Genomic DNA, 72,089 nt, shown 5'->3' with positions numbered 1-72,089 from the left:
ATCACTGTATCAGGGAGAAAAACAAGAATCAGTTTTTATTGAATAGAAAAGCATTAAAAAGTAATATTTCCTCTCTTTACACAAATCATAGATTTGTGTAATAAATTGAAACTTTTGTTCAATAAGAACAAAACAATGGTTACCAGAAGAGGAAAAAGGGGTGGGTAAATTGAGCAAAAGGGATCACCTGTATGGTGATTGATGGAAACTAAGATGCTAATTGTGGTTACAATGTAGTATTTAAAGATGTTGATTTAAAAGGCTGAACACCTGAAATCTATTTAATGTTATAAATCAGTATTACACCAGTAAAGTGTTTTTTAAAAATGCATTTAATGATATGGCTGTAATTGCAATTCTCTGACTACTAATAAGATTTAATAATAAACACCTTGTATATATTTGAGTTCTTTTATAAAGTACCCATTCAGATCTTCTGGCCACCATTTTACTTATTGATTTATCTATCCTAGCATTTAATATTCTGGATACCAGTTTTTTCTGTCTTTTTTTAATTATTGTATTCTTAACATTTTCTCCACTATGCTTCTTTTCCATTTTTTAAAGAAATAGACATTTTAAAATTAATGTTTGAAAATATTTTTATTTAGTATTGCATTTTCTTTGCCATGAGGCTAGTACTTAAACTTTAAAAATTGTATTATTTTCACCATGCATATAGGCCAGTATCACATACTTTGTAGGTAACTCAATAGATACTGATTGAATTAATGTTTAATAAAGGAAAGCATCAACTATGCTATTATTATCATCCTTCTTTCAATTCACTGACTTTTACACAGGTCAAATACATTATCATCTTTACACTATGTCATCTACATAAAGTTGGCAAAAACTAAAATCTTGCAGTTAACAAGATTTAGTAATAGTCTCTACATGAAGTTTATGTTTCCAACTCTAGATCTCAAAGCATTTAATAAAGAAATACTTTGCATTTATTTTTTTTTAGTGGGGGAAAAAAGTTATGCAAAATAAGTATAATCTAAAAAACGATCAATAAGAATATAGTAAAAAAAATACAATTGATAAAATTTTTTGCAACAAATGTTTTGCAACAAAGTACTACAACCGTAGTTCCCTACAACATTATTATTATAACCATGAGCCTGTTGGACACCTGACTACCTTATTTAGATCATGTTTGGCTGATTTCTGAGTTGGGCTCAATTGTATCTATTGGCCAGAGCAATTTACAAGGAAACCCAAAACAGACAATGAAGGCAATGTGAACAATCCCTGCTTTGGGAGAGCACTGTGAAGTGGCATGACAGAATATGGACATGGAGGAGGGAAAGTGAGGAGGGCCTCACTGGAGCCAATGATATCTATTAGGATATCTTAGCTGTTTACACAGATAATTATATTGAAGCAATCTTAGACCACATACTATTCTATATAGTTCTAATTTTACTCAACATTTTATCTTGTTCCACATTTTTAATAGGATTGACATAACACGCCATACAGTAAACCCACACTTTTTACTCATTAGAACTACAGAGGGACAGTCAATTGCACAGTAAGGTAATGAAGAATTAGAATTAAAAAAAAATCAAATTAAAAATTTGCTTCTAAAAATTGTTCAATAAAATTAGCACATAAATGAACCAATATAAAAGTTTAATTCAAACAGGAAGTCCATAACAGCACAGAATAATGTTTTGTACAAAGCAAATACTTGGTATATGTTTGTTGAATAGATCTTATGTCAATTTAATTTGAATGTGAGAATTGTTAAAATAGCGCATTCAAAATATAAGAAGGGCCTCCCTGGTGGCACAAGGGGTTAAGACACAACCCATGAGGCTATCAGCAGCTACTGGAGCACGATTCCCATCCCCAGCCAGGGAGATACCCACATGGTGCAGCAGACATCTCTTGTCTCGCCTGCTACTCCCCTCAGCAGTGTATTTCAGTCAATCTGCCTGGTCTGTTCCCCACTCTGTCTCTGGTGAATCCTCTTACCCCCCACACCTCTGGCCTGTACCCCAGTTCTTGTATGCATAAATAAATAAATCTTTTCAAAAAACCAAAACAAAATATAAGAAAGCTCATTTGTTTGAAAAAAGAAAAAGAACAAAGATACATACAAAAAATACTGAGGGCAATATTAACTATAAAATGTCACAATTTGATATCCACCACTATCTTCCTAGTTAGAAACATGTAGAAGCACTTTATCAACCAGCTAAAACTTTTGGTCCACTTGGATGGAAGATGGGTTAAAATTTTGCCACCCTTCCAGCAATTTCTTTAAAACCACTATCCTAGTTTTGTATTCCCAAACCATCCTTACACTTATACAAAAGAAAATGAAAGAAATTATCAAAGAATTTTGTTTTCTGAAAAGTGATAAGCCTCATTTTTCTAGGCGGATCAAAGGAAGAGAAAACTCTACTGATGTTTCCTTTCTACGAGAAAGTAATTCTTGGCTGAGTTCATTTTCCATATCAGGAAGCAAATTTTTTTCAGAAACGCATTGAATTTTAGAAGTAGAAAAAAAAATTTTCCACTAGTTAATTACGTTTATATTTTGATTCTAAAAGCATTACCACTATATATATTTCTAAAAAAGATTTTAGTGTCTTATGTAATCAGTAATGCAGTCATTTAAAAAGCATGTGGAAATTGTAGAGCTAAATAGCAGACATATATTTATTATATTTGGTACATGCCCATACTCTAGGGATAGCTAAATGTGTGTATAGTACTCCTTTGTCTCCTCTTAGAAATCCCTCTAGAGCTCTGTTATGAATTATATTGTTTAAACATGTCCACACTCAGTTTCAGGAGAATTATTCCCAACTCAGTTTCAAACTGAACAAATGTTGCATCTGTTTTCTGTTTGTGAATACTGAGTGCTTGGCTCTTTAATTGGAATATTTTTCTTTGGAATGAAATAATTTCAAATATTCACTTAATCATAACATTAGTTTCCTTTTCTAGTTTCCATTGTGGGTTGTTGGTAGGTTTCCCAGACCTGGTCTCTTTGTAGCAGAGAAGACCCATCCCCCCTTGGTGTGTAGAGGGAACAGCAGGAAAAGCAGCAGTATCTACATCAGTGACTCTTCGCTCCTCCAAACCTCTCCCCTCTATCTTGAGGGTTTATATTCAAGTACTCCTGTAGGTTTTAACTGTCTCGCCGTCTGATAATTTATCATCTTCTTTTTCTTTGAAAATTTTAATGGATTGAAACAATTTTTTCCCAAGTAAAGTTTGCGGAGCCACCCCTCTTCATACCTCTCCCCCACAGATTTAATGGAAGATTTTTGGGAGTCCTGTACTTTGAGATAGATGTGAGTGAAGAAAATTAACTGAGCAGAGTGGACCAGGGTGAACTGAAGAAGAATGGCTCATTGCAATAGAATTAAAAGAAGACAGCAGATGCTACTGGAAAAATCATGGACTTCAGAGTCAGAAAGCGCTGGGTTCAAATCAAAGCTCAGTCACTGACAAGCTCACCAATATCAAGCAAGGTGCCCAGTCTCTCTAACCGCAACTTCTTTACTTAGAAAACAGATGTGATATTAGCATAAGTGATTCCTATAAAGACTAAACTACAAAGTTATTAAAATACTTAATGTCTATCTCAGTATTAACATATTATTTTAAATAGACACATTTCGATGGATCAAAAACAGAAAACGATGAAGAATTTCAAAGATTAAAAAGGTATCTTGGGCCTCCCCGGTGGCGCAGCGGTTGAGCGCTGGGTTGCGAAGCTCCCTGCAGCCTCTGTGGCGCCGGTTCCATCCCCGGCTGCTCCCCGGTCACCGGAGGAGGGTCCCACATGGCGTGCAGACCTCTCCTGCCACCCGCTGCTCCCCTCAGCAGTGCACTTCGGTCCTTCTGACTGCTCTGCTCCCCGCTCTGGCTCTGGTGAATTCTCTTGCCCTCCCGCGCTTCTGACTGTACCCAGTGCATGTATAAACAAACAAACAAACAAATAAAAAAATAAATAAAATACGTGCCTCTAAAAAAAGGTGTAATTTATAGTTGTGCCAACTTCATATTCTGACTATATTCAATTGATTAGGAATCACCCATGCCTGATCCTAAGAAAGTCATCTGTTCTTCCTTAAGATTAATATCCTTATTTAAAAAAAAAAAAAGGTATCTAACTCAGTGATACATATTTCTCTAATTTATTAACCAAAGGACACATCTCAGGAGACTCCAGTTAGAAAAATGTGAATATGATTTCTGTCTTTGGAGGATCACCAACCACACCTGTCCATTTGAGAATTTATGAAGATACTTCAGAAATATTTCAATACCTAATCTAGTAGGTAGGGAACATGGTAACTTTTTCTTGTTTTATGAATTATGACTATACCAAGGAATTAGTGTGGGCAGAGCAGACCATGGAAGCGATGTTTTTCAGGTTGATCCAGTGCTTTTTGTGGATTTTCAACTTTTCCTATCTGAAATTCAGATCAATTAATGGGCAGTGTGATCCCTGAGAACTCTGCTGGAGTCTCTCCAAGGAGCAAGTCAGCAACCCACGTTTACCATTGTTCCAGGGATAGGCCTCCATCAGGCCTGTTCTGTTTTTTTAAAAGATTTATTTATTTATGCATACAAGAACTGTGGTACAAGCCAGAGGTGTGGGGAGTGAGAGGATTCACCAGAGACAGAGTGGGGAGCAGAACAGTCAGATCTACTGAAATACACTGCTGAGGGGAGCAGCAGGCAAAACAGGAGAGGTCTGCTGCCCCATGTGGGTATCTCGCTGGCTGGGGATCAAACTTGTACTGCAGTGGCTGTGGATAGCTTCATAGGTTGCGTCTTAACCTATTGCGCCACCAGGGGGGCCCGCATCAGGCCTGTTTAGCAGAGGTTTGGGTAATCAGGAACTGATAGGGGGTGCTGAGGACATCAGTATTCATTCCCGTGCTGTTCCTATCAACAGAACATCATTCTAAGCATGAGGAAATATCAGGCAGGCTCAAATTAAGAGACAGCCTACAAAACAAGTGGCCTGTACTCTTCCAAAGTGTCAAAGTTATGAAAGTTAAAAAAAAAAAAAAGGCTAAAGAAATTTTCCAGACTAAATGGGACTCCAGACACAAGGCAACTGAAGGCCACACATAATTCTGAAATGGATTCTTTGTAAATTATTGCACCAATATACAGATTCAATGCAATCCCCATAAAAATATCAATGGCATTCTTCAAAGAACTGGAACAAATACTACTGAAATTCATATGGAATCCCAAAATATCCCTAGTGGCCAAAGCAATCTGGACACAAAAGAGGAAGAATGGCAATATAATACTTCCAGACTTCAAGCTACATTATAAAGCTATAACAATAATTAAAACAGTCTGCTACTGGAGCAAAAATAGATACACAGGCCAATAGAATAGAACTGAAAGCCTATAAATTAACCCACACCTAAGTGGGCAGTTGCCCTATGACAAAGGGGGCAAGAACATATACTGGAACAAGGAAAGCCTCTTCAATACATGGTGCTGGAAAAACCACTGCATGCAAAAGAGTGAAACTAGACAACTATTACTCACCATCCACAAAAATCCATTCGAAATGGATAAAAGACTAAAATGTAAGAAATGGAATCATAAAATACATAGTAGAAAACTTAGGGCCTCCCCAGTGGCGCAGCAGTTGAGTGCTGGGTTGCGAAGCTGCCCAAGGCCTCTGCAGCACCGGTTCGATCCCCGGCTGCTTCCCGGCCACCGGAGGAGGGTCAGACATGGCGCGCAGACCTCTCCTGCCGCCCGCTGCTCCCCTCAGCAGTGTGCTTCGGTCCTTCTGCCTGCTCTGCTCCCCGCTCTGGCTCTGGTGAATTCTCTCACCCTCCTGCACTTCTGACTGTACCCAGTGCATGTATAAACAAAAACAAAACAAACAAATAAATAAATAAATAAAACATGCCTCTATTAAAAAAAAAAAAAAGACTATCCCACTGATGATGCTCGTAAGGACACCCTTGTCATTTAAAAAAAGAAAGAAAGAAAGAAAACTTAGGCAAAACAATTCATGACATAAGCTTCAGTGTTGTCTCTGGGATTGGTCCCCAACAGCAAGGAAAATGAGAACACAAATAAATGGACTACATCTAACTAAAAACCTTCTGCACAGTGAAAGGAACCATAATGAAAATGAAAACACCCTACATAATGGAGAAAATATCTACACACCATGTATCTGACTAGGGACTTACATTGAAAATCTACAAAGAACTCTTACAACTCAATGAAAAGAAAACAACTAATTCAATCAAAAATGGGCAGAAGACATACAGATGGCCAGCGGGTGCATGAAAAAATCTTCATTATCACTTATTATCAGGGAAAGGCATATCGAAACTACAATGAGACAGCATCTCATACCAGTGAGAATGACCCACATGAAAAGACCAGAAACAAGAAGTGCTGGGATATGGAGAAAAAGGAATTCTACATTGCTGGTGGGAATGGAGACTGATCCAGCCTTTATGGAGGTCTCACAAATGATTAAAAATGATCTGCTATATGACCCAATAATTCCACTCCTAGACATCTACCTGGAAAATTCAAAAATACTAATTTAGAAGATTTAAACTCCCATGTTTATTGCAGTGCTGTTTACAATAGCCAAATGATGGAAACAACCTGACTACTCAAAAACAGACTAGTGGATCAAGAAGTGTGGTGTATAAACACAACGGAATATTACTCAGCAATCAGAAAAGATAAACTCATGCCATTTGCAGCAACGTGGATGGAGCTGGAAGGAATAATGCTAAGTGCAATAAGTCAGAAGGAGAAAGAGAAATACCGATGGTATCACTAATATGTAGAATACAGAGAAACCAAAACTAAAGGTCACATAAAAACAAGCTTAAAAACTAACTCTTGAAAGTTTACTATAGAACTGAATTGTCCAGAGAGAGAAGGATGGAGGCGGAGGGTCAGAACAAAGAGGGAAAGAAGTACAATGGACTATAGAAGTGTTCTCTGGAGAATAGCTGATTGGGGGAGGAGGGATCCTTTTTTGGTAATTGTTAAACAGAAGCATTTTTAATGCTTTATTTTTCAACTCTCTACACTTTTTTTTTTAAACATTTATTTATTTATTTATACAAGAACTGGGGAACAGGCCAGATGTGTGGGAGGGTGAGAGGATTCACCAGAGACAGAGCGGGGAACAAAACAGGCAGACTGACGAAATACACTGCTGAGAGGAGCAGCAGGCGAGACAGGAGAGGTCTGCCACGCCATGTGGGACCCTCGCAGGTTGACCGGGATCGAACTGGCCCTGCAGAGGCTGCGGACAGCTTCACAGTGCGGCCTGTACCACTAGGGGAGGCCCAATTCTCTATACTTATTGATAAGTTTTACCTGCACATCAGTCTGTTAAGTATATGCCATGTGACAGGAGGGCACCCTTGAAATGTTGATTTCTGAAGAAACAAAAAAAGAAATAATTAGGTGATACATTTAGAGGAGCTGGAAGCTTCTGGTTTATCAATAGGAACAACAAAAAATTCATGTCCCAAAATAGATTAGTCTTAGAATTTAATCATAACTTTGTTCAACTCACTTCTAAACACATACCACAGTCACAAGGTAGGTTTAGCAAAAAAAATTCCTATTCAGAATTCTATTAATTTTAATTTAGAAAAATTAATTTGTACATATTTCTTCAACTTTAGGAGCAAACCTTAAATTGTGAAATGAAAAGCAAATAACAGAATTTAATCAAGGAATGTGTTCTTCCTTATAATTTATTTATACCAACAGAAAGTAATTTATTACTAATCCTAATCACAATTCTGTAAAGCATCATGCTTTCAAAGATCAAATAGTTTACGTACTGATACACTAGCCAAATTGTGAAACAAGCAGCAGCTCTTCTTCCTGCCTGTTACTATGCAGGTGTTTCTCTTCACCAACCTCCTTGCTTTCCAAAGCAGCAGAGGCAGCTCTGCTCCCAAGGCTGCTCGCCTGTGACTGCAGGAGTCTCTTTTAACAAACCTGTTCCTTTCAGGGGCAGCTCTTTCTGCCCACTTGTGTCTGAGCACACGCATCCTTTACTTCCTTCCCTTTTTATAATAAACCTACCCTATTGAATATAAAAAAAAGTGAAACAAGAGTCCAATGACTCTGTTTAGTAACTTCACTAAACTACATTTCATAGAAATAAATTTCAACTCCTTCTTTACTATTGTGTATATTAAATGATTCCAACCCCAACCAAGATAGAGTATTATTCTGGATCTAATATTTATTTCCTTCTAATTTTGACTAGAAAAGTCACAAGTAATTTACTACTAGATACACTCTACTGTTTTATTGCTGTAAAGATCAGGAATTGGTATTAGAATTATTCTACTTAAAGAAAAATTCAAATTAGTATACCACATTTTAGTTTAATTCAAATTATATTGAATCCAATATTGCATTCAAAAGTATCTGCTAATTTATGTCACTCTGCTTTTTAAATGGACAGCTGTAGTAAACTACCAGAAAAAAAAAATTTTAACTATGGAGCATTCGCCATCTTGTGGTGAAGCGGGGAAATGCAACAATTGTTGAGTAGCTTCGAAATGTTATAATCCTCCTGAGCATTAAAATAATTGTTTAATAGATCTTTTTAAGAAATTTTGAGGTAATGTAGGTTTACATCGTTGTTTATTTTGAAGGTATAGGATTCTCCTCCTGTGCATTTCATATTAACATTGCTTTTCATGTGAAGAGCCAGTTAGCAATATTATTGTATTTTTCCATAATCCATTCACAACCATTTTAATTGACATATTATACTGAAGGAAATTATAGGGACATTAAGATTTTCCTAAGTTTGCCAAATATTGCTAGTTTTCTTGCTAAGATCAGCAAAGGATTGATTCAATATGATCTTGCAGTTTGAGATTATTAGGCATCCATTGCAACAAAACTCAAATGCAACCCATTTGATGTTGAAGAACACTTGAAACTTAAGACTTTGTCCTTGCACCATTTTGGTCCCATCTACCTCCCTTTTTAATAAAACAGTAATAGCTAGGGCTTCCCATGGTGGTGCATTGGTTGAGCACTGGGCTGCAAAGCTGCCCCCAGCCTCTGCAGCGCCGGTTCGATCCCCGGCCGCCAGCAAGGGTCCCACATGGTGCGCAGACCTCTCCTGTCTGGCCAGCCGCTCCCCTCAGCAGTGTATTTCTTCAGTCTGCCTGTTCTGTTCCCCACTCTGTCCTGCTGAATCCTCTCACCCTCCCGCGCTTCTGACTGTACCCAGTGCTTGTATAAATAAATAAATCAATCTTTAAAAAACAAACAATAATAGCTAAGTTACTAAATATTAAGTATGCATCAACTCAATCCTCACAACCCTATGAAGAACAATCTTTCTCATTTTAAGTTAAAAAAGCAACCAAGACACTGAGAGATAAGTAACTTGCAGATTATGTCAGGAAAAGGGCTCTAAAATACTGAAACTTGTTTGTGAGAGCATATAAATCAAAGCTTTTAAAACCTTGAAACCCATGTTGCCTATATCACAATATGTCATCAATCCTAGGTATCAGAGAAATTTGCAGTATTCCTGACACCGTGGAAACCAGAAAATGCATGTAAATTATACTTCAATCTAAGAACTCAAATCTAGACAAAATGTCAGCAGCTTGGGTAAAAGGGCAAAGATCAGTTACTACTTTAATAGTAGACAATTAGAATAAGTAGGCTGGTTAGAATAAGCCATTCAGCAAATGAAAAACTTAAGGATGACACAGCAATGTCTTCAGCAAATTAAAGGGCCTTTTTAATCCTTCTGAAGTCTTCATTATAAAGTGTTATTTTAAAAAATGATGGCTACTTTACACGATTCTTCCAGAAGACTTATTTTGGCATTGGGGCTTTTAGACACAAGGAATTCTTCCTTCTCCTAGGAAGAAATAAAAACTTCTTCTAACACACTGGAATGCATGAATCTGTAAGTCATCTCAAGAGGCAATTTGAGACCAGGAAAAGGATGTTCTATGTAAATTCCTATTACTTTAACCAAAATTATCACCTTGTATTTAAAATCTTTGTGTACTTATAGTCTAATAGATTTCCCATGAAAACAGCCAATGTTCCATTTCTGCTAGTTATCTTTTAACACAAAGGTAAAATGCATACCCATCTTGTTTTCATTTGATGCTCTTCTCTGCAGATATTTACATACATGGCAATTTCCGTATTTGTTACGGCAGTGTATAGCATTCTCTGCCCTCTTTTTTGAACACTTAGATCACTTTAAGGTTTTATTTTAAACAGTTGCATCAGTTTTTTGGAAGTCAGTTCCCACATGTATGTTAAATATTTCAACATGGAATTTTGAATCCCATTACTTGCATCTGTAATTCTGATATGGATTTTAAATTAAGCTCAAGGTTATATTTACATGCCCTACATCATTTTCTCAAGCTCTTGCTAACATTGTTAAAATATTTAACATTGCTGGTTTAAAAAACAAGGTTTTTAAAATGTATCATAGCCTGTAATTTGCATTTAAGATCTTAAAATTTGTCTTTCCCAGTTGTCATGCTTTTCAAAACAGCCTAACTTACAGCTTTTCAAATCGACGTATCACAATTCTGTACTTGCCTCCACCCTGTCATTTTCCTCAACTTACAAATTGTTAGCCTATAAACTTCTATTAATTTCTTTTTTAGTTGGTGTAGAACTTAGCAGCCTTCTTCAAATTACTTTCTAAAAAGCTCATTTCATTTTCCCTCAGATTTAAATTCTAGTGGAAGACAATTTCTTTTCCCCATTTGACTACCCATTAACCCAATACCACTTCAACTTTTTATCCATTATTTTCCAACTGTATTTGACAGTTACATTGATCTTTGTTATTACACACTAGTCATAGCTTTTATTTGTAGAAAATTTTGTTACTGCTATTGTACTGGGGTCCTCATTCTTCCAACAGATCAGTTTGGCTGTTACTGGTTTCTATGAATGTACCCAAGTCACCTGAACTTGCTTGTCACATGTAAATATGTCTTTAATTTTACACAAAGGCTTCTATTTGTAAATAACAAAACTTAAGATGGCTCACTACAGTACTGAAATGGATTTCTACTACATCCTTACAATGGAACATCACACACAGTAAACTACTCCAAAAGAGTAAATCACAGGGCCTCCCTGGTAGCGCAAGACATTAAGCACAGCACTGTGAAGCTATCCACAGCCTCTGCAGCCGGGAGTTCGATCCCTGGCCAGGGAGGTGACCCACATGGTGCAGAAGACCTCTCCTGTCTCGGCCGCTGCTCTACTCAGCAGTGTATTTCAGTCAAATCTTGTCCCGACCCGCGGGGTTCAGAGGCACGGGAAGAGAAGGGCTGAGGATTGAAATGAGGGGCTTGACGACTTGACGCTAGCGTTTGCTTCTTTATTTTTCCTTTATCCTTTTACTATATTTACGTCTTTCCTTTATCCTGACTTTCTTACTTCCCTGGCCTTCTCTCTGCTCCTCTCGCAGTAACCCTTGCCGTATCTCCTTACAGTTTCCTCGCAGTCCCTCCTCTCTCTCTTGCGGTTCCTTTCTTATACCCTCGTAGCTCCTCCCCCTGTACCTCCCAGTCTCATGTGCTTTAACAGGAAAAACCTGTGGTTCTCCAATAGGCGAAACGGTAAAGCGAACTCATGGCAAGCGAACTCATGGCAAGCATATGCAACATGGCACATATTCCGGACGGCTCCGGACAAAATCTGCCTGTTGTTTCTGTCTCTGGTGAATCCTCTCACACCCCATACCTCTGGTCTGTACCCTAGCTCTTGTGTACATAAATATTTTTTAAAAAAGTAAATCAGTGTAAAAATTACAGTATACATGTTCTGTCATTTGTTTCACCAACGCTAAAAGCATTTTGCTGTACCTGTAATGAAGGACTGGGGTCCTTCAATCCTTATGACAAAGATTTATATGCTGATAAGCTATGTAGCGAAAGTAAAAACACAGATATCCACAAACTTCAGAATAGTGGTTACTTCTAAAGGGAGGGAGTTTAAGTGGCATAGTGCATAACAGCTTCAATCTTCTAGCATTCTATCATTTTTCCCTCCCTCAAAAGAACTAGGGCCTGGAAAAAATGATCTGACTTGGGCAATTTCCTGGAGTCTTTGTTCTTTACACCTTAACAGAAATTACCCCATTTGCTTTCTACCACTAGAATATATGCTCTGGAAGCAAAGATAATTGTCAACTGCATACCCAGTAGTTCCTTGGTTTGGAAACCTGGGTGTAATAATGGAAACCTAGATGCCATTGTATATGCAGTTAAAAGGTTTTGTCTAAATAAGTTTTATTTTAGATGGGTTTAATATAAATATGGGATAGTTCTGGCCAAAACCACCATACAATTCCTTGTCTACTTCAATTTTGGGGTTGGCAAAAAAGTCACATATGAATTTGTATGGAAGTTAGTTTCCTTATCTTAATTTTAGTTTTCTTTTTCAATTTGGAATTTCCAAGTTTTGGGAATCTGGTTTAGTTCAATTGATAAGCCCTCTATCTCAATAGCATAGCACCCATTACTAATTTTAGAGATTAATTACTGAAAGGAGATGTCAACCTTCACTGATATTGACTGGTAAAACTGAATAGGAAAAGATGGTAGAATTCCTACCACAATAATAATTATTAAAATTACTAATTCTTGAAGAAACAATAAATGGACATCTTTAAAGTTGTAACCAGTGTAACCAGTTGTAACCAGTGACTACTAGTGTATTTTAATTCTACAGAAACTGTCCTATCATTAGCCCCCAAAAATAATTTCATTTGGGAATAAACAGACAAAAGACAAGCCAAGTACAATTTTTTAATAAAGATAATTACAAAAGATGGAAAAATCAGCTCAGAAAGGCCAATTACTTCTTTAATAGATCAGTTTTTTTGACATAATAACTCACATCAGTTTTAAATACTATCACATAAAGCATGGTGGAGAAAGAAAATTTGCTTCATAATTAGAAAACTCACAATAAAACTTGCCAAGTAAACAAAAACAAAAAGAGCCATTTTGAAAATAAATACAGTCCATGCCATAGTATAAAATGAAGCCAGAAGTCTTCAAAAAAGAAAACATTTTTCTTCCCAATTTTTCTCACTTTTAAATGGTTTCTGAAATTGGTGAGACTCTCAAATTCAAGGGTTGCTGAGCTGTTCTGATTTGGCTCTGTTAAAAGAAACAACATGAATTATTAAGAATGGTTCAATTTCAGTTTAAAGGCAGACCTATCAATCAGGTCCCATAGGTTCACGCCAAAAAACACTAAGTTTATAATGCCCTAAGTAAGTTTTTTGAGTACTGACTACTTATCTTTCAAGTGACTTTAGAATCTACTCCAAATTATCCTACAAAGGCTAGCACAAAAATATGTATAGCTAAACACCAACAAGTTTTCTGTTAATGACATCTCAATTTTGCCTTTACTTTAAAATTGTGGTAGTGGTCATTAAGTGTCCACATATAAAAAAGGTAATAGCAAAAAAGGTCTCAAATTATGCAGAAAGCAAAATGATTTATATTCAATTACAACACTGATTACTGGTCTGCAATTTTTTTAAGTCAAGCTAATGATTAGGAATGACACATTGTCATATATACTCATCAAGATTAAAATTAAGAGATCTCATAAATTTACTGATGCTCTTAAGAGTCAGTCTAGTACTTCCCAACACACCCCCCAAGTAAATGTGTTTTTATTTTTACACTATATAAAAATTTCTAGATAATGAATATGATTTACCCTTTGGTATCTGTTTTTTCACCACTATTGTCCTTGGATTTATCTTCTTCCTTAACATCTAAAAACAAAAATTGAGAAGTTACTTAAAACCTAACTTGAGATATAAAATATATATTGAATTATATATCATTTCAAAATATACTGTGCTTATTCAAAGATCTTATATATGATCTATTCATGAATTTAAGAGCTAAATTGAGTTTTGTGTTACGTGTTCAATGACAAGAAGTTCAAGGTATCACTGAGTTGGCAACAACTTCCTTTTGGAAGTTTTGCTTCCTCTTGGACCAGAATTGCACTGGGATAAGCATGGTGAAGAATATGGATGTAAGTAAAGCAGTGTGGGAAGCTCCAAAAAGACTACCACAAGAAGTAACATTTGAGAAACATTCTGATGAGTGAATAGCTTTCGGGTGGAAAGGCAAGATGCCGTTATCTTTAACAAGGGAAAATTTAAAAGGACTTTGAAGCTACAAGGAACAAGCAGTTTGAAAGGAAGAAATGAAAGACTACAGTGGCTGGAGAATACAGTGAAGCAAAGGAGTCCAAAGACACAGCGGAGGCTAAACCCTATTGCTTATGTATCATTAAGTTTTGTCCTGCATTTTATAAGTACTAAAAGTACTTAAAAGTACTGTAAGTACTTTACATCTTAATACAAACTAACAGAACAGTATCAATACTATAAACTCTAAATTGCTATAAAAAACTGGCCTACATGTGCTGAAATTTTTGTTTAAATAAGCAAATTAACCAAAGCCGAGAGGCAAGATACAATGAATTATATTGTTGCTGAGCATTCTACATACACTATAGGGGACTGACCTGACCTCTAAAACATATAAATGTTGACAATATGGACACATAGGACATTTGTTTGAACTTCTGGCTTAATTTTGGATATGTATACCTAGTAACTCAAAGTGCCAAAACATGGTCAATAAGGAAGAAAGAAAATGAATGGCCCAGGGCCTCCCTGGTGGCGCAAGGGGTTAAGCACCGCACTATGAAGCAATCCACGGCCTCTGCAGCACAAGCTCGATCCCCAGCCACCAGGGAGAAACCCACATGGCACAGCAGACCTCTCCTGACTTGCCCGCTGCTCCCCTCAGCAATGTAATTCAGTCAGTCTGCCTATTCTGTTCCCCACTCTGTCTCTGGTGAATCCTCTCACACCCCACACCTCTCGCCTGTACTCCAGCTCTTGTGTGCATAAATAAATCTTAAAACAAAAAACAAACAAAAAACAAACAGGTGAGCCTCCCCTGGTGGCGCAGCGGTTGAGCGCTGGGCTTCGAATCTGCCCACAGCCTCTGCAGCGCCGGTTCGGTCACCGGCTGCTGGGTGAGGTTCCCACATGGTGCAACACAGCCTCTCCTGCCATGCCCGCTGCTCCCCTCAGCAATGTATTTCTTCATCATTCTGCCTGTTCTGTTCCCCGCTCTGGCTCTGGTGAATTCTCTCACCCTCCCGCGCTTCTGACTGTACCCAGTGCTTGTATAAATAAATAAGTCTTTAAAAAAAAAAAAGCATCACCAAAAAAGGACAGACGAGAATAACAACAGTGAAAGAACACAAAAATAGAAAAATCCTATAGTAATAGCTGAAGTCTTTTTAACCTGCATCATAACTGGAATTTCTGAATGTCAATCAGTATACAAGGGCAAATGGGAGTTATCATTGTAATACACTGGAAGTTAAGAATTATAAAATGGTATCTACAAATGGTAACCTACAGAGTGAATACATGAGTAAAAGAACAGAACATGAGGGCCTCCCCGGTGGCGCAGCGGTTGAACGCTGGGTTGCGAAGCTGCCCACGGCCTCTGCGGCGCCGGTTCGATCCCCGGCTACTCCCCGGCCACCGGAGGAGGGTCCCACATGGTGCGCGGACCTCTCCTGCCACCCGCTGCTCCCCTCAGCAGTGTACTTCGGTCCTTCTGCCTGCTCTGCTCCCTGCTCTGGCTCTGGTGAATTCTCTCACCCTCCCGCGCTTCTGACTGTACCCAGTGCATGTATAAACAAACAAAACAAATAAATAAATAAAACATGCCTCTATTAAAAAAAAAAAAAAGAAAACAAAAGAACAGAACATGAGTAAAAGAACAGAACTTGATGTTTCAGACATGCTGCCGATTCTTAATTTTCTCAAAAAGAACACAGGATAACCAACTCTCATAACTTTAAAGTATAGAGGAAAAGGATGCTGGACCATTATCTTTCTATCAGTTTTCTATATGCTACAGGGTCGAAATTAACAGATCAACCAAAATTTGTGCTCATCACTATTACTTGCATGCTTATATCAAGTATCCATAAGAGGATGCACCAAGTGCTGAGAATATAGGTATTTAATACACTGTGTTCTCTAGCTGCGAGCAGCTAGCTCAGTCTAGCAGACAGTTACATAAAATGCCATAATGTGGTGGTACAATACGATGTGTTAAGCAAAATGATCAAGGCATGGGTAAATGCTCTGGGGAACTCAACAGTAAGATTTTGGTGGTAAATGCAATAGCCTAAAAGCATCTACTTTCTCAATAGAGGCTGACATAGCACTTTAAGATATCTTAAGTATTATCTCTTCCCTAAATCCCTTTCCATCTTTTATCAGATTTGACCAAATAATTTTTAAACAAAATCTATTTTCTAAGCTTTTTCAAAATGGTGGAAATGTCTAAAGATAATTTATTCTCATCAGATAAACCTTAAGTAGCTAAAAATTTCTTAAACTTTTAGCACTGATTACAAACCACATATGGATTTATAACCATTTTCCTCCCATTATACAATTTATACCACAGTGCAAAGGTCACTACGCTAAATCTATGTCACAAAGACAAGGCAGTAAGATCGCCTACGTTATAAAAGCAAATGTTACTAGCATCTAGCAATGGAAATAAAAAAAAAATTAGGAGCAAAGCACCACATACATGGTGGGGGGGAGGTCATTTACCTAGCACACCCATCTCTCCAATATTTGATTTCAAGATCAAGATAATTCCAACACTGCTCATTTTTCAAACTTATAATTAAAACAAATTTACCAAAAGATAAATCTGACCTGCTTTTTTGTCCTCTGTTTCCTTCTTGTCCTCTTCAATTCTAGCTTTCTTCGCTCCTTTCTTATGATCAGCCACATTTCTACGCCCTCCTTCTCCTTCATCCTCAGAATCTGAGAATTCTTCATCACAAGCTATCCGTTTGTCTGATGCTCGAACTGATTGATATAAAGATGTTAATGAAGGTCTGACAAAAATAGTCACAAGTCTTACAACCGTTAGTGCATTCACGCACAAATGAATTAACTGGCTACATGATGTAGACAATAACAGATGCTTAATGATTTTAAGGTTAGAAATGAATGCATGCTTTACTAAATATTTAAGATTTAGCTTTAATTTAGGCAGAAATAATACAAAGAAACATGGGAAACATTTGGGGATCTCCTTGGAAAAATAAACCTGGTAAGAAATTGTGTTTTTCTAATAGGAGTTGGGATAATGTCTTTATCTTAAAATAACTTTGTATTTTAGAGATGAGAGTAGGAATAGGGCCTCCCTGGTGGCGCAGTGGTTGAGCGCTGGGTTGCCAAGCTGCCCGCAGCCTCTGCAGCACTGGTTCGATTCCCGGCTGCTCCCTGGCCACCAGAGGAGGGTCCCACATGGCGCGCAGACCTCTCCTGCCGCCCGCTGCTCCCCTCAGCAGTGTACTTCAGTCCTTCTGCCTGCTCTGCTCCCTGCTCTGGCTCTGGTGAATTCTCCCACCCTCCCGCGCTTCTGACTGTACCCAGTGCTTGTATAAATAAATAAAAATAAATCTTAAAAAAAAAAAAAAGAGTGGGAATAGACAAATTAAATATTGATAATACTAAATATGTTAGTCTGAAAGTCTACAGAATAGCAGCATGCCACTATGGTAAAGATCTAGCAATCATATTAAGTGGGATCATAGGCTATAAAATCACAACATGTTTAATGTTACTCATTCACTATACTTTGGATAAATGGGATTATTTCCCCAATTTATTCTTAAATATACTTAAATTAAGTATGGAAATCTGATGATACAGGGAGTCATGTAAATTGAAATGATCCAGTGCTGTTCTTGGTTCACTAAAACCTTCACATTTGTAGTGTTCTTTTAACAAGCCAGAAAAATATAACAGTATATGCATCAAGGCATTATCTTACTAGAAATTCTCTTGTCTGGATCTTCTCCATCTTCATCTCCACTGTCTTCATGAACAGCATCTTCTGGAATAGCTTGCATTTGGACCCCAGGTGCATGAGGTAACATGCGTAAGTTTTCAAACAGACGCTGTCTAAATTACATAGCAAAGTTGTCAGACAAAATTAATTTTCTTTCATGTTTTTCTTAAATGTAATAACAAACAAGGAAAATGTTTCATCTCTTCTAGCTTAACCTATGAATTAAAATAACATTTGTTGAACATTGATACTATATAGGTTATTAACCCATTTAATCTTCAAAATTTACAAGGTGGGTACTTTTTCATCCTCCATTTCAATGACGAGGAACTATACACAAAGGCAAAATAACCTGTCAGATGTCACAGAACTAGGGTATGGGAAAAGAGGGGACACAAACCCAGACCTTTGCACAACAATGTCTATCTTAAATGCTCCCTGGAGATAATGTTTCCTACTTTCATGTAAAGAAACAAAGTACAAAATTTATAGTGCCCCTTTGCAATTTAAAAATCCACTTTAAGCAACAGAAAAAGGGAATATTCATGAATACATGAAACTCATATATTACCATTATCTTAAAAAAAATTAAGGAAATCAATCTAAAGGTTTGAAATGTTTGAAAAACACAAAATATCTGATGTATAAAGTGAAAAATGACCTCCAAAGGCTCCTAAATTTCATAGGTATGAAATGTTTATCAAATCAATTCAATGATGTCTTACTTTATCTTTTCCATATATTCTGGAGTGTTCTGGTTTGTCATATTTGAAGGACTAATGTGCAGTTTGAAGTCCGGTCCAAAATACTCAAAGTAATCATTATATGGCAATTCTATTAAAAATAATGAAATGAAATTGTATATTAAAAGTTCATTCACACAAATTCATGCACAAAATCCAGATTTAAGACAAGAAATATATTCCTAAAGAAAATGTTTAAAAGTAAACACAAATGAATTCATCAACTGACCACTCTATTTATAAGGTTCTGGAATCTAATCATTCAGCCATCATTTATTTCCATATACTGACAGTTCATCCAATAAAGAGATCATAAGAACACCTACCATTCGGGATCTCACAATCAAGGGCAACTGCAGTCTCATACGTCCAACATCGAGCAACATTGCGGATTGTGTATCCACCTCCCCCAAGCATCAGCAAAGGTAAATTGAAAGTCTTCACAACTTCTACACACTTAGCATGACCTAAGACAAAGAAGTGTTAGGAACAACTAAATTTACAGGCATGTTATAGCAGTTTGCAAATCTCCTTAAAAATACAATTACCCAACTTTTCTTAATATTTAAAAAATGTCATGACTTCCTAGTCAGTCTAAATTTTTTGTCAAACACCTTTCAAAAACATGAGACATAACTGGCCATTTCAGTAAGTGTCTCTGATAGAAAAGTCAATTATACAACTATATTAAAGATGAAAATATTAATATACCATTTTTATTAACATGAAGATGTTATGTAATAAAGATGGTATGCTCATGTGAGGTTACACAGAGGGGGAAATCAGGCACAATCCAAATTATTTTTTTGTTATGACTTTTCCCTACAAATGGAGAAAATTATGGATGACTGTATAATCACATAAATTGACCCTCAATTATAAAAAATCCATACCTGGAGATTATTTGGAAAAAATTAAGAGCACAAAGAAAGAACAACCTAAAACTCCATCATTCAAAGATACTTCTTCAGTATTCCCTTCTAATTCATTCTGAGTGAATTTTGCAAAGTTTAATAATTGGGGGATTTTCCCCAAGTAATTGTATATTGTGAGCATTCTCATTTAGTGTTCTTCAAGAGTCCTATGATTTACAGCCCCATTGGTCTTACTTCTGTAACAAAAACATGGGCTTCTTATAATAGATGAAATACGTCTGATCATTTTCAAAAATGAAATAAACAAAATGTTAACTTAGAGACTTCCAAGTAAAAATAACTGGCTAAAAAAAGATGTTACTTTTCCTTCATCAAAAACCTGGTAAAAATGTCTATTAAAGAAGTTTTTAAAAGATTCAGAACATGAGAAAACTCAACATTTTAACTGAAAGAGCAACTAACATTTGCACACCTGGGAAATCCAGGACAAAGTCTAGAGTCGTTTAATATTTGGAATTATAAATATTCTTCAGGGGCCTCCCTGGTGGCACAAGGGGTTAAGACACAACCTATGAATAGCTGCTGCAGCCTCTGCAGCACGAGTTCATTCAGAGTTCGATCCCTGGCAAGCCAGGGAGCAACCCACATGGTGCAGGAGACCTCTCCTGACTCACCCACTACTCCTCTCAGCAGTGTATTTCAGTCAGTCTGCCTGTTCTATTCCGCACTCTGTCAATGGTGAATCCTCTCACCCCCCTGCACCTCTAGCCTATACCCCCGTTCTTGTATGCATAAATAAATAAACCTTTAAGAAATATATATATATATTCTTCATGCTTTATAAAACTGAAAGTCTACTATGCAGCTGAAATACAATGCACATTTCTTAAGAGCAAAAAATTCTGCAGTTTATGATTATGAAAGCTATTGCTTTTAAGTACAAAAGCATTAAAAACTTTGTAGGTTAAGACAGAAAAAGTGACATATATATTTTAAGAGTACATTAAATAGGACCATGTTTGGAAGATCATATCCATTTTGAGATAACAGATTGTTATCAACATAATAAGATCAATAATATGAAGCTACTGCTTTTTGGGCAATTATTGACCTATTAAGACAGGGAGCAATTAATTCTATATGGTTCAATCTAATAAAGCAATTACTCAATTTTGCCATAATTCTGAAGTTGGCTGGTACATTAGCAATAACACTACAATAGCTCTTAATATTTCATATTTAATTACCTAATTCTATTTAGGCCAACAGATGTTCTGAAAAAAGTTCTGTTTCAGAATTCTTCTCATCTTAAGAGAATTCAAAGTAGAACACCAACCTATTTCTTTAAGTTCAGAAAAAAATCATGTATAATATCCAAAATATTCATTACTGGTCCACATATTAACAAATTCTAAGAACTTAACAACGAGATATTAAATTTATTCTTAAAGCCACAATGGTGATATTTTACTTTAGTCTGGACTTCCATCATATGGTGATTTCACAATACATCACATTTATTTTGTAAGCATTCCTTTTCTCAGAAATTCCCTTGACAATGTACACCACACCAAAATGAGACACAAAATTAAAAAGACAATAGAGGCAAAAACAACCAGAGGGGAGTCAATACAACAGAGAAACAGCTTTATTACCTCCTGATACTTCTAAACAGTAACAGGAGAGAAGGTTGTTTGTCAAGGTTAAACAGACAGAAAACTCGATGCACCTGAATAGACAAAGCTACATACACTGACAATGAGTCAAGAAAAAAACAAGAAAAATTAGCAAAATTAAGTTACGTTAATAAAAAAAATCAGGTAAGCGAAAAATGTGCTTTAATGTTGTGGGATAACCTGTACACCATGAATACCACAACAAAAATTCTGGTATAAACAACAAATTCAAGTAGGAGCAAATGGGGAGCTATTGGAAGGGTGTGCCTATATTGGGGGCAAAGTGGTCAAAGAAAGCTAAATCCAAAAAAAAAAAAAAAAAAAAAAGGTTAAATCCCTCTTCTTCCATAGCGGGGAAATTAATATGCAAGGCTAAAGTAAAATTAAAATAAACATAGTCTGCATGTCATTTGGATATAGAATAAACACTAAAAGAATTACAAAAAACACTGACAACATCTTGTTTGGGATTACAATAAGTTATATAAAACTATTCGTACAAATATTTGCCAAAAAAAAAACCCTAATTTAATGTAACAAGATTAACTGCACTTGTAAAATACAAAACACATGGTTCTGTTTTTTTGCCTGCGTTAAAATAGCAGGCAAAAAAAATTACAATGAAAATGTTTATGCTAAGTTCATAGGGTCATTTTATGGGAAAGGTCAACATTTACATTGCTTACCTTTAACTGTCAGATTGAAGCAACCAAGTCTATCACCAGATAGCGAGTCTGCACCACACTGTAACACCACAGCACTAGGTTGATACATCTCCATCACCTTTGAGATGATCTATGTTGAAGACAGCAAATGTTAATGTCTCTAAAAAAAATTTTTTTAATTCAATTTTGATTTTGTAAATAATACTTACAGGCTTAAATATCTGCCCATATGATTCATCGTCTATACCATCTCTCATTGGAAAATTGACAGCATAGTATTTGCCTTTTCCTGCACCAATATCCTAAAATAGTTAAGAAGATCTTAGCGAGTATTTCATAATAATGTTTGACATATTTAAAAATATTTTTTAAAGTTAAAAGAGGGACTCCCTGGTGGTGCAAGGGCTTAAGTCTCAGCACTATGAGGCTAGCATCAGCCACTGCAGCATGAGTTTGATCCCTGGCCAGGGAGCTAACCCATGTGGTGCAGCAGATCTCTCCTCTCACCCCACTGCTACCCTCAGCAGTATTATTTCAGTAGATATGCCTGTTCTGCTCCCCACTCTTTCTCTGGTGAATCCTCTCACCACCACTCCATACCTCTGGCCTATACCCCAGCTCTTGTATACATAAATACATAAATCTTTTAAAAAAAAAAAAAAAAGAAAGTTGAAAGACTTGTAACAATCCAGTTCTGAGTTTATCTTGCAGGCTGAGAAAGAATACAGAATAAGTGCATATAATAATATTTATGGGTTGCTTATAAAACTGCAAAGAATTAATTCCACTTATTCTGTAATAATTATTTTGGGGAGGAAAAAAATTTAACAAAGGCAGTATGAAGTTACATATATTAACACAAGAAATGAAGACTAGAATATATAAAAATCTTTATAAGAAAAACTACAGAAAATACATACTCTGAGACAAAGAATCCTGCAGAACAATTAACTTTATAAAGTAGAATTTATCTTGTAGTTCATAACTCGTTAGTTTACTTGTGATAAAATATTCAGAGTTCCCTAAATTTTTAACAGTAACAGACCAAAGCACTACAATCTGTTCTTTAGTTGGGTTTGAAACAAATTTGGTTTCTACTTATTGTAATTGTATGTAATTGCTGTTTGTTGTGTTGTTCCACACAAAGAGAAAGTGAAACCTGGATTCCAGCTACATACACAGACCTTAAATACATATATATGCACACACACGTATATCTATATTATGTATGTATGTATGCATATCCCCAGTAGAGAATACAGTAGAGACAATTCTATAAAACAGTGCTTTAACACTGAAGAATTGGGGGCTGGGGGCTGATTCTTATATATTTCAAATCATAATGTATCACTATAAATAAATCTTTAGGATTATTAACCCTTGCAGTAGTTCTTCCTTTATCTCTTGAGTGATCTTTGCTTAAATCCATCTTCAGTTTACTCTCTGATAGTTACTATGATCCAAGTTACAATAAAGAAAGAAAAAAGTCAAATTAGGGGCCTCCCCGGTGGCGCAGCAGGTTGAGCGCCGCGCTGTAAAGTAGCCCGCAGCCTCTGCAGCACAAGTACAATTCCCGGCTGGCCAGTAGTACCAATCCCACTATTTTAAGGATCATACTTTGAAAACCACTTAACTAAAAGAAAAATCAACCAAGTGGGGAAAGGTACTGAGGGAATTAACTGGTAAAGAAATAAAAACGTGGGCTTCCCCTGCCGCAGCAGTTGAGCACTGAGCTGCGAGGTTGCCCACAGCCTCTGCAGCACTGGTTTGTTCCCCGGCCGCGGGCGAGGGTCCCACAAAAAAAAAAATAAATAAATAAAAATAAAATGAAAATGTAATTTTGCCACTTCAAAGGTAACTCATTTACATGGAAATAAATCAAGCAACTTAGCACATGGAACAGCAAACCTCTCCTGCCTCACCTGCTGCTCCCCTCAGCAGTATCTTCAGTTTGCCTGTTCTGCTCCCAACTCTGTCTCTGGTGAATTCTCTCACCCTCCCACACCTCTGACCGTACCCCAGTTCTTGTATAAATAAATAAATAAATAAATCTTAAAAAAAAAAAATTCTACTCCCAACACAATTTTTCTTAAAGAAATCTAAATTTTTATATGACCAAATACAAACTAAATGTGGATAAACTAAAGTACTGTGAATCCCTAGAGTCCTGCACTAAAGGCATAACTGGAATACACTCTGATATGAAGATTTCAGAAAACTGCATGAAGATTTCAGAAAACTGCAAGTAGAACAGCACATCTCATTCTAGGCAACTTAAGGCTTCTGCCCTTGTTAGACTAAGCTTTATCCCTTCCATTTCTTGTTCCACAACTGCTACTTTATCACACCTTTTGCTTTTTTCCTTTTTCCACCTAGAATACTGATCTAATAAATGCCAAGAGTTTCAGCAATGAGCTAATAAGCTCCAAGCAGCCTTCCTTTCTGATTTATAATAAGCTATCAGGTAAAAAAGGGAATGTTTAATTAAATTAACATCCCAAGATACACGTGCTTCAACAAAGCCAAATAAAATTACATATATAATGACTGACTTTAGTCTCCTCACAAAATTTTGGGGACACCTTTATAAATTTTTCAAAGAGGAAAAATTATAACATTATATAGGATTGATTGATTGATTTTTATGCAAGAGCTGGGGTATAGGCCAGAGGCACAGGAGGGTGAGAGGATCTACCAGAGACAGAGTGGGGAACAGAACAGGCAGACTGACAAAATACACTGTTGAGGGGAGCAGCAGGAGAAACAGGAGAGGTCCACGGCGCCATGTGGGACCCTCGCCGGCAGGCTGGGGTTAAACTAGCACTACAGAGGCTGTGGACAGCCTCAGGGCATGGCACTAAACCACCTGCGCCACTAGGGGAGGTCCATAATATTATACAGAGTGTAAAATCTTAAAAGTTAGGAAGAGATGCTGAAGGTAATTCTGAGTCTTTTAAAACGTATTTGCCAATACTTTTTAACTTCACATAATTATAAAACCCCATCAGAAATAAAAGGACTCCATTTCTGAGATTAATCCAATTTGACTGTAAAGAGATTATCTTTCTTTAAAGTTGGCAAGGTTTTTGCTTAATTTCCACCAGGATATAATGGTTATAGGCAAATAAATTCTATTTGTTTAAAGCTACAGTTCTCAGACTTCAGTGTGTAGAATCACACAAGTTTTAGGACCAAGTATATGTACTTTCTAACAAGTTTCCAGGTAGTACCAATCCTACTATTTTAAGGATTGTTATAGGACAGGGAGAGGGGCAGCCCAAAGGAAGCAGGATGGAACCAGGAGACCTGGAGGAGGCGCATGGAGCCTAGAGACACGTGAAGAAACTGCGCTTGTCTTGTGGTTGTGGACTGGGTGACACAGATGTGGGTGAGACCCATGGGGAGGTGACAATGGCAGCTTTTATCTTGATGTTGATTTTGCTCTTTTCCTTCCGGGCTTGTCTGGATGTTTCTGACCCTTTGCTATGGGTCCCCACTGGAAGATGCTTTAGACTTGTGGCAGGCTTTGGGGCCTTGCTCTGGGCCGATCCCATATGGATGGACTTTTACCCACAAGGGGATGGGTAACTTTGGGTGCTTCATTTAGAAACTAGACTCTTTGCCTTACCTGTATTGTTTCCTAGTTTTATTAAAGTTCCTTCCCCTTAAAGTCTCCTATGTTTTTTGTTGATGCGGCGGATGGCAGAACCCATTTAGAATAGGCAGGTTTGCGGGGTTTGGGCTGCCCCTCTCCCTGTCCTATAACAGATTCATACTTTGAAAACCACTTAACTAGAAGAAAAATCAACCAAGTGGGGAAAGGTACTGAAGGAATTAACTGGTAAAGAAATGAAAACATGGGCCGCCCCTGCCGCAGCAGTTGAGCACTGGGCTGCGAGGCTGCCCACAGCCTCTGTAGCGCCGGTTCGTTCCCCAGCCGCGGGCGAGGGTCCCACAAAAAAAAAAAAAAAACAAAAAAAAACATAATTTTGCCACTTCAAAGGTAACATAATTTACATGGAAATAAATCAAGCAACTTACTCCCTACCTACTTACAATTCTTACTAAAAGGGTACCACCTAGTGGTTAAATAAAGTCATTTATTTAAAGAATTTAAAGAATATGGCCATTCTGAACTTTTGGTTGCTAAATTATGCCACAGACTTGAAAAATAACTTTAGTAAAATAGATTAATCTTGAAAGAGAAACATTCCACATAATCCAGGCTGAATTAAAAATGGCTATTTAAATAATCTGAATAAACTTCAATATGCATGTCGTTTGGTTCAAAAAAGTCCAATGAAGCAAAACAAACAAAAAACCCCTTTCATGAAGTCTGTACAGTAAGGATTTGACCAGTGTTTTAAAGTCCATAAACTACAAGAGCAACAAGCAAAAGGTAACAAATAAAATGCAAATAAATGCACTTTTCCCTCCTGGGTAAAATAAGCAGGCAGGCTTAAGCTATGGTATTTTCTCTCTACCTCCCAAAGGCATAGACAAATTTCAAAAGTCTAAGAAAAAGAGATTAAAATTACACCTATCAAATAAGATCAAACATAAAAGATAGGTAATACAGGAATGCTAAAAAATACCTTTAGTCAATTATTTTATTCCACCAATATTCTTAATTTAACAGCAGTGTAGGTTATCATTAAGTGGATTTGAAAATTCAAACGGAACATCAAGAAAACTGTTTCACTGTCTCATGGATGTTCAAAATTATTTGTTCATGCAAATATAGTATTTAGCTGAGCAAAAGAATGCCCTTCAAGGTCTCATTAAATTTTATATTACAGTCAGCAAAAAAATGAATTATAACAGATGTTATGGCATATAAAATGACTCAATTCTGCATAAAAGTTTCAAATAAATGATTCAGGAAAATTATTAGTTCAGGTACAAGATTACTAGCATCCTGGGTAAATCTCATAATATTTATTCACTTACCCTCAAGTCTCCCGTACCAGGAAAGTATTCTCCATATTTATGGAATGATACAGTCATTACACGATCTGTTGTATAAAAAGCTTCCTCAACACCATCACCATGATGGATATCAATATCAATATATAAGACTCTCTGATGATACCTGAAAATGAAGCCATAATTTTCTGGTAAAGGTTTTAAGACGGAAGAACTGCAATAGATCAGGAAACCCATTTTTGAGCTTTTGCAAGTTTAATCCCCCCCTCCCACCAACCCACCCCCACATATACTTTTTTTCTTTTACTTTCAGTCTAAGAGAATATATGAAGATACAGCTTGAACCTTAGGTCTTTACATCCTCCCTTTACGCATAATCTAGATAAGAATTCATTTAGTATGAAATCAGTCCTATTCTTCATGCTTTTACATATTTCTATATATTAATACAACTGAAGATTACACCATGCTTTAGGATTTGACTGTAAAACATCTCTCTTGTATACCTTCAGTTGACAGTCTATGATCCATACTCCAAATTTGGCCAATGGCCTCTTTTTCTATATTCTTTGAGATAAGAATCATTTTCAAATTTTTAAGTAGCTGAAAATGAAATCAAAGTAAGAATGTTGCAATATGTAAAATTCAAATATCAGTGCAATAAAGTACTATTGAAACATCATTTGTTTGGTCTGTTTTTTCTTCCTCTATGGCTCCATAATGCAAAGGTGAGTAGTTTTGACAGAAATGACATTCACATCTGTTTAGTGCTACTTGGAACACTATAAATTGCAGTGACACAGCTATAACTGGAATGAACATCTTAAGAGTCACATCACCACACCATTGACATCTTCATCTTATTATCAGTACATACCCATGTCAAAAGAAAAACAAGAACAAAGTGAACTTCAAATGTCATGCCTTTAAGGCACAATGAAATGGAGATTATTGGATTTTGTAGCAGAGTACTGTGTTTCTAATACACCGAACCTACATTTGTGTTCAAATAAAAGCTGACATCAGACTAAGTATACATAAGAATATTTGCAACTCGGATGAAAGTAACATTCAGTAAACTTAGGAAACAAAAAGCAGAAATATATCATCATAGCAAATTCATAACTTATTCACAAAAGTAAAAATAAAGCTGTGAACCCCCTTAAGTTTCTAAGTGTATTCCCAAATCATTTACAAACACTTAAGTTAAATTGTTTTAGATTCAAAATGCAGTCAAGGATATTATTTAAAACTCTTCCAGTAACTTTAACAAGCCATCGTTCTGTGTGGAACCTAGGGAGTTATACTTATTAAATAGTTTAAAAAAAACAAAAGTCTCAACAGTTCAATCTTTTGCCTTTAAAAAGTAAAACTTACAAAATATCACAACATAAAATGTTCAGGATTCATGCCATTTTTCATTAATTGAAATTGTCTGAAACTCCCATGTCTCCTCTCTCACCCACTACTCCCTGTAGCAGTGTTCTTCATTGTATTTGCCTGTTCTGCCCCCTACTGTGGTGAATCGTCTCACCCCTACATCCCTGGCATATACCCCAGTTCTTGTATGCATAAATAAATAAAAATAAATTTTTTAAATACCTTTCATTAAGAAAAATATCAGTACAAATTAACTTACTTTAGTAATTCAAGGATGGCAAGCACAATATCATTAACATAACAGAATCCTGATGCTTCTGATTTCTTAGCATGATGTAATCCTCCAGCCCAGTTAACAGCCATATCAGTTTGTTGTCGGTTTAACTTCACAGCCCCAGCTAAGAAAGATAACAGACTATTAAAATGTTTTAAAATAAAAAATGTATCAAATCAAACAAATGTCCTAAAGGAAAGGGCATGCCATACAGTAGCCAATAATTTAAAATCATTAAAAGGAAAGGAACACTGTCCAAGTCATTAACAGTAGCTTCTCCCCAGAAAAATGTTTTTCTATAGTTGTGGTCTGATGGAGGCAGTAACAATGGTAGCTAGGAGTGTCTGTGTGTGTGTCTGTGTGTGCACACACATACTGCGAGCATAAGTGAAAATACAACAAACTAAAATATAAATTTAAAAAAAATACTGGAATGATTATCGTAAGACAAGCGTTTACTTTTTTTTGTCAAAATCCACAACCATTAAAATTTTTCTTTGAACAAATAATCCAAAAGGTACTACCAAGCTTAAATCAATGTTTAAATCTGACTCAGTCATGACACTTACCAACTGAACCACCAGTTGAGAGCTGACAAAACTCAAAGAGTCCATCAAATACTGGACAATCCTCTCCAACATTAACTGCAGAAAATGGATTTCATTAATTTCAATCCATTCTGTGAATAAAGGCAATTTCTTAACAAAACGTATTTACTACAAATAATTTTTTGGCCCGATATAATCATAAAAGACACCTCATAGCAGCAACGCAAAGTTTGCAACTTAAACCTATAATTTATCATTTTATCTAAGAAAGTGTTACATGTGAAATACAACTATCAAATCTTACCAGGATTATTTGTGGGATATTTCTGCTCTACAACATTGATAGCTAACAAAAAATAAAATGAATTTGCTTTTATTTTAAAATGGATTTTAAATTTCCTACATAGGGGCCTCCTTGGTGGTGCAGGGGTTAAAGACAGCACTATCAAGCTGTCACGGGCCACTGCAGCATGATCCCTGACCTGCCATGGAGCAACCCACATGGCGCAGCAGACCTCTCCTGCCTTGCCCGCTGCTGCCCTCAGAAGTGTATTTCAGTGGACCTGCCTGTTCTGCCCCCCACTCTGTCTCTGGTGAATCCTCTCACCCCCCACCCCCACACCCCAGCTCTTGTATGCATAAATAAATCAATCTTTAAAAAATAAAAATAAAAAAATTTCCTAGGTATCTCTCCTCAAACATACAAAAATTAGTCAAGACTAAAATATTTGAGTAATTACAAGTGCTTTATGATTCACTTACTTAAAACCTCAAGGTACACAGAACATCCATACTTTTGAAATGTATTTTAAAGGAAATTAAAACACCAACAGCTAGTTGTGTCTGTGCCCATGTTTAATCAGCAGCCTGAAAGATGGTAAGAATTAACTAGATGTATAATAGTTAAGATACAGACAGAAGAGGCAGTTACAGTACACAGATACATGACACATCACTGAACATATAAATTTATGTCGTTCCTCAGTACTGAGAGAATGAAGGGGATATACATGTCTATACCCGTTCTCAGCCCCTCCCTACCCCATATATTAATACCCTCTTCCAAAATAAGGGTCATTATTTTATACAACTTCTCACAATCTTATTAATTTATTAGCACTATGGAGACTAAATTTTAGTTTCCTCCTGCTCAGGTATGATCAAAATCTTAATACAATTCAGGATTATGTAAATTTTAAATCAATTGTGTTAATTCATTTGCCCTAGGGCCACCCGTTTCTTCTTAGTCTAAGCTTGATTTTCCCCAACAAATGAAACTGAGTAATATTTAGCCTATCTATATTACTGCATTTTATTATATCAAATGTGATAAACTATGATAGAAACACATGTAAAGTTCTATGAACATGAGAAGCCTAGTAACTGTATTTATTATCATTGAAACTGTCCTTTTTAAAGATCATCACTGAACTCCAATAAGAACACAGATATAAACTCCAGTATTAAGCTGCAAAAGACACTGTGTTCCAATCACCTTAGGATGACATTTTGTATTCAACCAATCTCTAATAAAATACTTTTTATCTATAAATGAGAACACTATGTAGAAGAGAATCAAAACCTTCAGTAATCACAACAAAAAAGGAGAATAGATTATATCTATTATAGTCCAGATTAACTAAAATACACAAATACAAGAGGAAAGTACACCAAGCTAAGATCAAAGAATAATCATTTTTTTCTAAAGCAGGGAGTGAGGTATCCCTGCCGATCTTCATTTATTCCAAAGTTAACAAGGGACCAAAACAAAAAGCCAAAGAACATCCAAACAGCTCTCTTTGGCAGACCAATAGCCTCCAGGAAGGATTTTTTTTTTTTAAGTAGCTTTAGTATTGTTACACTGAATTTCTAAATCAATAAATAAAGTATTATTTTATATAAGGAATACTAGATTTGGATAACCCTAATCATATGCTTCTAAAAATACTAATTTATACTTATCAAACCTATATATATATTTAATATATAAACGTACATCTCTGCATCTGCTTACTATACTCAGACATGTTATCTGGTCTTATTGAACGCAGAAATTTGATGTATTCATCACTGTGGTATTTTGTCATTTCTTCAGCAGTGGCTTTATGGGGCCTCTGTAAAGAAAAATAAATGTCAGAATTGTGGAATTACAACTAATTATATCAGAGTAATCAAATACAAAGCATACAATTTACCATAAACAGTTTTCTCAAAAAAACTAGGTTTGCAGGAACAAAATAGGTAAATTTCCAAACTAATCCAAATTTATGTGTTTTAGGAAATAGCTATTAATGGCAAAGTCCAAAGTTAATTCCATTCCTTTAAAAGCATCAGACAGACAAGCTTTTAAAACAAACTAGACAATTAATCTTCATGAATTATCCAAATTTATTTATGGATTTCACCATTAGAAGACATTTACCTAAACAAGATTTAAAATCTTAATGATTTGATTTTGCAACTTTCTACATTAGAAAATCAACACACTGCAATTTCACACACTGATTTTATTGGAAATACTTTCATAAAGTCAAATACATGTTCTAAAACTCTTCTCTCATTTTCCAACATAAATCTTCAGCTCTACCTCCAGAGAATTCATCAGTGATCTACCAGAGTTATTCACATAAGTCTTTGTCCATAATCTTTTCCTCTTCTTTTGCCATCCTTAACCATTTTTGCTTCAAAAAGCTCCATTTCACTTATGAAATACTTATTCCAGCCTTCCTGACTGAAAGTCTTACCCAACGTCTCTAATTGTCTGTATTTATTTGTGAGAAAATGACTGGTATATATTGCCAAACATTGTTGATCGCTTCAAATCTTTCTAGTACCCCTAATGGGTGGGAGTTACTGTATCTTGTATTTGTTTGTATATACTCCCATCTTTATCTACAGAAACATTTAAGGCAGTTGTATACAGTATGTTTATGTTGTATCTTATTTATACTCTAACCACTACCAGTATTCCATGTATCTATATTGTTTTCTACATAAATCCTCAGTAACAGTCCCAGGTAAACTCTTCAGCAGCAGTGACACGTCAACAATTACTGTAACAAAAATATTTAGTTTGCTAACCTAGAGTAAAATGTGAATACCTGTTACAGGGGGAACTTTTTAAAATAGTTGAAGAGTTAAAGAAGCTACAAAACAAGACACTCCCATTTTCTTCCAAGTAGAATAATGCCCTCCAAGTAGAATAAAAAAAGTTTCAAAGTAGTAGTTTAAAAAAAAAAAAATCAATGCTGAATATTTACCAAAAGGTATACTTACATATATTTCCATTTTTCTATATAAGCCATAATTTAGCAGCAAGTTATGAGTCATGCGGATTCTATGCGGTTTCATGGGATGACCTTGTCCATAATAATAATTTCCAATATCACCTAAAGTAGAAAAGAGACAAAGTGAACAACAGACAAGAGGATCTTCATTTATTATCTAAATTTATTTATGGGTTTCACCATTAGAAGACATTTACCTAAACAATATTTGAAATACGGATTTCATTTTGCAACTTCCGACATTAGAAAATCAACACACTATGCAATTTTACACACTGATGATTCCATCTTTCAAGGTAATAAGGTCATTTTGTCTCACTATTCCTATTTTTTCATTAACACCTTATACCCGATCATCTTAAAAAGTATACCTAAGATTTATTTTTAAACAAACACATAGCATCCAAATCATAGATCTTCATCTACCAAAATTTCAATAATTTAAGTAGGTAATGCTCCAGTGTATCTATAATAGAAAGTGATATTAAATAGGTCTCTTAAATATATATACTGCTTCTCTAATAAAATGTAATGGACACTTTTTTGTAAGTCGTTATTATATTAGAAATTACTTATAGTACTATGGGCCACCCCGGTGGCGCAGCAGTTGAGCGCTGGGTTGCGAAGCTGCCCGCGGCCTCTGCGGCGCTGGTTCGATCCCCGGCTGCTTCCCGGCCACCGGAGGAGGGTCCCACATGGCGCGCAGACCTCTCCTGCCGCCCGCTGCTCCCCTCAGCAGTGTACCTCGGTCCTTCTGCCTGCTCTGCTCCCCGCTCTGGCTCTGGTGAATTCTCTCACCCTCCCGCGCTTCTGACTGTACCCAGTGCATGTATAAACAAACAAACAAACAAACAAACAAATAAAGAAAGAAAGAAAACATGCCTCTATAAAAAAAAAAAAAGAAAAAAAGAAAAAAAAAAAGAAATTACTTATAGTACTATTCTAAACTTTAAAACGAGCGTTTTCCAAATCTTTAAAGACAGTAAGCTAATCCTTCTGGCTTGAAGGCAATCATTTCAACATGGGTTTATATAATACAAGATAGGGTAAAAAGAGTGTCATGTACCCACCCTTCAATATCAAATATTTTAAAATTCTGCTTAAATACATACTTATTTAATGGAAACTGAGAACTCAAAAACTTCTATGTCTCTCATACACGTACTCAACCATAATCTAGGATCAATGTTCAATTTTGTAACATTCCTGTCTTCTACTATACTACTACCACTTCTATTTGGTTTTGGTGGTATCTCATGTCTGAATTCCTTAACTCATTGTTTTCAATATAAGCTTTCTTCTGCAAAACTGTTCACATACACAAGATCACTCAATGGAAAAACCACCCTTCTCAGACAATACAAACAGGTTATGGGGATATGAACCACCTGCCATAAAGTTCTCCCTAAATGGTGGTAGAACATACAGTTCCACAGCGAGGTTTCAGTATTTCTTAGATACCGAAAGCCTTGACAAAGCATCATGTACCCAAGTTTACATAAGGAACATTATTTCTATGTTATCACTATCAAAGGAATCATGAAATAATAAATTAATCTCCATATAGCTTCTATCTGCCTCTGTATAAGAATTGCCAAGACAAAATGTCTCTACCATCTACCATATCCAATACTCTAGTTATGGACATACTAAATACCCAAGAGAAAGTCACCAATAACTTAATAATGGGGAAGACCCCACTATAAAAGAGAGTTCACTTGTCATTTCTCAGCAAAGATTATTAAAAATAAATAAGTCTCGTAGCTAGCTAGTGTTTATTGAGGGCTTACCAGGAGGCACTATTATAAGAACTTCTCACGTATTACCTGTTAATCTTCTCAACCCTATGATATATTCTTCTCATTATTCCTATTTTATAACAGTGAAAAAGAACAAAATGCAAACAAGTCAGCTAATTGCCAAATTCAAATTCAGGCAGGGGAAGTCAGACAATATTCTTAAGTAAATGCTACTGGGAGAGCAATGGCACTTACAGCCACAGAAGGAAACAGCAAAGGGGGCTGACAAGACATCATTGTTAATATGGTATACAAAACATAAAAACACCTATCTTATCCATCAAAGTAACCAGTATTTTAACCCATTAGGCAGTCAAGTTTCATATGAATATATACAGTTTACAAATAATTTCTAACTAAGGAGTCCAGTCCACCAAGAATATGAATGCAACCCAAATGACTCATGTCCACAAGGGGAGCCAATCTACAGGTAAATTGCTAATTAGGTTTATCAAGAATTCTTCCAAAATATATAAAAACATCTTCAACTTTTCCCTGCTTAATCCCATGTCAAAATTCTTTAGATGGCTGCTTTGTAATCACCCATTCTTTAATAAAGATAGAAATGTCTGTCTTTTCTTGGTTTTAAGAATATGGATTTATTAATTCACCTTACTTAAATGGTCAGTAATATGATTTGGGCATTCTAAATTATTACTCTGGTTTTCATCAAAATGCTTAAAAATGGGGCCTCCCCGGTGGCGCGGCAGTTGAGCGCTGGGCTGTGAAGCTGCCTGCAGCCTCTGCAGCGCCAGTTCGATCCCTAGCCTCCAGAGGGTCCCATATGGTGTGCAGACCTCTCCTGCCGTGCCTGCTACTCCCCTCAGCAGTGTGTTTCGTCAGTCTGCCTGTTCCGTTCCCCACTCTGGCTCTCGTGAATTCTCTCACCCTCCTGTGCTTCTGACTGTACCCAGTGCTTGTATAAATAAATAAATAAATAAATCTTTTAAAAAATTGCTTAAAAATGTGTTTAACAATGAAGTAAGCATCAGAAAAGTCAGCTCAAAGTAGTTACTTGTTTTGTTCTTAAAGATTTTTATTTATGCATATAAAATCTGTGGTGTAGGCCAGAGACAGAGAATTCACCAGAGACAGAGTGGGGAGCAGAACAGGCAGATCTACTGAAATACACTGCTGAGGGGAGCAGCAGGTGAGACAGGAGAAGTCTGCTGTGCCTTGTGGGTTAGTTCCCTTATTGGGTTTGAAGTCATGACATGCTGCAGTGGCTAGTGATAGCTTGATAGCGCTGAAACTAACCCCTGCACCACCAGGGAGGCCCTCAAAGTAGTTATTTGAATATAACAAACGATGTCAATGTGAAGAAATTACCAAAAAGAATTAAGTAATCTACAAAATTTTAGAAATTGATGTCAAGAAGCTTTTCAGAATATAAGTGCCTACTAATATAGGTGCCTACTAAGGTCTACAATCGTTTATCCAAAGTTCTTGTGACTAGAGGTATTTCACATTTTATAAATGTAACATATTACATCAACCATTTATATATATGTGATATCCTGTAGTCTGGAGCAGTATTTTATCAAACAATACTATTTCTGCAGCAAAAAAAAAAAAAAAAAAAAAAGTGTGAATATTCACAATAAGTGAATCATAAATACCAACCCAATACCCAATAGCCATCCTTGATAAAACACGATGATTCTCGGCTTCCATAACAGCAGTTTCCTGGATTTTACTTCTACGCCATAATCATTCTTCAAACAACCTTTGAGCCTCACAAGTTCACTTGCTCTTCAAATTTAACAAAGAGAAAAACCTACCATGTGCAGGCACTGTATGTGGTCTTGGATAAGTCAATGAGGAAAGAATGCTGCCCTCTACTCCTCTCAGCAACATTTGTTATCTGACTGCTCAATCCAGAAATTTAGAATTCATCCTTTATTCTGTAGCCATCACCCAGTACCAATTTCATTTCCAACCCATCAATGAATTCTACTGGTTTCATTCCCCAAACTTTTCTTAAGTGTGCCCATTTCTATCAGCCACAACTATTTCATTTTATGTGGACTAATAAAAATTTTATTCTTGCTTTCAGTCTTACATGCTACCACTTTTTAACCACCATTTCTTCCACTTACCAGAGTTTTACTTAAAAACCATCAATGGGTTTCCACTCCCCAAGAGCCCAAATCTATTGCCACAAAGCTTTGTATGGTATGGCCCTCTATTATCTGGCCTGGCACCCCACAGTTCCCTTGTCTTCCTTCCATGTCTTTTTTTGTTAAGTATACCTAGTCCTTTCTAATACCTGGCTTTTGCAGGTTGCAATGCCTTTAGCAGGAAAACTATTTTTTTTTTCAGATTTATTTTTTATTTTTATTTATTTACTTATCTATTTAATTTATTTATACAAACACTGGGTACAGTCAGAAGCTCGGGAGGGTGAGAGAATTCACCAGAGCCAGAGCGGGGAGCAGAGCAGGCAAAAGGACCGAAGCACACTGCTGAGGGGAGCAGCGGGCAGCAGGAGGTCTGCGCCCCATGTGGGACCCTCCTCCGGTGGAGGCCAGGGAGCAGCCAGGGACCGAACCGGCGCTGCAGAGGCTGCTGGCAGTTTCGCAACCCAGCTCTCAACCGCTGCGCCACTGGGGAGGCCCAGGAAAACTATTTTTAAGGCTGGTCCATTCTCTTCCTTCAGACCCTTCCTTGTTTGATTACTTTACAAAGAAACCTCTAGTCTAAGTCTTGTATTTCCTTCCGAGGACCTAAATACTCTCCTACCTATCTGGCACACACTAGGGACTTAAAGCCCATTTGATGTTTTTGAATCCAAAGCTGCCTTCTTAAATAAGAATTAGCCAGCTGCTACTGAAATATAAGACTAACACTTATTAATCAGTATAAACATCCTTATACACAAACCTTTAAACCTAGTCTCATCCATGTGCTAATGGTATCATCACTTGCTAGGAAATTAAGTCCCTTTCCCCCATTCAAATTGTTTCCTTTAAGGATTTGTCAACAAAATCATTTAAAGTTCTTACTAAAAGAAATAATTACTACTACCTTTTCTCTGTAACAAAGGAAATAGTTCCACTCTTTTGTCACCAAAGGGGTGAGGGGGGAGAACCTCTTTTAAGGACCAGGTGTTGTCATCGCCTTAGACATTAAAACTACAGAATCAATGTGGAAAAGGTTAAGTGCTGGACTGAGTCAAAAAAGGGATACAAATCTATTTCATAGACAAAATGCCACTCATCCTACCCGTCTGTAACTCAAGAGTGACTATAAGAATTCGGAAAAATGTTATTTATATCCATAAAAATACATGGTGTTAATCATTAAATGTCAACATTTTTAAAGCCCTTTTTTTAAATGGTGGAGATAAAGATGTAACTAAAATCTTTCTAGATAAAGCATAAAAAATGTGTGTATTGTAAACAGATCCAATAGCCTGGTTTGCTAATTACACCAAAGTACAGAAATGATATTTTAAAGGCAGAAGGGAGCTCAGTGACTAGCTAAATCATTTTATTGTTTATTGATAATCTTGCAGAATATACACAAAATTAACAAGATTTAGGAACAAGTTGAAAACTTTGAAGCATTAGTCAATAGGTAGAGTAAAAAGAACTTTGACTTTCCCTCAAAGGATTAAGGATACCTCATCCAATAGTGTCTTGAAGACTCACTTGTTACCAGCATTCCAGTGATCTAAAGGGTGTGATAATAGACTGTAAAGTATACACAGATACAGAGAGAAATACTCATGTCTTTTAGAGAAATACCTATGTCTTTTAGAAGTCCTTTCCATTTAGAAGACAGTCTCTCTGTGTTACCCCCAAGAGGCTCAGATTTTGCCTAATGGCTCCAATAAACCTAAAAGTTAGCATATTCTTACGGTTATAAATACTTCCTACTTGACTCTTTATCCTTCTTCCTTCTACATCCTTTACCAAGATCAGTTAATTTAATTTAGGTGGGCAGATCATTCAGGCTCTATTACTATTGATAATACCAACTCCCAATCCAATCCATGTATGAAATTCTTTGATGCAAAAGCTGCTTTAGTTGCAACCTCTTTTTTCACAAAGAAAAAAATACTATTGCCTCCTTTGTAAGTTTACAAAATAGGGTTTTTGGGGATAATGGAACCAAGCTTTTGGAATTAATTATACAGAGCTCAGCATACTATCATATACTATTATTAGTTCAATACTAACCCAATTGAAAAAATTTCTGCAAAGTATTTTATTACCCACCCCCAAACCCAAAGAATATTCCCATGTCAGTAAATAAAAATTCTACTCTAAAAGAGTAATAAACAAAAGACAGATAACCTAACCAGAGATTTCCAACATTCAATTATGTACCTGTTGTTGGCTATCAGGAAAAGTAGTGAATGGCCTACAAAAAAGTATTAAGTCACAACCATGACATTTGAACAATTCCACTTTTCCACTCTATCAAACTTGCTTCCTGCTCTTGGAACACAATGCTTGCTCCCATTCCCGCAACACAGGCTCATCATAAATGAGCCCAGGAACAAATAGCTGTTCATAAAACTGCTACTTAAGTGTACCTTTTGGATCTACAGAGTTCAATCTGGTGACAAGTCACAAACTGCTTAATTCATCAGAGCCTACCATTGTCAACTAACAGCTGCAACAGAGCTTCAGCACCAGTATCCCCAACCTTTGAAAAACCTTTCTCCTTTATCCCAAACCCTGACAAGAACAAATCTCTAAATCTTAAAAAGTTTAGCTCAAAAAACTAAGTTATTTAATTTCCAATTTTATCAAGGAGTGAGGGGTAAGGGTTTGCTGTGACCCAAAATGTGCATGAATCTTAAGAATAAACTTTAAAAATGGTAACTCTGATCTCCAGTATGACACGTATGTGGTCCCCTCAAAAAAATCGGAAAAACTAGGACTTAGTACTGCTATCAAACAATTTAAATTTTTTCTCTAAGATAATTAGATTTTTCACAAATGACAGTTATTTTATATAAACAGGCATTAAACGATTTATCCTTGCTAACTGAAAAGACATGGTATGGCCATTTTCAAATTAAAGTTAGATATATTCTGACCTAGTCCTCTAAGGCCTTTCCACTTCTAAGATTTTCTGATTTATAATATACCGATCGGAAGGAACAATTTCCAAAATTTGGATTGCTTCAAACAAATCAGAGAGGACTTTCAGATACATTGAGTCTTGATTACACGTTAAAATTCCGTATCTGGGGAGGGGAGTACTCTGCTAGAAACTACCAAGTTAACGTCGTTGTGAAATCTGCAAAGCAGGTTTCTAACCTAGTTAATTTAGACTGGCACAGGAAACCAGGATGCAGCGATTTAATGTTACTGCTCAAACTGCTAATTAAATCTCCAAGATGAAGTATCTGAATTCACTGTTCCATCAGCGCAAGTTCATTGAGCCCCTCTGCACCACTCCTCCAAAGTTTTCCTACACTAGCTAGCACTCCAGCACCTAGAAACCACCTTCGCAAGCAAGATGCCTAACGCTCTCCCCTAAACCTCCAAAGCAGGGTGTATTTCCTGACCGAACAAAGAGCAACAAAGAAGTGGGTGGTAACCACCGCTCCGAGGCAAGCCGGGACCCATCGAGTCAGAGGCACAGCCCGGGCACTAACAGCTCCGCGCTTCGCCACCGCCGCCTCATTTCCCGCAAAGGCTGCACCTCAAACTGGAAAACCCTCATTTTTAGGGAGGAAGTGAAGCTTTTTCATTTGAATCCTGAGCCAGTGGCGCCCCGAGAACCCAGCCAACGAACAAAGGGGCGGGATGGAGCCCACGCAGAACCGCGGCGAGCACGCGCACCCCGTCGGCCGCGGCAGCCCCCAGCGGCCGCCCCTCCAGCACCCGCCGAGGCCGGGGGGTCCGAGGTGAGGCTGGCGGCGGCGGAGGCGAGGGAAGCCGCCCGGGCCGGCGGAGACGCAGGGGGAGGGAGGGAGGGGGCCGGCGCGGAGGGGGCGGGCAGGGAGCCGGAGGGGCGGAGCTTCCGCGGCCGCCGGGCTTTGTGTGCAGCCGGGGCCGGGGTAGATATTTTGACCCGGTGTGTGGGGGGGGGGAGGAGTCCGATGCGGGGCACCCGGGAAGGGGGCCCCCCAAATCTCAGCTCCTACGAGTGGCGGGCGAGAGAACCCCCAGAGGGGGCCGTCCCCCTCGCCGCTGATAGGAAGCCAGGGTAGGCCGGCGCCGTCCCAGAGGCGGCCACCTTCGGGGCGGCGGACCGCACCGCGAGAGGGGGGACAGGAGGGACAGCGGGGCGCCCCCCGGGCGCCCGTCGCAGGGGCGGCCGCGGCGGAGGGTCGCTCCCTGACGGCGTCGGGTCGGGAACGGGTTAAGACGCCGCCAAACGTCGGTCCCTCCTACTTCCCACCCCTCAGCCCCGGCGCCCACTCGCGCCCGCCGCCGCGGGGCCCCGCGCCCGGCCCGGCCGCCCGCCCGCCCCGCCGGCCCGGCCCTCACCGTCGTAGTAGTAGCAGACTTTCTTCTTGCCGCCTCCCTGACTGTACGCCATGGGCTCCCCGGCCACCGCCGCCTCCCGGCTGCGGCTCCTCCTCCTGCTGAAGCTGCCGCCGCGGCTCGGCACGGGGAGAGAAGGGCTGGGGCGAAGGTGCGGCTGGCAGTCCCGCGGGGAAGAGCCGGCCGGAGGGAGGACAGGAGGGGGCGCCGGGAAGGCTCGGTACAGCCCGGCCGAGGGGCCGAGAGCGCGGAGCGGGGGGTGGCAGCGGCGCCAACTCGCGACACTGGGGAGGGGGAGGGGGCAGCCAAACCACCTCCGGAGGCCGGGGGGAGGTGGGGCGCTTCCACTCTGGCCTCACGGGGGGGGGGAAGGTGCACGGTGCGAGAAAGAGCGCTTTTCACTTCCCGGAGCAGGAAGTATCTTGGTGGCCGACAGGTTGTAATGAAGATCACTAAAGAATTCGTGTGGTTCTCAAACAGGGTGAGCTTTCGTTCCGTAGTTAAATTGAGGGACCGTGGACTCAGGGGGACGTTTCCCCCTTCGAATCCTGGCATAATGGTTGCACCTACCCCGAGCATGCGCAGTAGGTGCCTCGCCAACCGTAGCCTTGGCCGCCTAGACCCCCTCCGCCTTGTCCTACGCTGCTCCCCTCCCCCACTGTCGCGAAGCTCCCGCCCAAGCCCGACCGCGTGCCGCGGGCTGGGGAGATGCCGGTCTTGAACCCCATCCGGCTCGCACGAACCCATCAGTCTGCAGCACACCTACCCCTCTGTCGGGTTGCTTCGGTTTTAGCGTTTATTCATTCTTTAAGCCCCCCCTCCGTACCCGCTGGGCGGACCTATTAACCAACATTGTTGTAAAACAGACCGCCTGGGTTTGAATGAACGTTTGTGGAACACGTTGGACTGTAAAGCTCGATTCCAGTCATTTTCACTTGTAATAGGGTTCATTGATACCTATTTGTAATAACTCCTTTGAGACTCCCAACAGCCGGATGTAAGAATTGTGTCTATTCCTTCTTGATAAATGGGCGCAAATTAAGAAACTTGGTCCCCTCAACAGTTGATGATCTGGGGTGTGAATTCAGTTTCCTAAATCATACTCTCTAGCTGCTCCATTTCGCTGCTGCTGGCTGACGAGACACTGGAAAATTGGATCGGTAAACTAAGAGAAACTTTAAAAACTCATGGAAGTTAGAAATGAATACCTGTGTCACTTGCTAAACACCTCAACATTTATCAAGCACCTACTCTAAACCAGCTACCTTACATTTGAGGGGTGAAAGACTGACAGCCTGGGACGTCGTACTTTCATCCCAACTATATCATTTAAAGCCCCTCCCCCCAATGTATAGTCTCTCCCACAGTCCCATCAAAAAAGGGGGTGGGGTGGCCTATTGAAGCTGGAGCCACTACCAAAATAGCCTCTTTATTTTGCTGTTTGAATTAAAAAACCCCAAGTTGTTCATGCTTGAAGCAGCTATTGATACTTTCCTCAACCTCACCCCCAAGATTACTTTGAAAAAGTAATCCCTCTCCACAAGCCCAGGGTAACGAATGTAGATGAAAAAAGAACATGTAACATTGGCTTAGAGGTAAAGTTAATTACATGACATCGACTTTAAAAGATTTGTTCTATCAAGTTCAAAACCAACTTGATAGATTCTGAGAACAAAATAAGTTAGTTTAGTAGAAGCTAATGTTCTCAGAGTCAGCACTGTGAAGTCTGAAATAAGACTTCATTTCCTTTAGGAATACTTCCTAGACTTTACCCTCCTCTGTTTCCTCCACCTCTCACATGGTGGTTGACTTGTACCCTTCTCACACAATTTACCATGTTACAGTTGCCGACAACTTCTCCGAACATTCTCATTAGAAGTGTTTCCTGAGAGCAGGAACCATGTCTGACTTGCATGCAATTGTATCTCTAGTTTCTATGACTTGGGGCAAGTCACTGAATTTTTTTTTTTTTTTTTGCATGAATTGCCTTATTTGTAAAAGAGGGTAGTATTCCTTGGAGAGTAACTCCTCATATGACTATTGAACAGTTCAAATAGAAAAATTAATATGGAATAATTTTTAAGCAATGAAGAACTACGTGAATATAAAGGATTACAATAGTAATAATTTATATTCTTTGCATTCACAGCACCTAACTTGTGAGAAAAGCCTAAACATGTATTTTGATTTTGAACCAATAGAAGCAAAATCTTTTAGCCTTAGACACTGGCATTGGAGGACTGTAGTAAAGGGTTATTTCTGTGTTGTAACAGACAGTTGAAGAGATTTGGACCTGTATTCCTAAAACATAAACAATATTGTAAAACAATATTGTAAAACAATATTACCTCAATTAAAAAAAAAAAGGAAAGAAAAAGAAACAAGCACTTTTCACCAGTGATGAGAGGCTATAAAAATTATGTTCCTAAATAACTATAATGAGGGCCTCCCCTGGTGGCACAGCGGTTGAGCGCTGGGTTGCGAAGCTGCCTGCAGCTTCTGCAGTGCCGGTTGGATCCCCGGCCTCCGGCGAGGGTCCCACATGGCACAACAGATCTCTCCTGCCATGCCCACTGCTCCCCTCAGCAGTGTATTTTGCCAGTCTGCCTGTTCTGTTCCCCGTTCTGACTCTGGTGAATTCTCTCACCCTCCCATGCTTCTGACTGTGCCAAGTGCTTGTATAAATAAATAAATAATAATAATAAATAAATAAATAACTATAATGAACTTTAGGTCATCAGAGTTAAACGTAGAATCAATTATTGAAAACTATTAAGAAGCTCCAAACCTCATTTACCATTTTCATATTAATTTCTAGCAAACCTCTTTACCATAGAAAAAAATGAGATGTTTAGATAATACATAGTAGGAGAAAACAAATTGAGAGCATGTTTAATTCATTGTATATATAATTGAAAATTATCTTTATTTATAAACTCTTTTTCTTTAGCTTCTACACTGTCTATATGTGCTTATTTTTCTTTTTTTTTTTAAAAAAAGATTTATTTATTTATTTATTTATTTATACAAGCACCGGGTACAGTCAGAAGCATGGGAGGATGAGAGAATTCACCAGAGCCAGAGCAGGGAGCAGAACAGGCAGAAGGACCGAGGTACACTGCTGAGGCGAGCAGCGGGCCAGACAGGAGAGGTCTATCGAGCCATGTGGGACCCTCGCCCTGTGGCCGGGGATCGAACCTGTGCTGCAGAGGCTGCGGATAGCTTCGCAGACAAGCCCTCAACCGCTGTGCTACCGGGGAGGCCCATATTTTTCTTAATCTTGAAGATATTGAAGATTATTGTTGAAAATTAATGAACTGATCTGTTAAACATAGATTATTGAGAAACAGGATTATTTAGGAGCAGATGGCATCAATTTATGCTAAAAATTAAATCCTGCTACCAATTGCAGCAGATAGTTTAATTTTTAGTTGCTACAAAGACTTATTCATATAAACTTGTTTCTACTTTAAAGAAATTTTTATTTCTATGTGTTAAATTTTTTTTAAATATTTATTTATTTATGCATACAAGAGCTGGGGTGCAGGCCAGAGGTATGGCAGGGAGGTGAGAGGATTCACCAGAGACAGAGTGGGGTACAGAACAGGCAGATCGACTGACATACACTGCTGAGGGGAGCAGCGGGTGAGTCAGGAGGGGTCTGTTGTGCCTTGTGGGTAGATCAAACTTGTTCGGGGATCAAACTTGTGCTGCAATGGCTGCAGACAGCTTCATAGGTTGCTTCTTAACCCCTTGAACCACAAGAGAGGCCCCACTTGGTGTTAAATTCTAAGTAGCAATTGCACAATGTACTACAGAAGTAGAGAAAATCAGTGTCTAACACTGACATGTTTTCACAAATTAAAACAGTCTCAAACTGAATTCTGATATCCGTGAATCCGTGGTGCCTATTTTCACACAGTACTAGAAGCTGTAACTCATAAATCTGAACAGTAGCACCAAACAATGAAAGATCATAGTGCTATTTGAACCATGCATTTGTGTAATAAAAGTTAAAAATACCCATTTTCTTTTAAAACGTATTTTTGAATCATAATATATGTACTAAACAACTCAGTTCTATTAAACTTTTCAAATCACCCTTATGAGCTGGTTACTTGATTAATGCTTTGCCTATGACCCTGAAAAAGAGTAGTACTTTGATCTATTACCTCTATTTGCACAAATTTTCTAGTAAATTCTACACCCACACTATGTCAGAGAAAATACCTAGTGTATCCTAATCACTCTACATGTGTTTTTTTAATTCTTCCTCTTTCCTATTTCAATTGTTTAGACTTTTCCCTTCAAGTCTGAAAATTGCTCCTCTCCACCAAGCACCAGAACAGGTGGTGTGTGGAGTGTGCATGTGGGAACTACTAGGTAGAAACTCAAATGATAACGATGGTGGAACAGGAGGATGGAGACCTGGAAACTTGATGGTTTCATTTACACCTGCTCCCATCCTAGACTGCCTATCTCTTGACTTGTGGTTACATGCAGGAAAATAAAATAGCTCATTTATTTAAACTACTGCAGTCAGGATTTTTTTTTTTAATATGCAGTTGGATACCATCCTAATTTGTGCAAAATATGAATTAGAAGTTAATGCTTCTAACAGTTTCTACTAAGAAATTACAGGTTTCTATTGGGAGTCAACTTTACAAGGGATTTTGAACATCTTGAGTGTGAAAGTACTGAATAGTTTTGTTCCAGACAACCTATTAAAAGATGTTTGTGAACAGCTTTGGAAGAAGGGGAAAATGACTCTCTCTGGAGCATTTCTTGACAGTTTTTATTGGTGAGAATAGGCTGCTGAGAGAGACATAGCTTCCTGAAAAAGAAAAGATGAGAATCTTTTCAATCAACTTTCCGAATTTGAGGGAAGTTCATGGGAATCTGCTCCAAATATATTGACCAAGCTGTATGATCAAGTTGACATTAAATAACCCTCCATTTTGTTGCCTATTAAAGAGAAAGAATTGGGGAGGGGATTGCAGGCTGAATAACAAGGAGTAGGTATAAAGACAGATGCCTGAGAAGTGTCCTGGTTCTTGTCACTTTCTTCCAGGATGGAGCACACGCAGGTGGAAATTCTTGTTATATAAAGGAAGTATGGTAATCTCTATGGGCAAAATAATGGAAAATTTGGGTTAAAGAAAAGGTTAGGTTAAAAAAAAAAAGGTCATATTCAGTTCTATCTAAGTGCAACTGGAGGAAAGAAAACAAGGTCTGTCAGAAAAGAGAAAGGGAAGGTAATAAAAGGTCAGTTTGCATAACCTAACCTCCACAGCTGCAGAGTAGTATCTGCTCTGGATTAGCAACATTCTCTGTCCATGTTCATATGAAAGAGATAGTGAATCTTTGATAATTTGTGATTCTATTCAAGTGCTTCTGATTCACACCTCCACTTTGGGTATTAACCTTAGCACTGATCACCCATTTGATGGGATGTGTGCCTCCGAAAACACAAAGCTAATATGCAGTTCTTAGGAATTTTTGCATTTTCCCCTTATGATTAGGAAGAATCTAGGATTAACCCTGAATGGGATATAAAATTTCTGTGGGTTCATAGTTGAAGAACAAATTTCTCGTTGATAACTATACTTTTGGCATTATATGGTCATGAAGTGTAAACATTTGAAATTTGTTTTGCTACTTGCAAATGAATAACTTGTCTTATGATTGTTTCCTGGATGCTGTCTGAAGACTGGAACTCCTGGGTCAGAGACAAAGTACATATTTTATTGCTCCCAGCACAGCAAGCAGTATGTTCATATGTGCGTCCAACATATTTGTGTCCATTCCTCTTGCCCCCTAGTCCCACAGGGAAGAGATACCTGCAGAGTGGGTTTCTTTGCAAGGAGAAATTCTTGACCAAGGGCCCAGACTTTTTGAGCAAGCAGTGAACAAGTTAGTTTCTTTTACCCTGAGAGCCAGCAGTTACTCAATAGTTACCTTAACCACTTAAGATGTCTATAAAACTACGGAAACTACTTTGTCTCAGAAGTGAGAAAAACCTTGTGGTCTGGCAAGAGTGTACACGGATAATCAGGGCCACAACAGACTTACCTTTTCTAATAATCCATCCCTATATGCTTCCGGCAGAACACAAATTGTCATGTGGCTATGTGACTCTCTTCGCCACTCTGATTAATCTGACTGATGGAGGATTCATTCGATTAGTCTCATATGGCATTTAATTAGGGCACTGTCTGAATAGCCAAAAGCAGGATGAAGCCAATCTGTAGCCTTGACATCAATCATACTCCCTGATTCCCCCATCCTGAAAGCCCACAAACCATCAGTCTATCTTGGAAAGCCAGTGATTTTCTCCTTAAGGCTCTGATTTGACCTTTCTAGTTGGTCAGAAATCCAATATGGCTGCATGTACTTGGGTTGGTTCAGAATCTGCCATCTAGGGCAAATCAATCACCTAGAACAACTCTGGCAATGAATTGAGATTGACCAGCCTGCCCTCGAAGACTTAGGTAGAATCATTTTAGTTAAACTCAGGAACAAATTTCTTAATGTAACAGGGTGGACCCCAGGAAAGAGGGAGGTTCCAGGTTTCCTGCCCCACCCAAAAGGAGAGTGAAGCTGAGCAGAGAGAGAAGCTGCAGAAGGGACAGAGGAAGGAAGGAAGCAGAATGGAGAGCAAGAAGGAGCCCTGGAGGAGGCACATGGAGACAAGAGACACATGAAGAAACTGCGCTTGCCTTTTGGTCGTGGACTGGTTGACACAGATGTGGGTGAGAGACCGGTGGGGAGGTAACAATGGCGGTTTTTGTCTTGATTTTGATTTTGCTCTTTTCCCTCCAAACTTGTTGTTTTTGACCCTTTTCTGTGGGTCCCCACTCTAAGATGCTTTAGGCTTGTGGCAGGCTTTGGGGCCTTGCTCTGGGCCAATCCCATTTGGATGGAGTTTTACCCACGAGGGGATGGGTTACTTTGGGTGCTTGATTTAGAAACTAGATTCTTTGCCTATTCCTGTGTTGTTTCCTAATTGTATTAAAGTTCCTTCCCATTAAAGTCTCATATGTTTTGCGTTGATACAGCGGATGGCAGAACCCATTTAGAGTAGGCAGATTTGCGGAGTCTGGGCTGCCCCTCTCCCTACCCTGTAACATTAGTATCTATTATAATTAACTTATATTATTGAAATAACCAACTACAGAGTGTTCAGAAATAAGTCAAGTGTCCCCCTTGGGAGTTCCTCCAAGTAACTGAGGGTAGCCCCAATGCAGAGAGATCTCCACAGTCATCTGCGGGCTATGCAATCTGTTGGTGCTTCTTCAAGCTCTTGGGAGCCTCATATGACCACACCTAGTCACCTAGTGAGCAGTTACTGTGATCTTGGAGGCAGAGAAATTAATGTCTGGCTTTTAGAAACAAGTATAGTCTTAGGGGTGAATGGGGTGTTCCTAGAAAGAAAATGTTGATTACCTTTGTGGGGCTCCCTAGTGGTGGTAGGGGGAAAGGATGTCCTTCACTAATCCCATACAGGCTTTGTGAACTCCACCCCCACTCCAGACCAAAGCCATCAAGACATTGGGAAAGATAAATCCCGTCACCACCAAAGGAAAGGTGGCTGGGACCTGAGGGTGGAGTTAAGCAGCCAGGTTTGGTATAAAAACCAGACACGTGAGCCTTGGGGGGCTTGCTCTCTCGCTCACTAGCCTCCTGGTTTCACGGCTCCTGGCTTGCAGCCAGTGCTCAGAGTGCCTTTTGGGATTCCAGATCAGCAGATTGGGTAGGACGCATTTAAAATTTGTCTCCCACTTTTCTCCCTGACCTGTACATTTCCTCATTTGCCCTTCCCTTGTAAATAAACCTTTTATTAACCTTTCGTGTGTGCCTGAGGTAGAGTATTGATAAGTCCTTTTAAGCGCGCGGGTGAGGACCCATAGTCAGGCAACCCGTTTTGTATCGGGGCTGCCCTATAACAGTGGGACTAACATAAGTCTGAGAGCACAAAAATTCTCAAATTTAGAAATCTATTTGACCTTATTAAAGCAAGTCTTGAATCAGCAGGATCCATACTAGGTACTGTAGTAGTTTACATAAAATAGAGGGTATTTACAGAAAGAAAGAGGATGGGACAAGAATATTAGCAAAACAAAAGATCCTTTCAGGTAAGCTACCTTCCCTCAGGGGAAGTGTGTATGTGGGGGTGGGGGTGGAATGGGAGAGGAGGTGTGCCTTAGGCAGATTAGCCCACTGGTACCAATTGGGAAAGCCCAGATTGATTGGCTTTTGAGTGCACTTTCCTGGGAGAGGTTGAAACTGCAATAGGTAATAGGTCTGGTTGGGGGCCTGGCATGAAGGACTCCATTTTAGCCTGTTTTGTTTTAACAATGTCTAGCAAAATTCTAGTAAACTTTTTTTTTTTTGTCAGTGGGCAACTCTGGAAATAAAAAAAGCGAGTGCTCCAGTTTGTGAATCCTCACTAGTAAGCTTAAGAACTCAGGATAAGACCCAAAAGCTGAAAGAGAGAGATTGACTGGCCCTTTGTCTCACAGGTAGTACTGTTGGGGGGCTAGGTAAGTCCCTTTTAAATGCACAGGTGAGGACAAACAGTCAGGCAACCCATTTCACATCGGGTTGCCCTGTAATGGTGTTGTAGAGCAACCCCGATACAAAACGGGGTGCCTGACTGTGGGTCCTCACCCGCGCGCTTAAAAGGACTTATCAATGCTCTACTGCAGGCACACATGAAAGGTTAATAAAAGGTTTATTTACAAGGGAAGGGGAAATGAGGAAATGTACAGCTCAGGGAGAAAAGTGGGAGACAAAGTTTTAAATGAGTCCTACCCGATCCGCCGATCAGGAATCCCAAAATGGCGCTCTCAGAGTTGGCCGCCAGCCAGGAGCGGTGAAGCCAGGAGGCAAGCGATCACGAGCCAGAGAGCGAGCCCAAGGCCCACGTGTTTGGTTTTTTATATCCAACCTGGCTGCCCAACTCCACCCTCAGGTCCCAGCCACCCTCCCTTGGTGGTGATGGGATTTGTCTTTCCCAGAGTCTTGATGGCTTTAGTCTGGAGTGGGGGTGGAGTCCACAAAGCCTGTATAGGATTAACTCAGGACATCACTTCCCCCTAACAATGGTACCAGGGAACAAGCCAAAAGCTGAACAAGCAAGAGCACAAAACCCGCCTGCTTCAGTGCTTCAAAAGGATCACCTAGCCATTCAGCTCTGGGCAGAATGAGGATACTCTGGGGCCCCAAAATTTACGTGCTTTGTTTATTTTTTAAAGATTTATTTATGCATTCAAGAGCTGGGGTGCGGCAGCCTCTGCCGCTGAACGCCAGTGAACTTACTGGAAAGAGGGAGGCTTTCACTCAGACACATCAGAGTGAGTAAGACCCCCTTCCCCTGTGCGCTGGACTGGACAGTCAATGACGGGTAAGATCGGGGGCAGACTAAAGAAGGCACTGGCCAGCCTCATGTCTGTGACTCCTGACGACCTAAGACAGGCGCAGTCCCCGAGGGGCTTCATTATGATGAACTTTGGCGTTCAGATCAAACAAGGTCCACATGCCTATAAGCCTAATTTAGGCAACAAGCCCGCAGTAATTAACCCCTCCTTTGATGGAAACAAGGCTGCTAAGAGCATCACCTGCAAACAAGCCTGATGGAATTACCTACAAAGCAGTTTTACCATTAGTCAGATAGCCATTGTTTCAGAATAAGTAGCAACCTAGCAACCTGTCTATAATCATACTACTTTTTCACTTACTTTGCTTTTTCCTTATATGTGTACAATCAGTTTCAGGAAATGCATGATAAAGAAAATAGTGTGTGGCAATGGTAGTTTTATAATAATCATAATACTTCTCACATGAGACAACACCATAAAAATCAAAATGCTTACGTAGAGAATATATTGCTCGTGATCACTAAAATAGAAGGTGCCAGTAGGTAAATATCAATGTTTTTGATCATTGTGGTTTTGGGATACGAATCAAGAAAAGCTAGCTTAAAGAATGCTGTTCGGTGTAGGCAAAAATGATTGTGTAGATTCAGTACCTGGAGATTGTTTACTGTGCCATGTCATGGAACAGCGATCACATGCACATGAATAATGAAGTAGATGTCTTATGCCTTACAAAGTATTTTATGATGAGAAAGAATTAAATTGTATGAAATCATCCATTGTTAAAATAGGTATAAAAGTGTATGATGATTTTGAGCAAATTACATTCAGATCTTCACTCTTGAAGTGTGTCTGTTTGTCATTTATGCGCCGATTCCTTGAGCATCCTCACAGTTTCTCAAATCCTGAGACAGTCCTGCAAGTCTACCGCTGCGTTAGTCCGTGGCACTGGGGTACAGGCCAGAGATGCAAGAGGTGAGAGAATTCACCAGAGAAAGAGTGGTGAACAGAACAGGCTGACTGACGAAATACACTATTGAGGGGAGCAGCGGGCGCGGCAGGAGAGGTCTCCTGTGCCATGTGGTTTTCCCCTGGCTGCCCGGGCATTGAACTTGTGCTGCAGAGGCTGTGGACTGCTTCATAGTGCAGTGCTTAACCCCTTGCGCCACCAGGGAGGCCCCAAAATTTACATGCTTTAAATGGGTTCTGCCATCTGCTGCACAAAAACAAAACATACTTAGTGTGTAAGAACTTCAGTAGAAAAGAACTTTAATACAACTAGTGTGCTACAGAAAGAAGAGAAAGACTATAGTTGAATAGTTTCCCCCTGAAGCACCTAAAGTTACCCATCCCTAGTACCTGCAGCCCTGCCTCCTACCTACCCTCCCCCCCTCCCCGCCGCCCCCAAGTTCCCACATTATGTACTCTGAAACAGTACATGAAAGTCCCCTGGGAATGTGTTGGAAATGTCAGTTCCTTGGCCCAATGCCTAAATTTTAGAATCAGAAAATCTGGAACCAGAGAATATGCATTGTATCGAGGTCCTCAAAGTAATTCTGATATGGGCAACCCAGGAACTGTAACGGGGTGGTCCCCAGGAAAGGGGGAGGTTCCAGGTTCCCTGCCCCACCCAAATGGAGGGTGGAGCTGAGCAGGGGGGAAAAAAAGCTAGAGGAGACTGAAAAAAAGGAAGCAGGATGGAGAGCCAGGAGGAGACCTGAAGGAGGCACATGGAATGGAGAGACGTAAAGAAACTGTGCTTGCCTTTTGGTCGCAGACTGGGTGACACAGATGTGGGGGAGACCCGTGGGGAGGTGTCAACGGCAGCTTTTATTTTGATTTTGATTTTACTCTTTTCCTTTCGGGCTTGTCTGGTTGTTTCTGACCTTTTCCTGTGGGTCCCCACTGGAAGATGCGTTAGACTTGTGGCAGGCTTTGGGGCCTTGCTCTGGGCCAAACACATTTGGATGGAGTTTCACCCATGAAGGGACGGGTAACTTTGGGTGCTTGATTTAGAAACTAGATTCTTTGCCTTTTCTGTATTGTTTCCTAATTGTATTAAAGTTCCTTCCCATTAAAGTCTCATATATTTTCTGTTAATGCGGTGGATGGCAGAACCCATTTAGAATAGGCAGGTTTGCGGTGTCTGGGGTGCACCTCTCCCTGCCCTGTAACAGATTAACACACTGGGAAACATCGCTAACAATTAGTTTTCAAACATTTTCCTTCATGTTAAAGCAACCCACTGAGGTTTTTGGCCAAAGTTTTTTTATTTACCCAGCCATTCAGTCCATGTTAACCAGGGAAACTGCTTGCCACCATTGTGAAGATGACTGCCACCAAGAACCATCCCAGTTAAAAATGGACTAGTACTTGCAACCAAAGTTGAGTCACATAGATTTAAGTTTTATTTTACATATAGTTTGATTGTGAATAGGGCCTGGGGGTCCAAAAACCCTGAAGGACTCTTGTTTCTTGTCTAGGTGAGGAAAGAAGTCAACATCAAGGTCAGAGTTAAGCAGGAAAGCAAGAAGTTTATTGACAGATAAGAAAGACAGGAAAGGGCCTCCCCGGTGGCGCAGCGGTTGAGCGCTGGGTTCCGAAGCTGCCCGCAGCCTCTGCAGCGCCAGTTCGATCCCCGGCTGCTCCGCGGCCACCGGAGGAGGGTCCCACATGGCTTGCAGACCTCTCCTGCCGCCCGCTGCTCCCCTCAGCAGTGTACTTCGGTCCTTCTGCCTGCTCTGCTCCCCACTCTGGCTCTGGTGAATTCTCTTACCCTCCCGTGCTTCTGACTGTACCCAGTGCTTGTATAAATAAATAAATAAATATTAAAGAAAAAAAAAAGAGATGGCGATCATTAAAAAAAAAAAAAAAAAAAAAAGAAAGAAAGACAGGAAAGCTCTCTGAGCAGAGAGGGGTCCTGAGCGGGTAGCCGCTGAGGGAGCAAGAAGTAGGGGATTATATGGGTATAGTGGACCAGGAGTGGGGTGTTGGCTGTTGAGTGTCTCAGTGCTAAGTCTTTGATCTTTGACTTAGCATCATGTTATCGTTGGTGTTCTGAACATTTAATTTTTACAAGTTGGGGGCACCTTGACACCAACTTATTTCCTGTCATTTAGTTTAATAAATAGGCTTGGAGTACCTAGGCTTGGGGTACCTGGGCTTGGACCTCATTCCCCCCAATTCTAGCTAACTACCTGTACTCATTTTCTAACTTCTATATTCAGTAGGAAAAAAAGAAAGTACAAATATGCCAAAATTTAAAAAAAATCATCTATCATCCATCTTTTTGCAGACTCAAACAACCCTTGGTAACATTTTGTGGCATATACTTCCCTACTTTTTAATATCTAAACATATGTGTGTATATATATATATATATATATATATATAGCTAAGAGGTAAGAAACATGATCTAATATAAAAATAGGAACTTACAATTTATATACTATATTGTAAGTATGTACTGTTTTAAAATCTCCTTTCCTTCTGAGTAAGTTTCCTCACAGATAAATGCATAACCATTAGCACAAAACAGAGGGGTAGCCTCTACTCCCAAACTTGCCATCTTTGTGCACAAAGACAAAGCAGTCTCTCCTCCATGTATCTGCCTCCATATGTCCTTCCCAGCAGTCACAGGTGCAAGGTGCCTCAGGAACAAGAAGCTTCCCTTTCTTTTCTCTCTGAGCCCACCTGCCTGCCACATACAGCTTTACCTGGCCACTTTGCTGCACCCATCATTTTTTTTTTTTAAGATTTATTTATTTATACAAGAACTGGGGTATAGGCCAGAGGCACGGGAGGGTGAGAGAATTCACCAGCGACAGAGCTGGGAGCAGAACAGGCAGAAGGACCGAAAACACTGCTGAGGGGAACAGCGGGCAAGACAGGAGAGGTCTGCCTCACCATGTGGGAATCTCCCTGGCCAGCCAGGAATCAGCTACATTGCAGAGGCTGTGGACAGCTTCACAGAGCTGTGCTCAACCCACTGTGCCACCAGGGAATCCCTGCACCCATCCTTAAGTGGGGTGGGGAACATGGTACACCTCCCTTTTATGAAGAGGTCTCTATAACAAAACCACTCATGAATAAGGTAAGATTTGTTTAATCAAACTTTTGCTAGATAAAAAAAACATTTTTGTCTCTTATCAAATGGTGTTTTCTTTAAATAGAATGAATTTTTATGCATTTGTGTAAAGTTACCTTAAAAGCCTTTTGGTATCTAGTTACCTATGTTTAAACCTGCTAGGATGAGGCCTCCCTGGTGGCACAAGAGGTTAAGCGTCAGCACGATAAAGCAATCAACAACTACCGCAGCACAAGTTCGATTCTGGCCCAGGGAGCTGACCCACATGGTGCAGCAGACCTCTCCTGTCTCACCTGCTGCTCCCCTCAGCAGTGTATTTCAGTCAGTCTGCCTGTTCTGTTCCCCGCTCTGTCTCTTGTGAATCGTTGCACCTCTGGCCTGTACCCCAGCTCTTATATGCATAAATAAATAAATCTTTAAAAATAAATAAATAAACCCACTAGGATTAAATTATAAAACTATGTCATCATGAAACAACCAGGGAAATTGTAGCTATAGTTTTTGTCTATCTACTATACTTTTCCTTCTGTCTTCTGATTCTTTGGGTAAACTGAACCTCATAACATCCTACTCTGTCCTTCTCTCTGAGTCATGAGCCTGGGTGGTTGTAAATCACATAAACTCCCTTCTCTCTTCTTAGTCCCAGATTGGGCTGGAGTATTCCTCCAGACATTGCTGATGGAGCAAATTGAAAGACTTATTCTGTTTGCTGTTGGCTGTTTTTCCTGGCCTTGAGGAGAAGAAGTCTGTTTGGACAAAAAGCAACTAAGAGAAAAAGAAAAATGATAGGAGAGACAGAGAACATTTGAGCCTCTGTGATAGGTATTACTGAAAGTTAGATCTACCTCTGACTTCCTCAATTATCTGGGTCAATAAATTCCCATATGTTTGCTTCAATGAGTTGATGTGTATCTATTGTCACTTATAACCAAAATAACCTTGATGACATATGAAGCAGTAGAAAAATAAAAGTAATAGGGCCTCGCTGGTGGCCTAGGGTTTGAGTCTTAGCGCTGCCACCACTGCGACCTGGGTTTGATCCCTGGCCAGGGATCTGACCCACATGGCACAGCAGACCTCTCCTGTCTTGGCTGCTCCCTTTGTTAGGGGGGAAAGGATGTCCTAAGCTAATCCCATACAGGCTTTGTGGACTCCACCCCCACTCCAGACCAAAGCCATCAGGACATTGGGAAAGACAAATCCCATCACCACCAAAGGGAAGGTTGCTGGAACCTGAAGGTGGGGTTAAGCAGCCAGGTTTGGTATAAAGCCAGACATGTGGGTCTTGGAGGGGAGCTTTTTGGCTTCAGGGCTCTTGGCTCGCAGCCAGCTCTTAGAGTGCCATTGGGTTTCCAGGTCGGTCCTATTTTCTCTGAGTTGTACATTTCCTCATTTCCCCTTCCCTTGTAAATAAACCTTTTATTAACCTTTCGTGTGTGCCTGCAGTGGAGTATTAATAAGTCCCTTTTAAGTGCGCAGGTGAGGACCCACAGCCAGGCAACCCGTTTTATATCTGGGCTGCCCTGTAACACCCTCAGCAGTGTGTTTCAGTCAGTTTGCCTGTTCTGCTCCCCACTCTGTCTCTGGTGACCGCTCACCCCCCATCCCCAGCCTTCTGGCCTATACTCCAGTTCTTGTATGCATAAATAAATAAATCTTAAAAAATAAATAAAGGTAATAAAAAAAAAACACCAGGCTTATCAATAAATTATTTTAAATGGCTATATTTATTTCCTATCATGTTGTCTACTATTTTATTTTATTTTAAAGCTTTGTTTATGCATACAAGAGCTGGGGTACAGGCTAGAGGTGCGGGGGTGGGGGCAGTGAGAGGATTCATCAGAGACAGAGCAGGGAACAGAACAGGCAGATTGACTGAAATACACTGCTGAGGGGAGCAGTGGGCAAGGCAGGAGAGGTCTGCTGCACCATGTGGGTTGCTCCCTGGCCAGCCAGGGATCCAACTCATGCTACAGAAACTGCGATTGCTTCATAGTGCAGTGCTTAACCCCTTGCGCCGCCAGGAAGGCCCTGGTCTACTATTTTAAAGCATAGAATTTCTGCTGTCAAGCTTACATGATTTATCATTAGCCTTTACCTATCTAAGCATCTAACTTCGTAGGAATACTGCACTGCAAGGAAATGTGATTTTTCTCAGAGACTGAAAGTTTGGATTGAAATACTAAAAACTTTGTATGTTTTCACATTTCAAAATGTTATTCTATAATATTCTTTGAAATGTTTCTCATGGTGCAGTGAAAATGTAGTTTCAATTATAAGAATTCAATTTGCGCATAGCTTTTCAAGAACATGTACTTTTCAAAATGACTTACATAACTTTGATGTGCAGTTTCACTTTTCCATGCTTGGAACTTCTCCAGTTATGTTTTTAGCCTCTTCTTTTAGCACATGCACAGTTTTTGACACAATTGTAGAGGTGCATATAAAGCCAAGGAAGATGATTGGCTTCACCTCATGAACTCAGGATACAAATACTATTATGTTTTGCATTTTCCCAATTTCTAGTTTGAAAACTCACATGCTACATTTAACATGAAGCACAGAGTCTTCACAACATCTTTCCCCTTAAATTGTCCAAAAACTCTGGAAGATGACTGAGTTCAAAGGTTAATCTGGCCAAGTAGAATGCTGAAGTCTGCAATAGCTCTCGATTGCCACAAGGTGTCGCAGAAGGAAGTCTTTGCACAGACTGACCACTGTTTGAGGAAGAGCCTTGTTGGTCCAAAACCCTCTCCAGAATCCATGATAGCCCTGTGTGGTTTATTTCCATTCTCAGAAGGTCACCCTTTCTTCCCAAAGATCAACCAGAACTTGAAGGAGCATTTCTGGGTTCAGAGAAGTTTCTAGGAGCAAGTATTTGCCTGTGCTGGAACATCGCTGTCCTATGTTTTCTTTTAGGGGATTGGGAAGATAATTTTGTTTTGCTATAGTAATTTTAAACTTTGTTTTTGCCTTACAATTTAAACAAATCCATTGTCTCGTTTCATGGCCTGTAGTGGACTGAAGGGAATATGTTAAAGGTATTCACGTAAATAGCAGCAAGGAGTGCTACGTTAGCATGGAGGAAACTGAGTACCAAAAAGAACACAGAATGCAGAATGTTTGGAGACATATAGTATAGAAGCAAAAATTGTACAGATATAATGGTATATGTGTGCATTATACATGCTTGTAATACCAACATGTTTTAGTTCACAGCTTGGAAGATAAAAATAATACCATATTTCTCTTTAGGGGACTCCCATCCCCTGTGTCCTTTGAACTCTTTAGGATTCTCATAATGATAAATTTTAGACTACTGAGGGAACTTCATCTAAAAGTGCCACGGCTACCATTGTGAAGCCCTCTAGTGGCCCCTTAGAAGCAGCCACTTTGCTGTGGCAGTTGCTGTTCCCGCCAGTAGCCCCTCAAGATGCTCAGTAAGGAAAGGCTCTGGCTCCAGCCATTTGCTATAGCCAGAACTAGCCATTTCTCCTTAATTTACTCCCAAGTATGAGGATAGTTTATTTCCTTTTTTTTAAAAAAAATATTTATTTATGCATACAAGAACTGGGCCAGAGGTGTGTGGGGGTGAGAGGACTCACCAGAGACAGAGCGGGGAACAGAACATGTGGATGGACTGAAATACACTGCTGAGGGGAGCAGCAGGTGAGACAAGAGAGGTCTGCTGCACCATGTGGGTATCTCCCTGGCTGGGGATCAAACTTACGCTGCAGAGGCTGTGGACAACTTCATAGTGCTGTCTTAACTCTTTGCGCCACCAGGGAGGCCCCCATAGTCAATTTCCTTTAACTCTATATGGATTATTTGCTTCATATACCTAAACCAAGGTCACTAAAAGTATAGCTGGTAATTGATGATAAAATTCTCTAAGTCCAGATCCTTTGATGTTAAATAACCTCATAAGATGGCCACCAGTGAAATTTCCTTTTACAGAAAAATTTTTCTCCATTTTTTATGGGGGACTAACGCTACACTAAATGTTTATTGTTCTTTATAATCCTTAAAACTAGACTGAGGCATCTGGGCCTCCCTGGTGGCTCAAGGGGTTAAGCACCCCACTATGAAGCAATCCGAAGCCTCTGCAGCACGAGTTCAATCCCCAGCGGGCCAGGGAGCTACCCACATGCGAAGCAGACCTCTCCTGTCTTGCCCGCTGCTCTCCTCAGCAGTGTGTTTCAGTCAGTCTGCCTGTTCTGTTCCCCACTCTGTCTCTGGTGTATCCTCTCACCCCCGCATCTCTGGCCTGTAACCCAGCTGTTGTATGCATAAATAAATAAAGCTTTAAAAAAACAAACAAAAAACTAGACTGTGGCATCTGTCACAGATTTAAGGTGATATCAAGTTTATCTCTGAGGACCATGGATGTTGCTAGCTTTATTTTTGTATAAATAATTCCATTAAGTTTCCCAAAATGAAGGACAGCAAGCCCAAATGTATTGGTGTTTTCATCTCTGGGTGGAAACTGCCACTAACTATGCAAAAGGTCATTTTCTTGTTGGAAAATAAATATTTTAACAAGTTTTCCTCAAAGAAGCATCATATATTCCAGGAATAGGAATTTGACATGAGTCTTAGGGCTGGTGAAAGAGCAGGTCTCTGCGACTCAGAGGTCCCCAGAACCAGCCACATCTGGGCCATCCTTCTGGAGAGGGATTCTCCCCACAGATATCAAGTTCATGGTGGAGGAGGTCCAACGGTCAGTAGCTAACATTTTCAGCAACTTTATTTTCCAATATTAAAACCAAAAGCAATCAGACAAAAGCAACTAGGGGTTTGTAAGAATGAGTGAGTCATTCCAAGGAGTGATGCTCATACCTGGGTGGGCTGCTTCCAGGTGGATTCAATTGATAGAGAAGAGGAAGGAATTTCGCATAAGTGATTTCTTGACTGAGGATGAGTGCTTGCCATCAGTTGTCATCCAACCTTGCCTAAAAATGCAGGGACAGTGTGAACTCTGCTTCAAAAATGCTTGTTATTGTCCTTTTTTTTTTAAGGATTATTTTTGTTTATTTATGGATAAAGAACTGGGGTGTAGGCCAGAGGTGCGGGGGGGGGGTGAGATGATTCACCAGAGACAGAGTGGGGAGCAGAATAGGTGGATCCACTGAAATACACTGCTAAGAGGAGCAGCAGGTGAGACAGGAGAGGTCTGCTGCTCCATGTGGGTCAGCTCCCTGGCTGGGAATGGAACTCATGCCACAGTGGCTGGTGATAGCTTGACAGTGCTGAGACTTTAACCCCTGCACCACCAGGGAGGCCCTGATTTGTTACTGACTGTTTTAACTACCATTTAGGGCTCTGTATAGAGGAAGCCCACTCCTCTCCTCTGGCACATACTCACCAGCAGGGGCACAGACAGGCACTGCAACCATCACCCATCCTCTGTCACTTATGAGAGACTTTGAAATGGTGGTGATGAGGGTGGTTCTCTTGAGTTCCCAGGCTGCCTGCTTCACGGTCGCATCTTCCATTTCTGCCAATACATTTGGAGGGTTATGCCAGGCAGCAACCTGAAGAAGAGCTGGGAGAGCAATGGTCAGTATGCAACGATGCTCCCATGTGCCTGCCCTGGCTTTTCCTGTCTGTTGCAGCTGCAGACTTTTGACATCTTCCAGATGGTCACAGCATGAGAGGGTGCACAGTTGGTCACAGGCCATCTAGAGGCCATGAGGCTCAAATGTCCACTCAATTATTGAATTCTGTGAACTTAAGTCTTTTTACAGCACATATGGATTGCCATGGCAGAGTTCCCCATAGACTACCCAAAGAAGCAATTACACAGAAGGGTGGTAGTGTGGCTTCCAGCAGTTTACACTCTGAAAGTATCCAGAATTATGGGAGTGCATCAAATCCACCAAAAAATAAAAAAATCAAAATGAAGTACAGATGGAATGGTTTCTAGTTAGCAGTAACCTTTGCCATGGAAGGGATAATGAAGACCTGAGGAGAACCTGCAAATCCTAATGTAAACATTTTTTCTTCTCCTTTCTGTGGCCCATAACCCTGGTTACCACTCAGGTGTAATATTTTGTATTTCCTACTACACTACTAGCGTATGAATTATAGTATTGAAAAATCTATAAAACAAAGCAAGACTATGAATCAGGTAGGATGCTTTGGTCTGAGTGTAATTGAAACCCTAACTCAAATGACTTAGCCAATAAAAACATTTATTACCCCGCTAACAGGGAATCTACAATAGGGTGGACTTCAGGGATGGTTGATTCAGCAGCTCAGCCCTTTTGTCAGAGGTCTGGCTCTTTAGATATTCTCTCTGTCATTCATGCAGTCATCCCCATCCTAAGGAGGGTGTCAATTGGTGCAGTGAGCTTCCTTTTTCTCATGCAATAAGAAAGGAAGACTCCATGGGGTTTAAGTTCTTTTCAGTCTCCTTAGCCAGCCTGATCACAGGCTCACCCTGAAGTGGTAACTACAGCCACAGGAAAGACTTGAATTTCTTGGTTTATAGAGTAGAATTTCCTACCTTTTACTGAGAGTGGGTCAAGTGTAGAACTATTGATCCCCTCAGAACTTGGGGTTGACATTTGTTCCTGTCCAGAAGCTACTGTCATATTTGGGCAGTCATCTCAGTGAGTGTATGGCCTGTTCCATTTACTCCATGGTGCCATACCAACATTGTTATTTTTCATATTTGTCACATTGTGAAGAAGGGGAAATGATTCATAACTTTTTTATATGCCGGTATGTGGATGCTTCTCAGGTACTTCCACAATTTTATTATTTTTTAAAGATTTATTTTATTTATGTATGTAAGACGTTGGGTGTAGCCCAGAGGCGTGAGGGTGGTAAGAGGATTCACCAGAGACAGAGTGGGGAAGAGAACAGGCAGACCTACTGAAATACACTGCTGAGGGGAGCAATGGGGGAGACAGGAGAGGTCTGCTGTGCCATGTGGGTTAGCTCCCTGGCTGGGGATAGAAGTCATGCCACAGTGGCTGGTGATAGCTTGATAGTGCTGAGACTTAAATCCTTGCACCATCAGGGAGGCCCAATACTTGTTCTTTTTTTTTTTTTTTTTATAGAGGCATGCTTTATTTATTTGTTTGTTTTGTTTATACATGCACTGGGCACAGTCAGAAGCACGGGAGGGTGAGAGAATTCACCAGAGCCAGAGCGGGGAGCAGAGCAGGCAGAAGGACCGAAGTACACTGCTGAGGGGAGCAGCGGGCGGCAGGAGAGGTCTGCACGCCATGTGGGACCCTCCTCCGGTGGCCGGGGAGCAGCCGGGGATCGAACCGGCGCCACAGAGGCCGCGCGCAGTTTCGCAACCCAGCGCTCAACCGCTGCGCCACCGGGGAGGCCCCCCAATACTTGTTCTTAATAGCTAGATGAGTATTCTATTTCCATTCCATTCCATTATCCTATGTTATAGTACCCCCAAAACTAGTTGTTACTCCCAAAATTATTTCTAGTCCTAATAATGGCTCATGAGTCACAATTCAAAAAAACGTGGTGCTATAATAGAATTGATTACAGGGATGACTAGATGCTCAGTAATCATTTCTGAGTCAGAGCTCCAGTTCTTCAGGAAAAGTAGGGGGATTCAGGCAGAAGGGTAAAGGGAGAATTATAGTTCTGAAGCAAATTAATCTCAAGTTTCTCTTAGAACCTTGAGTTTTTAGTTATGAGTGAGTAGCTGGAGATGAGGATATGGGAATCACCAGCAATAGATGAAAACCAATCAAAGCCAATGGGATGAGGTCACTGGGGAAAATGCAAAGTGAGAAGAGGCCAGGGACAGAACTGAGAGGAGTAATTAATACTGTGATCTATTAGAAATATATATGTTAGGTCTTCAGCTCTGTTCTTGGCGCAGAGCTCTGAAGACCTTTGAAATGTCCTAGGTGTTGAGTGCAGTGAAGATCTCTTGTTATGTTAATGTTGACTTTTGTACCAAGGTTATAGATTGCAAAAGATTGGAAATTTCAGTCCACCCTGACTTCCAGGGAGCGGAGAGGCTGGAGGCTGAATGAACCAAATACCAAAAACCAATGAATTAATCGATCATGCTTTTGTAACGGAACTTCCAGAAAAACACAAATGGTCAGATTCTGAGACTTTCTTGCTGGTGTCTGAGAATTGCTTGATGATATATGGGGGAAGCTTCCCCCAACATTGGAGTTGGTACCAGAGCCCCTTTAAGCAGCAATGTTTTTAAGGAGAGGCAAAGAAGCATCTGCAGGAGCAGCTGGAGAAGCAGGCAACCCCAGGAGAGTGTGGTTCTAGAGGAGTCAAGGAGAGGTTGGGAGAGGCTGATGCTGCAGCCTACAGCAGAGCGAGCACATAGCAAAGGTGTTGAAAATTGTCCATGGGAGCTGTATTTATGATTCAGCAACTGGTGGAAACTGCAATGCATCTTCTTTCATTAGTTTTCTATTTGAGTTTCTAACCCCTGCCATTTTAGACAACATATCTGGTGGGCAGCCCCGATTCTTTCAGATCGCTGGCTCTTCCACAAGGCAGGTTCTATCTGGAATCTGGCCTAGATTCAGACACACACACACCATCAAGCCCTTGCCTGTGATGTGATAAATCTACATTCAGTGTCAACTATGGGCTGGGTATACAGTCATTTCCCCAGGTAATCCTACAGCAGTCCTCTAAAAAGCAGGATTCTCTCCCTCCACTCCATTTCACAGAAAAGGTAACTAAGGCTAGAGAAGCAAAGTCATTTTTCAAAGCCCCACAGTTGGTGAATGAGAGAGCCAGGACAAGCACCGAAGTCTTGTGCTCCTTCCACATTACTTACTGGTTTGCTCAGTCCCAAGAGTGCATCCTGCCTTGAACCACCTGCTCAGGTGGTCAGGCCCACAGCTTGTTCTCAAAATCCCACTGGCTGCTGACTATGTTTTGTCTAACTTTAACACTCCTTAAACTAGAGCATGGTTAGCCAAGTGACTCTAGATTTGCAGCACTCCAGAATTACTTGCTGCCATTTTCCCTCTCACTACATCAATCCAGTGTTAAAACCATTGCAAAGTTAATAATGCCAACAATATTCTTAGCCAGTTCTCCATGCTATGATCCTCTGCCCACACCATTTCATTCCTCCCTTCTTCTCTCACCAATAAAGTCTTGGCTATTCTGGGCTAAATCCTCAAGGATTCTGATATGAAAGGTTAAAACTGACCACAAAACTCAATAAGAGATGAAAATGTGGAGTAGCTACCAGAAAAGTGAATGGAATTATAGACTACAGTAATGATAAAATGTGTGTGTGGAGAGCTGCAGATAAGAGGGAGTCATAAATCTAAAATTCTGTGGACTATGTGCTCATGGAATCACAAAGTAAAATGGAAGAAAAAGTGAAGAGCCAACTGCTTATCCTGAAAGAATGGCGAGAGATGACTTGGAATTGGGTCTGGAAATACTGGCAGAATTTGGATAGGTGGAGGTGAGAGCCAGTCTTTCAGGTTAAGTTAACAGTAGGAGCAAAGAAATAGAAGGAAAAATACATGCTGTGTTATCTTCAACAAAAAGTGGGATACATGGGAGAAGGTAGAAGAAATCACAGCTTTGTCAAAAATTGGGATCAGTTCATTATCAATGTTGAATTTGTTCTTTACTACACAGGCAGTTAATAAATTGGCATTTTTTGCTGATCAATCAGCCATTTGTGAGTTGGGAAGTTTGTCTCAATCTTCAGAGCCTGATCATTTCTGGATGATCTGTACAGTTCAGCATTCTCACCTGTGAGGCTGAGGGTCAGCTGGAGGGTTGATGGTGGCCCTGGAGACATGTGTTAGCCTGCTTCAGCTCTCCTTCCTCCAGCTGTGAGTCCAGCAGACCGAGCATGTAGTGAGCCAGCCAACCCCTCCCTTCTCCATCTGGAAGTTGAGTTTGCTCAAGGAGTACTTTCCTTATTTTAGTAGTTATGGCTTTGCTGCAGATAGCAGGAGCTTAGGCAAAAGATGAATTTTTATTAAAAGAATTCAGGAGTATGTCACAGAACCCAAGAGTTAGCTGCCGCCCTGTTTTAGGAATACATTGGCAAAAAGGGCTGAAACAGGAGGCCGAGTTCTGACTTTTTCAGGTAATTATTTGGTCAAGTCAGCCTTTTTCTTTTCTATCTCAATGTTATGGCAGAATTTCATTAGGGAACCAGGCAGCTCTCAGATGAGGAGGGGAAATCTTTATTTATGCAGGTAGGCCCAGTGGAGATCTTTCTTCAAAGTCTGAGACCTGAGCAATTAGGTAACAGAGTATTTATTGCCTAAGCAGGGGTACATTTGCAGTTTGAAGCAAGCAGGGAGTACAGAAGCAGTAGACCCCTTAGCAGTAATCTAGGGTGCATAAGTCAGGTGTGTGGCCTTGAGAACATTTATCAATTACTCCCTGGAACTTTTAGTCTACATTGAGGAGTTGTCTCAATATAATTTCAGCTAATTAACAGGTCAGCCTTTTTCCACTTCATCCAGATTGGCCTCCTCTGCTTCTCCCAGCCCCATTCAGAAAATATGGCCCCACCAACTCCAGAATACACCTGGAGAAAGATTGATTCTCTGTCATTCTCCCAGAATCTTGGAAGGGATTCTGACTAGCTAATTCTCATAGGATGTTCACCCTGGGATTAATCAATTATAGCAAGCTTAAGGAAGAGAGGATGGTGAGGTTATTGACACAAGATGACACAAGAACAGTCCCTTACACCCCTCTAGAGCTGTGCTGTCCAGTATGATGGACAATGGGCTGCATGTGGTTATTGAATTGTAAGTGTACATTTCTTAGAATTAAATAAAGTAAAACAATTCCAGCCCACAGTTATATAGGCCTCATTTCGAGTGCTCAGTAGCTGTACATGGTCATTTTGGCATTCTCAGTCCAAATTTCTGAGGGGGGGAGGGATTCCTTACACTTACAATCAATTCACTGAACACCTGCTAGGAGGCCTCTAATTTAACTCAATTCTGACACTATCTACCCAGAGACAGTATCACCTCTAAAGGTAAGTGTTCATTTCTTTTGCTCTTTACAAGCCAAACACAGGTTATTTATTACCTGTGCTTCTGACTGACAGGCCAGAGTGGAGTTTCAAATGACCCCCATGTTGGACATTGGATACCAGTTACAAGCTGTTACCCGTACTTCTAACACACTGGCTATCAATGTGAGTTTCTGAGGACCACCTCCTCAGGATCAAATAACTTGCTAGAGCAATTCACTGAACTCAAAGAAACATTGACTAGGTTACTGCTTTATTATAAAAGGGTATCATCCGGGAACAAGCCAATAGAAGAGATGGGAAAGGTATGGGGAAGGGGCTCAGAGCCTGCATACCCTTTCCAGGCATGCCATTCTCCCCACATTTCCATTTGTTCACTGACCTGGAAACCCTTCAAACCCCGTCTTTCAGGATTTTTATGGAAGCCTCATTACATAGGCACAACTGATTAAATCATTGACTTGTAATCTATTCAACCTCAAGCCCTTTCCCCTCCCTGGGCATTGGGGGACTGAGAGTGAATGTCCCTGCACTTAATCACTTGACTGGCTCTACTGGCAACCAGGTCCCCTTCCTTAGGTGCTCTCTAAAAGTTAAACCATTAACATAACAAAAGACACCCTTACCTCCCTGCCCTGATCCCTTTGGAAAATTCAAGGGTTTTATTCTGTGTCAGAAATAGAAGAGCAAATAAGTATTTCTATTATAGATCACCCACGGCTAGTGGCTACTCTATTTGGCAGCACAAATATAGAATATGTCCATTATTTCAGACATTTCTATTGGACAGCTGTCATCTAGAGTTTAGACATTTCTGGTTCTATCAGCAAAAGCCTTGGGCATCCCAGCTACTGCAAACAGCAAATTTCTTTGGAGCATGAACAACTCATAAGCAATTAATCCTCTCTGCTTATAACATGGTAAGAATTTCTTTGTAGACCCCAGAACCAGTTCTTGATTATATCCCATTTGAGTACTAAACAATCCTCCTAAACTTCACCATTCCTGAGTTCTTAGTCTGCCCTTCCCTAAAATTTCAACAATAATCAATTTAATCATGTATATCAATTTGGTATGTAGTCAACAGGAAAATGCAATTTCTTCACTTAACTCTCTTGCTCAGTTCCCGTAATATTCTCTGCTTCTGTTGGTTTCCATCTCAATACTGTCTCCTGTGCATTCTCAAACTTTTGTGTGGCAGAGATGGCTCACTGCTCCCCAATATTCAGTCCCCCTTTGTAGTGTAGAGGTGTCACTGACAGCTAGCCCAGCCAGGGACAGCACCCTTTCAGTCCTTCCTAGTTGTAACCACGTGACTAGTTTGCATCAATACAGCAAGGGAGAGACTTATGTCAGCTAGGATTTTTTTAAAGAACATATGACTCTCCTGCTCCCTTCTGTCTGAATGGAATGGATTCTATAGCCGGTGGGGCTGGCAGAGCCACAAGATGGAGGAGCTTGAATCTCTGACCTATTCTATGGAGAGAAGTTGTAGCTAGTGAAGAATCTCTGCAAAGGTCTGTAAACCTGGGTGTGAAAAGACTTGCCACTGAAATTTGGATATTTATTTGTTACAGCATTTATCTTGCATTACCCTGATACCTCATTAATGTCCTTACATTCTTTTTTTTTTTTTTTAAGATTTATTTATGCATCCAAGAGCTGGGGTACAGGCCAGAGATGCAGGGGGTGAGAGGATTCACCAGAGACAGAATGGGGAATAGAACAGGCAGACTGAAATACACTGCTGAGAGGAGCAGTGGGCAAGTCAGGAGAGGTCTGCCACACCAGGTGGGTTGCTCCCTGGCTGGCTGGGGATCAAACTCCTGCTGCAGAGACTGCGGATTGCTTCGTAGTGTGGTGCTTAACCCCTTGCACCACCAGGGAGGCTCTGTCCTTACATTCTTAATGTGCTTGCTTTAAATTCCATCTCCTGTTACTCTCTTAGGGGTCCCATTTTTCTGTAGCCTCTGGAAGACGTTGCTAATTCTTTCACAGTCTAGTGAGAAGTGGTGTTGGCATCTTCTTAGCAGCTCATTGCATCTTCTAGACCACTTTACCACTGAAATTAATGCTACTCAACTTCTAGCCAATGCTCAGCACATAGGGTTAGCACTGACATTGTAGTTTAGTGTGTGCTCAGCGTAGGAATTTGAGCATGAAAGGGAATATCAGCACTGGACATTGTCTATGACAACCATAAGAAATGAATTTATGTGCATATCAAAGTCTCTGATTACTAAGAAGAAAAGCACCAGTTATCATAATCCTGATCTTTATTATTAATCTCACTACTGCATCCACTCATCAGTTGCCTCCCATATACCACTGCGTTAAAGAATGTGGCAGCTGTGGCAGATGGAGCATAAGGTATCAGTATTAAGAAATTTAACCCAGAAAGACTGAAGACTCCATGAGATACTAGAGTGGAATTTCTGATGTTTATATATATTCAAAGTGTAATGTTCCAGTTTGCTTAAACTCTCGATTATGAGATAATTTACTGATGATTTACTTTAGAGTCTTGAAAAGACACTTTTATATGTGTCTTTCTGAAAAAAAGTCCTAAAATTCAATAGTCTTCCTGCATATCTCGAATATTATCCTGTAATTGCTGACTTAAGGTCAGCACATTTTTGCAGGCTATCTAAAAAGGACTTACTTTCCCATAAAACCGTCTAAGTTTCTTTGCCGCTTATTAGATTTATAGTTGATTCTTTCCAAGCTGACTTTCACCTTGACCTGCAGACAATAGCAGAATATGAATTTTTTGGAAGGTAGTAGCACTATCTTTCTTCGACAAAGTCAGCACTATCTTTCTTGGACAAAGTGTATCTCCTATCAAGAACAAGTCTAAGAAATGTTGCCGATCTAATGGATACGGTTAAAGTAACTCTCCCCTCCCCCCACACACACCTTTTTTTCCCCCCTCAAGTTTAATGCATTTGTCTCTGGTGGTTTTTGAATCCTGTGCCACTCAGATCTCCCATCTGATCACAAAATAGTGCATCTCATGGTGGTGTTCTGGTGCTGTGGTGAAATCCATCTTCCCACAGTCCCTCTGGGGCCTAAGATGGAGCAACCAATAGACCAGGTGTAGATAAAGAACTGCCAGGGGGCAGCAGTCTGGAAGGGCAGAAACCACCTGGGAAGGGGCAAGATATATAGCTGGGCTTTCAGACAACAATTGTTACTTCAAGGTCTGTGCAGGCATTTCCAACAGCAGCTACCAATCAGGCCAGCCGAGCTCAGGTTCCATTATAACCAGCACTATTTTATATCTGAGTCACCCAGAGAAGCAGTAATCAGGTATCTGTCACCACGTGACTTTTGTTTTTTAAGATTGATACAGCAACAAATTGTAAATCAATGTTACCTCAATAAACAATATCATACAATTAAAATAAAATTCCATTTTAAAAAGCAACAAATCTAAATAACTGCTGTAACCAACAGCAATTGGTTTCTTCTAAAACGAGGATCATATTTAGAACATCCCTAATTGGGACACATTGTTTGACAAGAGGTCAGAATAGCTGAAGATGGAAGTATCTTCATTATATGCCCCCTAAATAGTTTAGTTTCATGGTAAGCAATTTTTTAAAAAGATAAAAGGGAAGCTAAATGCTTAAGTAGAACTATGTAGTCCTGTCACCTGCTTTAATCATCAGAATCTGCATTTTTGTAGGCATGGATGCTGTGCCCCAGCCAGGGATTTTTAAAGTGTGGTTCCTGAAACTTCAGATTCATCTGTGTTGAAATAAAGATTCCCAGGACCCAGGCTCCAGAGGTGGAGGCAGGGATCTGAATCATCAAGTGTAGTTTCCCTGATTCTTTTGTTCCTTGATACCAGGGAGCTCTTGTCCTCTGCTCATTTAATAAAAGCCACAGCACTACTGACCACTCGAGAGACTTCTTGTTTCTCCCAGCCGAGGTCACCCTCAGCCTGCTACTTCTTACTGCTGACTTCCCACCCACCTGCTGTCTGCAGCCACAAGATGCTCTCAGGTTACACTGTGGAGAAAAGCTGGGGGCTCCGGGGCTCCACTCCTCTCCCTCTCCAGTTGGGTCCAAGCTTTGGTCTTGCATAGAGACCAAATGCATTTATTTACATTTTACACAAACCCTATTTTTCTTAAAGGGGACAACTTTTTTAAATCTTACATTAGGCAAAATAGAAATCACCACCACAAAGCTTTATCAGATTAGATTGTAAGTAGCCTTTTAAGTCATTGATTCAGACAACAAAAAGGAGGTCTTTGGCAGAGGAGTCCCTTGTCAAGAAAAGCTTTATTGTCTTTTCATGCTTAAAGAGACATATCATTGAACTAAGAGTCAATTTTACATTTTATAATTTAAAAACCTGAGTGTCATATCTTATTAACCAAACCAAACTACTTTTGTATTTGAAGTTTTATTTTTGTGGCATTTACATAAGTTAACTAAGAGCTTTCTACTGAAAAGGTTTAATCAATTGGTTATCACCATGAACAAATTTACTTTGTAATAAATTTACAACAGGTAAAATTGATTTGATTTAAACTCCAAAAAGTAATTAAGGGTCCTTGGATTTTTATCTCCACTCCTATTTTATTGTGGTTCACTAAGGCCTCTCTTGTGGCACAGGTAGTTGAGCACAGTGCTGTGAAGCTGTCTGCAACCTCTGCAGTGCCGGTTCGATCCCTGCCCGCCATGGAGATACCCACATGGCGTGGCAGACCTCTCCTGTCTTGCCCGCTGCTCCCCTCTGCAGTGTCTTTGATCCGTCTGCCTGTTCTGCTCTCCTCTCTGTCTCTGGTGAATTCTCTCACCCTATCGCACATCTGGCCTATACCCTGGTTCTTGTATAAATAAATAAATCTTTAAAAAAACAATGTTGTTCACTAAAAAAAAAAAGAACACAACCTTGGATTAGGATTTCTGGACCAGCTTCACTTATCACCCACTTTTTAATATTTATGGAACTAGTCATTTCGCATAATACTTAACTCCACTCTTTCAATCTTTAAAAAAAAAAAAAACAGTAACAAAGATAGACACTCATTCCATCTAGAGAATAAACAGGGGAATGTGAGAGGTAGGAAAGCAAATGAAAATGTTAGAATTGGGGAAGATGTAATGAAAAGTCAAAAGTGAATCGGAATAGCAGTTGGCAAGTGGGGAAAAGAACATCTCTCTAGAGAATAGGTAAACTGAATCGCATGCAACCTTTAAAAAAATAAATGTTTTAAATCAGTTTTGAGAGTGGACAAGACAAGACTCTTGACACATTACAAAGAGGGACATGCCAAGACTGTGAACATGCTTTAATGAAAATAGAAATATATTGCCTTTTTTTTTTGGTATTGCCTTCTGTTATGAAATCAGAGACCACAAAATTATAGGAGGTAGATTCTTCATTAGCAGAAATTCTTTACAGCCTGTTTCAAAGATGACACACACGCACGCTTCATTCCACGTTAAGCTTCATGCACAAAAATAAATTAGAATGGAATTTTTTCTATACTCACAACCCGACACTCTGAGAAAGCTGAACCTTACTTCTACTTAAAGCAAAAAGCAAAATCACAAAATTATAGTGTAGGAAAAGACCACGCAGAAAGAAGACTGCAGAGAGTTCACAGGGCAGAGAGACTTCTGGTGTGGATATGTCAACATAGTTTAATCTGCAGTGTATGTTTATCATCAGTAAATGGAAACCTCACCCTGTTTGACTTGGTGATAGAAATTCTTTTCACTGGCAACCGCTTTCCTTTCTCACATTGTTAGAAGTTTCATCTTTTTAGCTTCCTGTTATAGAGTGAAACAGAAACATATATATATGTCCACATGACTCTGACATTGTAGCTTCTGTTTCCCAGTTTATACCATCTTGCTTTAGGATAGTTACTTTTCATTGCTTTCTGAAGACAAAAGACCTTGATGATAATGGGTAAGAGTCCAACATGGCAGCAGGCAGTTCCATCACCAATCCGTGGTGAGGTAGTTCTAACAAAACACACAACCACCATTTGGGAGGGGCCCTGTGCGCATATCTTTCTCTTTTGCATGTCACTGGCTGTTTTCACTAGTAGAATTTGAGGATGGCAGCATCAAGTCACCACCGTCTGATGTACCTGCCAGCAGTGGCGGTGGCCGGGCGGATGTTAGGTTTTGAGTCCAGTTCCCCAATTTATGTAACTGTGCACCCCTCCACTGAAGTTACCTCAGTTTTGTTGCCTGGGGGGAAAGCTGTGCTTGATAAGAGGCAGCTGTTGCAAAGACCTGAATGTAACCTGGGCATTAGGAATACCCTTGGTCAGGTCTGTGGGAGGAAGGAATATGAATGGAAGTAGCAGTTCTGATTAACTATGCCTTTGGAACAGAAGTTTGACTTGCCAAGTCTTGTGTTGTAACAAAACCAGGGCAGTGTTAATAACCAAGAGACAGTGGGGCTTTGTCTTTGTAGCCATTTACCGCCTGGCTTGTTGCAATGGTTTCAGCATCCTGGATTTTGATCTTTAAAGGGAATTAAGCAATTTGTGGAATGTCTCCAGAAGAAAGCTCTTTGAAAATAGCTGATCTGCAAAGGGAAAGATGCATTGTGAGTTTGTTTTGTTTTGCAAGAAAACACAGTAGCATTGATTTATTATTTTGTTCTATTTTAGATACTCTCTCTCTAGAGATTCATTTTTAGGCGTGGTGCTCCCCTCTTCTCCCCTTTCCTGGGTGAGAGAGAAGCTTTGCAATATGTTCCTGTGAGACTTCTCAAAAGTGATAAATGAGATTTTCAATCTTCTCATTCAAACAGTAACTGCCTGAAAATCCAAGAAGTAGAGTGGGGGGGTGGAGTGGAAGGTGACAGATTGATGAAGATAAGGAGAAATGAATTTGGAAAGGAAGGAGGAGCAAACCAACTAAGAGTTGTAAAAACCAGAAAAAGCAATTCTAAATTAGATTTAGAAATGGCAGAATGACAAGGCTTAGTTTTCTATAGGGAGAAAGTTGCTAGGCTGCCACATTTGAGACAGCCTGGAATTTTTGAAAAGTGAG

General features: G+C 39.7%; 1 protein-coding gene across 1 annotated transcript; it reads right to left on the bottom strand.

Moving 5' to 3' along the window:
- Nucleotides 1–13,110: 13,110 nt before the first annotated feature.
- On the bottom strand, nt 13,111–40,661 carry HDAC2 (histone deacetylase 2; the record flags this gene model as incomplete). The annotated part of the gene is made up of 14 exons (XM_084228305.1): nt 13,111–13,196; nt 13,771–13,828; nt 16,835–16,990; nt 17,964–18,094; nt 18,707–18,815; nt 19,051–19,191; nt 21,962–22,070; nt 22,150–22,242; nt 26,891–27,032; nt 28,506–28,644; nt 29,090–29,164; nt 31,065–31,182; nt 32,345–32,457; nt 40,610–40,661. The coding sequence occupies 14 exons, from the start codon at nt 40,659–40,661 to the stop codon at nt 13,166–13,168; spliced, it is 1,467 nt and encodes a 488-aa protein (XP_084084431.1). The 3' UTR covers nt 13,111–13,165.
- Nucleotides 40,662–72,089: the final 31,428 nt, after the last annotated feature.

The sequence above is a fragment of the Talpa europaea genome (genome assembly GCF_964194135.1).
Source record: "Talpa europaea genome assembly, chromosome: 2".
NCBI classification, from domain to species: domain Eukaryota; kingdom Metazoa; phylum Chordata; class Mammalia; order Eulipotyphla; family Talpidae; genus Talpa; species Talpa europaea.
Note: the sequence above shows the minus strand (reverse complement) of the source record. Positions and strands in the feature narration are given on the sequence as shown.